At 37.4% G+C, this 72,089-nt stretch overlaps 1 protein-coding gene across 1 annotated transcript; it reads right to left on the reverse strand.

Moving 5' to 3' along the window:
- Nucleotides 1-1,299: 1,299 nt before the first annotated feature.
- On the reverse strand, nucleotides 1,300-50,038 carry LOC145764840 (uncharacterized). Its single transcript, XM_082576527.1, has 22 exons — nucleotides 49,921-50,038; nucleotides 49,160-49,285; nucleotides 48,519-48,660; nucleotides 48,197-48,359; nucleotides 47,832-47,970; nucleotides 44,285-44,410; nucleotides 43,472-43,619; nucleotides 42,634-42,805; nucleotides 37,782-37,985; nucleotides 35,826-35,993; nucleotides 35,070-35,270; nucleotides 34,079-34,132; nucleotides 33,631-33,759; nucleotides 31,770-31,898; nucleotides 28,059-28,187; nucleotides 26,807-26,962; nucleotides 11,446-11,586; nucleotides 7,060-7,224; nucleotides 6,631-6,786; nucleotides 5,059-5,154; nucleotides 2,997-3,335; nucleotides 1,300-1,695 (listed from the first exon to the last, which is right to left on the reverse strand). The coding sequence occupies exons 1-22, from the start codon at nucleotides 50,036-50,038 to the stop codon at nucleotides 1,300-1,302; spliced, it is 3,597 nt and encodes a 1,198-aa protein (XP_082432653.1).
- Nucleotides 50,039-72,089: the final 22,051 nt, after the last annotated feature.

Raw genomic sequence — 72,089 nt, forward strand, 5'->3', positions numbered from 1 at the left:
GTATTTGTGCGGACATTTTTTTCTAAAACGGGCGTTATGAAATCTCCCTATTGATCGGTTCTGACAGACGAACACTTGGAAAATGGACTTCGAATTGCGATCACTTCCATTAAAGTAAATTTAGAAAAAGCCGTCGGGAAAAGAAGCCAGCTGCAAACTTCTCACTGAGCTCGTTTATAGACAGTGTGACAATAAATTTGAATAGCAGTTTTCTTCAGAAATTTATGCGTCCTAACTTATTATTTCTGGAAGGAGATAACCCCTAATATAAGAATAACATGAATAACAAAAAAACTATTTTTTTGTGCCTGCAACTACTAGAAATCATATGTTAAATAAACGTGCGGCCCGCGGTTTCACCCAGTTATTTATATCTGGCCCTCCTGTAATAAAGGTTGCACACCCCTGATATAGAAAGCATATTTTTATAGTTTTTAACTCAAACATTCAACAGTTACTGCTGCACGATGGTATGCATTGGTTATGTGTACCGCACTATAGTTTACTGCAGATGTATAGCCCTTGGTTCTGATGTCAGCAGTTAGCAAGCGCCTGCAATACTGCAGAAATTTGACTATGAGAGCAACATACCTAAAACATTATATCTGGATGTGTATGCCTATTTTAATTTTGGTATTACCTCATTGGCATAGATATTATACAATGGAGAATTAATTAAAGCACTTGAATGCATACTCAATGAGGTGTTTTAACACAGATAGGTAAGTTATTTTTAAGATAAGCAATGGATTCTAGAAAAAGATCGTACAGATATAAAGTAGAATGTAGGCTACAGTGTGCAAAAAAGGTTTTATTCTGATTACAAAAAAGAACCAATAGTTATGGATTTAAGCCAGGAAGCAGAAAGTAATAATTCTATTGAAAACTATGTGTCAAATGATCAGTGACATTATATTTGGGCAATTTCTATAAAAGCGTGCAGATTTGGGCAAATTTACGTTCTGCCCCCCCAAAATGGTTTGATCTCGTACGGCTATGGATCTTGTAGATACAGTTCTTGGTGGTACACATGTCGTCGTTCCGTAGTTGGCAGCTTTGCAGCCGGCAAGGTTCGGATTTTTGTGGTTTTGTAAGTGCGTTTCGGAGGGTTCGTGAGCGTCGAAAGAGGCGGACTGGCAAGTCCAGGTCTTTGAAGACTTTCTTTATTTTACGATCCCCGTCGTCGCTCAAATAAGGAAATTCGAAATGTATTGGGTTGTATGGTGTCTGAGGTGGGGGTTGTCTGCTTTGTCGGTGTCGTCGTCGTCTGGGTGGTTGCTTAAGAAAGTCCTTGAGGTATTAGTTTTCCCTGATTGTCTTTTCGAATTCAGTCAGGTGTGGTGCTGCTTTATTGGGTGAAGAACATCTATCCCTTCTTCTCTGTATTTCGTTTAAGAGTATGGTCTTCTTACTGCTTGTGGGAAGGGCCGAGTCGAAGTGTGGGAGTAGTTTTTCCTTTGCTTTTTTCTGGTAGAACTCGTGGTGGACTGTGCCGTCTTTGTCGATTTTTATGGTGAAGTCCAGTAGTGAGATGGTGTTGTCTGCTGTTGGTAATTCTATTTCAAAGTTGATGGCTGGGTGTGCTTGGTTGAGAGCATTTTGGATGGCTAAGGCTTCCTTATTGTTGACTGTCAGCAAGAATGTGTCGTCAACGTATCGTCTGTAGAGAGTGAGGTTTGTCTGGTTTCGCAATGTCTGTTTTTCAAGGGCAAAATCCGGCAAAGCAGGCAAAATCCAAAAATCAACAACCGTGCCGAAAGGGAAGAACTACGTCACCTAATCTATTAACAACTGATTCAACAAAATTTCACAGCAATAGCGCCTAACAGCACAGAAACTCAACAGCCGGCAGCCTCAAGCTAAACCAAAAAGCCACATGAAAGAACCACTCACTGAATTCCACACCATTCGTCATAGCACATGACTAGGGAACTGTGTTCCGAAAGCTCGCGTAATTCGATATTGCCGCAACTAACTCGCAGCATCAGGCTTAAACAGATCGTTAGAATCTACACTGTGAAGTAGTCTAAATAAAGTGTGGGAGCTTTTTAAGATTTGTGTTTGCTCAAAAGAACGAGCTAAAAACAGGGGCACAAGAAGTTCTCTTGGCATGGACCTCATTTCTCCGTTCGTGAGTCTTGGTCTGCAGCAATATAGTTGCAATAGTTTTGTGCTTATATTTCCTTTTAATCTTTCACTTCTTGTCCCAGAGTTGCCAATTAGAAAAAAATTTAGTCACGTTGTTCAGACAAAAATCTTTTCATATTTTATAATTAAAATGTGTGTGCTTTTACATAATGTTGTATCCATCGCAGATGAGCGTTGTTCTCAGAACTTCACAAGGAAAACAGTGTTAGTGCAGTCATGTAAAGGCGTAGCCGAGTGAATTATCATAAAGTAGTCTTCCAATTTTATTTGAAGAAGCCAGCTCTAATTTTTCGTATAACATTTCAATATCCCCTATCACATCTGCAGTGGTAGAAATGCAAAGTATAGACGAACGATACTAATCAAATAACACTGTACACCATTTTGGCTTGTTAAAGTTTACAGCTAAATACTAATTTTCGCATACGTAGCCTACTATATGTCAGCATGTTTGAACATGGTTAGTAAAAGCTGGAAGGGAGAAGTAAAATTTCTCAAATAGAGATCATGAAAATCATATTTTAACTTGCCTTTCCATCACCAACTCCATGTCGGTTGGTATACACACATACAAGAGAGAGAGAGAAATATTCTTATTTGCCAATCAGATTCTATTATAGCACGGTACACAGGTAGCATACATCATAAACATAGAGTAAAACATAAGTAGGCCTAGGCTCAGTGTGGAATAATTCAATCTGATTAGCCAGTAGCAGCGAAAGACCATTTGGTGATCTAGTCAGCTGCTTCCAACTGGTCATATTAATAAAAGAGTGGTTTGAAGAATGTACCAGTAAAACAAGTAATTGAATATTGGCAATACATGGTGAACGCGTAAGATTACATACCGTATTTGATCCGTATGATGATGTTTGATGCTGTACGTAGTTGTCAGGTCTATCAATTGAAACACGACCAGGATCATGTCGTTGTAAGCTAAGCTCTTTCATCTTTTGCTCTTCTTCAGACTCAGAACTCGGATGCGAGGAAAATGGTAAATTACCCAGATGCAAAGAAGATGGTGTATGACCCGGTTGCGAAGGAGATGAAAAATGACTCGGATGCGAAGGAGATGAGTGATAACTCGGATGCAAATGCTGGGAAGCTGCAGGATGCTGCACTTCCTGGTAACAGTTTTGACCAACATGCGGATCCGCTTGATTAGGCGATCCAATGGAAGAAACACGCTGAACATAGTTTTACATGACGGTTTGAAGTTCTTGGCAAATTATAGTTAGAGTATTTGAAATAACAATTTTTTTGTTATGGATAATGCATGCCTTCTGCAATAAAAACAGCATAAGAACATCAGTTCTGTTTAGTTAAACATTACAAACGTAAGTTCGTGATCTTCTTTTTCTTTCGTGGAAGACAGGATTTTTCAGATTTCAGGGCAGGTGATGGAAAGCCAGGTGAGCGTATCTTCGTGCAATTCTGCAACGTCATGCATTCCTTTTGGCGCCTTGTAAATGGAGGATTCAAGAATGACATGGTCAGCAGCTAGTTCCTCCGCGCCGCACTTGCAGGCCGATGAGGGAGCCATACCCACTTGTGCATATTGGAATGGAAGCGGCCGACTCCTGTTCAAATTCTATTGAGCTTGACCCAAGTCCGTCGGAGCAGGTCCATACTAGAGGGGCGCGCCACCGCGTGCGGTATAAAATGCTGGTAACGGTAACGCAGGTAACGCTGTTCATGAAGTTAGGCATCCATGGCACACCATGCTATGTTCCATATGTCTTCTGTGTAATGTGCTGCACTGGTGGTATGATTACTGAATGGTTGTAATAAGTCAAGAGCAGCTGGTATAAAGGGGTGTCTTGGCTTTAATTGCCGGGAAGATTCCTGATCAATTCGTGATCAACATTGTAGCAGTACATCAATAGCGAAGCTGTTGGTATCAGCTTTTCGTCAGGTCTTGCTCATAAAAATCGCTCAGCCAATTATTGTCAAAAATTAAGTAGGGTATTAATATTCATAAAAAATCTATTTAATAACATAATAGATTTATTCATAAACTACCCCGAAAAACGCAGTTATTCATGAACTACCCCTCTTGACCTGTTTTAGAAGAGGAAATTTCAATGCGTTAAGCTAGGTATTCTAGTCAGCGTTGAAAAATGCAAAGCTGCTTTAAACGCCCAAAACTACTATTTTAAACTGGATAAATAGGCTGACATTTATGCGTTTACCCGTCTCACATAAACTTTTCGCAATCAAATTCATCCCACTATTTATACCTACAATGCAAAAATTTAAGTATGGAAATGCTATAACAAGAGGTTTGTATCTAACACTCTTCAAGAGGAAGAAACAAAATCATGTGAATCCAAAAACAGTAAAAAACAAAGCATTAAGTTTTGAATTTTTGACTATAAACTTTTGAACATTTATTTTGTAAATCAAATGTGACATCTGGATAAATGTATCAGAGTGCGCAGCTTTATCGAGCCACCACTCCAACATTACTTGAACAAGGTTGTTGCGGACAAGTGGTGTTGATCTACCACAAGTGCAGTACAGATCTGATTGGAGGCCAGAATCTCAAAAGGTATCCAGAAAACGCGTAAAGCGCTATAATTGCTCTCACATGGCTATGCTTTACAGGTCAGTATTGATATTTAAGGCTCATGAGCAATATTAGGGCCAAAGAGATGGGCTGCAAACAACCAATTGGCCTATTAAAGCAAAGTTGATTGCAATCTTTCACTGAAACTTAAAAGCAGAGAATACATTGAAAATAAAACCACCACGATTTGAAATAGAGTAATTAATCCATAATCGCTTTTTCTTCCTAAATGATACTTGCACACAGAAAAAAGCATCAAGGTGAATATGATATTTCATTTAGTAATAATATTTATATTATTTACTTGTTTATAACACTTCGTATGCACAAAAATCACTTACGCTTTGATATTGGTCATGAAGCAAATGTGAAGTTCCATAATCGGGGGGATAGTGTGATCCCTCAGTTTCATGTTCATACGCTGTTCTTGAAGATTGCTGTGAAAGTATAACCACTTAAAAAAGTAATCTAAAAAATGCAACGAATTTAAAGACACGATGTGAAACCGAATACCGACACCCCGTTTTTCTTTCGTGTGAGACAGAGTTGTTTGGATTTCAGGACAAGTAATGAAAAGCCAGATGAGTGTAGCTTCGTCCTGTTCTGCTACGACATGCATTCTAATTGGTGCCTTGTCATTGGAGGATTCAAGAACGACATGGTCAACAGTTTGTTCCTCCGTGCCGCATTTGCAAACCGATGAGGGAGTCAAACCCACTTGTGCATATTGGAATGGAAGCAGCCGACTCCTGTTTGAATTCTATTGAGCTTGACCCAAGTCGGCATGGGCAGGTCCATACCAGTGGGGCGCGCCACCGTTTGAGGTATAAAACCATGGAGTTTGGTGTCGGTGGCGCACCATGCTGCATTCCAAGTGTAATGTCCAATATCCCAAGTCCATACATTGTGCCGCACTGGTGGTATGATCACTGAATGGTTGTAGCAATTCAAGGGCAGCTGGTACAAAAGGGGTGTCTGAACTATAATTGCCCACAAGATTCCTGTGGGCAATTGAGTTTTGCGTGGAGTAAATGGTTAGGATCTTCTGCCCGGCAAGCCAGGCGTATAATTGGCTGCCTTGCGGTGAAGCTTAGCAGGTTGGATGGCTGCAAAGATTAGTAAGCACTCTGTTGGAGTTGGGCGCAGGCATCTAGTCACAGTACGCAATGCATCGTTGATTGGCTGGTGTGTGGCGGTGGGTACAGTGGCACCATGCAGGGAAGCAGTAATTAGCAGTGGAGTGAACCAAACATAGGGTTGCAATGCGCAATATGTCAGTACTTGCACTCCAAGTTGTGCCTGCCAAACGTTTCAGCAAAGCGACGTAACATGTCAGGCGTTTTCGTAGTGACTTTAGTTTGGTGATGGTAGCTATGTAGGCTAAGTGACCTGTCGAGTGTTATCTCAAGGTATGCCAGCTCTAGGCAAAGTCACTTTCAGGTCACGTCTTGCTTCCCTGTTTTTGAAATGGAAGGTGGCCGTTACCGTTTCACTTTCGATGAGCATCAGTTACCATTGATGAAGGTATCCTGATATAGTCGTCATGTCTTGGCTCAACGACATTTCTAATGATTGACAGGCTTTCGCAAAGTGCAAGATGGCCAAGTTATCAGCATATACATATTTGTCAGATGTTGTAGATGGTATGTCGTGCATATAGATGTTAAAAAGAAGGGTGCCAAGACTGATCCATGGACACCGTATTCAGATTGCTTAACTAAAATAGCTACAGAAGATACGAGGTTTTTATATCAGCAGTGACATCACAAATTTTTTTTGGAAATTAAAGCTCGAATGACTACTTGAACTTTAGCGCTTGACATAAGATATTGCCTTAGTTTGTTAGATGTCCGCGATGTATGTTTTGTTGGTGAAAACAATGGCAATCATCAAACTTTATACGAAATGCTTACCAAATATCGGTGCTCAACTGATTGATTCGATAGAGGAGTTTTCTTCATAGATCCAGAAGGAAAGGTACATTGCAGTGTTTTCTCCAAAGGTGTTTGGGGGTCATCGATTGCCCTTTGTCTGACAGAACGTTGGTCATGGTTGCTTTTGAAAGGCGACTGTGGTTAGGAAATTGTCATGTTAAAAGTAAGATGGCACAATCAATAAAAACATTTTGACAAATTCTACTAGGTATTACAGTACAGTAGTTTAGAGGAGTTGGTTAAACACAATAAAGTGTAGAATTGTAAATCACACAAACTTAATAGATCCTACCACTGTTTGAAATAGCTGTAATTGCGAAGTTAAATTGCTACTTTCTTGTACTAATTACGTTTTCTAGGTTACGATATCTTTAATTGATTTTTTCACGTAAAGAGTGTCCAACTCACCACAGCAGGCCCATGAGGACTTCTTTCAAATGATCGGTTTGTATTGGAGTGCGGGTGCGTTGGCTCCTCAGGTAGTGATTGAAGGCGCCCTTGGACATTTTCCGGATTGTGTCTTCCAGAATGGAATGAACCAGTCAAGTTTTGGGATCCAGCATCATATGATTGCTAAAGAAATATAAAGTTATATGCAGAAACAAAAAGTTACGCTTTTTAAATTAATCGGCAGAGTATTTGGCTCAGGCCACAGATAGAATTTTTTTAAGCAGCAACGAAAAGCGATGCAAGGAAGCTCCCATGTTGCAATCAATCTTTTTGATTGTTGTTTTTTTCTCTCTTTTTATTCAATACAATTCACTAATTTTCATTTCATTTCTGATGTGCTAAAATAGTTTTGACCATAACCCTGACCGAACAAACAAAAAAAAAGTCGAACTACACAATAACTTTTCTATTAATTTTATTTTAATCAAGTTTTACTCGTTAGTTTTCAAAGTAGTATTTTTGACAAAAAATCGTGATATTGCAACACGCAGTATCTCTTATTTTCTGTCTATGATTACATGCCATCAACAAAAAAACAACAAAAAGTTTAGTTTGTTTAAGCTCAAATTACATTAGCCTACTGTAACGGTTAAATTAAAAAGTGCAGCATAGCACATGACAGTAGGGGAGACCGGGTATGACAGTAACGCTAGTATAGTTGTAATACTCAATTTTTCTTCTTTTATTGTCATCATACAATTCACTTAATTGCATTATTACGTTTGCTTTGTTTTTGTATACGTCTGTGCCGTTTCTGAAGCGATTGGTGTCACGACAAAAATTTTGTTAAAGAAAATCAATTTTTCAGGTACAAAAGTAAATTTTGATAGATTTTACAGAATTTTCTTAGTTATTTTGTTTGAGTCACTATGGTTTTTCTTTGATACCAATAAAGTAATTCATCATAGATGTAATTTAGTATAGCAATTGTATTTCTAATTTGAAGCCATGAAGTTGCTAGGCCTAGCTGAAGATGAAGGATAAGATCGGGTATGCTTGTAACACAACGTTAAAAGAGGATGAACAATAAACACTGAACATGTCTGCGTCATCTGCATACGGAAACTCAAAATCTGGTAAAAATTGGATCAAATACTCCTTGTGTAAATTACCGGCCCATCAAGCATGCACAGAAGGCAGACTGATGTTTGTTTGCCCAAATTGCGATTCTGATGGAAATCATTGAGACTATTTCACTCATCCTAAATATGGTACTTTTCGGAGCGGCTAAATGTTTCCAAGCCTGGCGTAATCCTAGGCCTACCATCATTTTCTTGTGTGGCTAAGTGACATTTTCCTTTCTAGAAACATTTTACTTTCTTTCCAGTTGACTATTAACTGTTTTTGAATATGTGTTAGGCTACAACCATCTGTAACGGTTCTTTCTATCTCTTACCAAAAAAGAGATTTGGGAAAGATTGGTGACGTAGTTTATTGGGATTTCAAATGTAAAACAGTCAAATGAATGATCAAATAGTTCTACTTGAGATGATAGATGAAAATTCTTGAAAGGCTTTAACGAATGGTTCAGCACTTCCAACAAATAATCAAAATAGCTGTGAATAGCAATAGATTCTGATTTATTGTTCTGGTCAATATTTACTACACGTAAACATCTTTGTGACGTCATATCAACCTACTACCTGACAAATTGCTCGATCTAGTCCAGTGGTTCCCAGCCTGGGGTTCGCGGACCCCTTGGGGGTCTGTGAGAAAGCATTTGGGGGTCCGTGATTATCTTGATGAATTTTGGAAAAAAAATTGTTCAATATGCACGGATAGAGCACCAGCTATGCTCGGAAACAAATCCGGATTTGCTGCTTTAGCAAAAAACGAAGCTCCTCGCGTGGTTGTTACCCATTGCTTCTTGCACATGTACGCCTTAGCAGGAAAAACTTTACCAGCAAGTCTCAAAGAAATTCTGACGAATTGCGTGAAAGTTGTTAATTTCATCAAAAGCAGAGCTGTAAACCACTGTACTTTTAAAGCGCTCTGTCAAGAAGTAGGGTCAGATTACGAAGTATTTTTGTTATCATTCTGTAATTTTGTATCATTCTGAGGTACGTTGGTTATCTAGAGGAGAAGTTTTAAAACGACTGCAGCAGCTACAAAAATGAGGTATCAACTCTTTTGAAAGCAAAACGAAGTCCCCTCTCAAAATTGTTTGAGAGTAAAAGTTTTCTATGCGGCATGGCCTACTTAGCCGATATTTTTGGTCATATTAACAATGTTAATCGTGGCATTCAAGGACCAGGTGTGACAATAATTGATGCAGCTGAAAAACTGAAAGCGTTTTTAGCCAAGTTGCCGGTTTGGAAACGCAGATTGGAAGCAGGTAATTACGCTAACTCTCCAATGTTAGAAGATCTTATCTTGATGCATGAAACTCAAAGAGAATGTACTCTTTTGATCTCTATGAGAGAAAAATTTTGCGCACACTTGGAAACCTGCAAATCTCATTTCAACGTTATTTTAATTTAGAACACCTGCCGCACGAAGTTGTAACATGGATTCGAAATCCTTTTTTTTGACTTGAGCAACATTAGCGATTACGATCTCAGTAAAGATGACCTAATTGATTTGAGATCAAAAGAATTATTACGCATTAAATTTCATTCAAAAACTGTGGAAGAATTTTAGTGCTCAGAACTGCAAACCTACCCATTCTTGGCAAAGCAAGCGATTATTGTTTTGTTACCATTCATAACCACTTACCTTTGCGAGGCAGGATTCTCAGCTCTTGTTACAATAAAAATTAAACATCGAAATCGCCTGGACGTTGAAGATGACATGCGTGTTGCATTGTCAAAAACTCAAGCACAGTTCAGTCGTTTAGTTCAGGAAAGGCAACAACAGCCCTCTCATTAAATTTGCTTACGTTGAAAAATTTTCGGCATGGCACTTTGGGTCACCTTAATATTCAAATACTGCTGACATTTCTTGAACAATTCATTCATTTTCTTATTTGAGCAACTGTTTAACCTGATATTTTCCGCAGGAGTCATAACGGCAATGCAATATGACAGTAGGCTACAGTAGTTGAGTAGCATAATTATTACAATAGTCAATAGTATGTTAATTGAGTTTCAGGCAAAATTTAGGTAGGGGTCCGCAGATTTAATAATTTGTCTAAAGGGGTCCGTGACAGCAAAAAGGTTGGGAACCACTGATCTAGTCGGTGAATCTTCTAGTCTTGCACTGTTTCTTCTCCAAGTATATTACATAATAAGGATTTCGCAATCAAAGTCACTATAGGACAGTAACTGGTAATAACATTTCGTAAGAAAACAAATCAATAGCTTTTTTTCCTTAGTCTGAACCTTAAAACATTCAACCAGGCTAACACTCACAATAGTATTTCAATAAAATTTAATTTGTATTGTAGAACCGGTTTTCTTCTATTAGGAATCGTCAGCACAATTGAGTCGAAACAAAATTTAGCCTACAATATAAATAAATGTCAGCACAACTGGACCAAAAACAAACTAAAAATTACATATTAATTAGATAAAAATGTTCATGACCTCCATATTCTTTTCTTTATTTCTTCCTTATCTTCATTGTTTTAGCAAAAACGCAACTATCGAATATTAAAATTTTGAAAAAGGAAAAAATAAAGAAAAGAATATGGAAGTCATGAACATTTTTATCTAATTAATATGTAATTTTTTGTTTGTTTTTGGTCCAGTTGTGCTGACATTTATTTATGTTGTAGGCTAAATTTTGTTTCGACTCAGTTGTGCTGACGATTCCTAATAGAAGAAAACCGGTTCCACAACACAAAATAAATTTTATTGAAATTCTATTGTGAGTGTTAGCATGGTCAAACGTTTTAAGGTCCAGACTATGGACAAAAAGCTATTGATTTGTTTTCTTAGTGATTGCTTTCTGTATTAGGTAGATCGCCCATTTGAGGAAGTGTCATAGCATCAGATCACCTTTTCCAGTTAGTTTTTCCCACATTTCGTAAGAATTATACAAATAAAACAGTACGCTCCGTCAAGACACATAATGTAGCCTACCCTGTGGGCTATACTTATTGATTGCGACACCATCCTTTTGTGTTCTAACAACAATACCCGGTAGGCTATATAGGGTATGGCTGCAACAAACGTGTAGCAATTTTTAAAGCGATAGCATGGCCGACATACTATAACAGAATCAAAAAGCTAAAGGTCTCATTTTGTAGCACTAAGCTATGAGCAATCGCTGTGAAGTTTTAAAAAAATTGCACAAAAAAAAACAAAACATTTCAGATAAAAAGTGTTACTTTCATACCTGATTTCCCCTACGTTTGATTAAAAAAGTTTCATATAACATTTTTAAAGCACAAAAATTACATACATGTTGCAATGGACCATGAGGAACATCTGTCATCTGATAAGCTTGTGGCTGTTGATGTTCGACTTCGCTTGATTGTTCTTGGTTAACTTGGGGATCATCAAATCTTCGAGCTTGCCCGACGACTGTCCTTGGAGATGGTTGCTATAAAAAATAATCAATTTAAGTTGTAAATCGATGTTATTGTACTGTATATCGAGTTTTCTTTGTAACGTGAAAAACAACTTACGGGAATCAACTTTAATATCTATATTAGGCTACTTACAAAATATTATTTCGGTGTAGTTGGCTAAAGTTTGGTTGGGAAAAATTGTTTTAAAAATATTAGTTTAAAGTAAAGAGGTTCCAGTAATTTTAAATCGTTCTTTCAGTTCAGTTTAGTTTGTTCTTATTTCTGATCTTCACAACGAAAAAACAATACATGACAAACATAGCAGAGGTCTAGTGTGAGGCACAATAGCTATTGCTTTGCATATGAGTTATAAATGTGTAGAAAATTATATTCATAAATAATTATACAATTTTGGTAAAGAGGTGATTTTCTTGAACCATAGACAAATAAAACCATACAACTACACGCCATTTAACATAATATAATAACGTGAAAATAAATTAAAAATTACGTGTTAGTCCTTATCATGTGAATAACATAATTGTACTCATGTTCGTCCTTATAATGTGAATAACTGCCTGATATTATTCATAAATATCTAACCAAAGCAAGTTAATATCTTTTTTTATTTATTTAATGCTTAAGCTTTAATCTATAGGTGCAACTTGAAAGGAGTTATGTTTTTTCGAGAGAAATTATTTTTTTCGCGAAATTTGGGTGATTTTACTTCTGTCAGCTTAAACTGACACTAGCAACAGGAGGGTACAAGTAAAACAAAGCAAGATCGCGTTGTAGTAATTGTTCTATGTTTATATGCAAACTCTTTTTTCAACAAATAAGCCAACAAATAAAAATATCAATAATTTAGAAGCAAATAAGCAAACAAAAGCCAATATTAACAAAAAAGAAACATTAGTTTAACATTTTCGCCAAAATCGACCAAAAGTATAACCAAAAAATATCATGTCAAACTAAGTAACTTTGCCGATTTCAAATGGTTAATGACAGAAGTTAATTTTGTATCTGCGCCAGGTTTTAATTACAAATAAACTACTGAAATGTTTACAATAATCAAAATTTACAGCCAGTTCATGACGCCACGATGCAACACAAGCGTGCTCAACAAAGAAATCGTGTTTCACCTGTACCCTCTTGCTCGGAGGATCAGATTAAGCCAAGGGTCGGCAACCTTTTTCTAACAGCGGCCAAAGCCAAACTTTACATGGTCTTGGCGGGTCGTAGCCTACTACTAGCCTACTAGTTTGATAAATTTAGACTCATGACTTCAAGGCGTTGACGTAATACCCTCAGAATATCGGATCCTGTAGTAATATCCTTAGAGAAGAAATCATCTGAACAAATTCTTCAACATCAAAATGTTTGTTTACTAAACGCACAAATACTACCAGCTCAGCTGTAGACCTATCTGTTGTGTCTGTGCTCTCGTCGTCTGAGCTTCTGGGGCCGAGGGTCTATCCTTTTACCACCCCAGATTCACGATGTTCTCGGACTACACTGGAAGGCTGCTAGAGAGCAGCCAGTCTTTAGTTTTATCATCCATGACGCGCAGACCTTCCACTCCGTTAGGTGGCTTGAAGATGGTACAGTCATTGATGATGTGGTCTGCGGTCTGTTCCTCGGCACCACATTCACAGGAGGAGGAGGAAGCCATTCCACATTGGTGCATGGTTGAGCGGAAAAGCCCGACGCCCGTACGAGACGGTTGAGGCGCACCCATGCCTGTCTCTGTAGTGTCAAGCCGATGGGGCGTGTGTCGGCATCGGGGATGAATGAATGGAGTCTGGTGGTGCTTGACCTCCATTCAGAATTCCATTTATGGTCCGCCCAAGTAGCCGCAGAGATGTCTTGTTCATCAGCTTCGTTGATCAGAAGCCGAGCGGCTGGCACGAATGGGTGTCTTGATTTCAGTCTGCGGGGGTGCCCGTTTGGGAAGGCAAAGATCTTGTGGTGGAGAAGATGATTAGGCTCCAGTGCCCGTCGACCGAGGGACAGAGTGGCTTCTTCGCGACGAAGCTCAGCAGGTTGGATGCCAGCGAGAATGGGGAGATTGTCCAATGGTGTGGGACGCAGGCATCCTGGTCACTGTGCGCAGGGCGCTGTTTATGGCAGTGTCGATGTTGTGGCAGTGAGCACTGCGGCACCAGACAGGCGCACAGTACTCTGCTGAAGAGTAGACAAGGGCTAAGGCTGCTATTCGCAAAGTGTCAGCCCTCGCCCCCCAGCTAGAGCCTGCCAGGCGCTTCAGTAATGCAGCGCGGGATGTCAGTTTCTTGCGCAGTGACACCAGATGGTGGCGGTATGTGAACGATCTGTCTAGTGTCACCCCAAGATACCTTGGCTCGGGGCAGAAGGACAGAGGTTTTCCGTTGTTGTGGACATGTAGCTCACGATCAGCTTCCCGATTGTGTAGGTGGAAAGCTGCTGCCACAGTTTTGGTTTCGCTGAGTTTCAGTCGCCAGTTCTGGAGATAAGCTGAGATGGTTTGCATGTCCTGGCTCAAGGTGTCTTCTAGATTTTCCCACGACTTTGTGGAGTGGAGAATTGCCAGATCGTCCGCATAAGCGTATTTTGCGGAGACCGTGGTTGGCAGGTCGTGGGTGTAGATGTTGAAAAGAAGTGGAGCCAGTACCGATCCCTGTGGGACGCCGTTTTTCAGGCGTCTTAGTCTGTGCTCTCATCTCTTGTCATTGAGAAGAACCGTACCTACATCTGCAATAACTTTTTTGCTAGATTGTACGTTTTCAGACAACTCTTCTTTTCGTCAAGTTGCGGTTCTTGCTGAAAAACCTATATATGAAAAATAGTTTTTTTTTTTTCTTGACATGTTTTCAATAACATCCATCATGCATCTTTTCCCAAATTTGCCATCAGATCAGTATACGATTTCTTGTCGTTTGCTATTAATTGCGCTACCTTGTAGCTAGCAAAAGCATTTTCTGATTCATTGGTTTTCCTTTCCTTTGTAACAGAGAAACTTGCTGCTTTAAGCTATTTTTTTAATTAATTAACTTTGCCGTTCCTTGTTGGACCCATTAACTTTGAAAAGAATAATATGTTTCGTATCATAATGGCGCTTTATGTTGAGTTCCTTATTTACACAAAAGAAACGCTGCAAATCAAAGACGTTGGGCTACCAAAATGAAAAGTACTACTTGTTCTCCCATTTGATTACCGTATACTATACCACTGACCGGGCCATATAATACTATAACTTGTAAAGGAAATACGAGTCGAAGGATTTTTCTTGGCGGGCCGGATATGGCCCGCGAGCTGTAGGTTGCTGACTCCTGGTTTAAGCTATAGCGACTTTTATACACAGGCCATGACACCATGCAGCTTAAAATTTGACTGAAAGCCGATCTGTTAGCAGCCAAAATCGCTAGTAGAAGTTGATAGTTTGAGTATTAGTTAATAAATATAGTCTTTGTGTGTATTTTGTTTATGAATTTGAGTCACTTTTGTGCTATTGTTACCATTCAAATAATGAACTAGATTCGGGCAGTTGTGCAGGAAATCCAAAAAGGATCTGGCCACACTGGTGATTGAGTAAAACTTGTCATTTTATTAAAGTTAGTTTTTTTTTCAGTGATTTGGGATTCAGTAACCACACTTTGGCAATTGGATCATTCTCAAAACCATCATTTCAAAGGGATATAAAGTAAATTCAGCTTAGATTTCAAAATCAGAATTACATCGGCCTTTAGTCAGGCCTCTAGTTCACACGTGGTCAAGGCCTGTGTATATAAATCGCTTTGCTTTAAGCTGACGGTAGTAAAATAATTACAAACTTTTGTAAGTCTACCTTTAATTTAATTTTTGCTTAGAATTACTTCAATAAGATATCTTTCAGTTTTGTGTGAAATTTTTTCAATTTTATTCTAATTCATAGGCGTTTGATAGCAATTAATTTCTAGAAGAAAAAAAACAAACTTTACGTTGCTGTAGTTATCGCGAAAGTTATTAACTCATAATTTTATAGGGATCAAATATAGTTAGCTACAAGTTTCACTATACACGCTTCACTATCAGATTAACCAAAAAAATGGATTCTAAAAGGCGTTAACATGGTTAACATGCTCCCAACTCTTCGTTTGGCGCTTTCAGTTTCAACTGATTCTTAGAGGATATGGGTTAAGTATGTTACTTCGTGAAAATGTTACTTTGTAATATCTAGCTCGCAAATCAGTCTTTTTTACATTGCTCAACGTCTGCAGACGTTGAATAATATAAAATTAGATTCATTTGCTGGACAAGTTTTGTGATTAATTTAAAGCAATCGAAACATAAGTACAAAGAAGAATGAAAGCTTTACACTTTTGCATTACAACTCTACCTGCTTTGTAATAGAAATGGGTGAAAACTAGGGCCCGCAAAAGTCAAAATTGTTTAAGGATCTCGTCTGCCCACAAATCAAAGAATAAAGTTGTTTTCAACACCTAGGGGACTGTTTCCAAGAAGTTTATAGGTCAAAATAAAGTCAAAATTGACAATACAGTCAAAATTTTCAATAAAGTCAAAATTTGTCAAATTATGGCTTTTGACAAACTTTTTTGTGTTTTTTGAGAGTAATTTTTGTCAAAATCCTCGTGGAAGCATTGTAAATCAGGAACTGCGACACAATTAAGCCATATTAACCCACAAAAACAGGAAATATGTCACAATGCCCACTTGGATGAGCAGTAACTTTTATCACAAATTGTCCATTATTTATTCATTGTTACGTATTTAAATAGTTCTTATAAAACACTTTCTCTTCACAAACGCGATCTTTTTGAAAATCAACAGTTTGGATTTTAGAAATAGCTTACTGACATTCTGTAATACAAAAATACCTAAGCAAGCTAAATCGTCTTCAGCAAAAGTTAGACAGATTTGGCGAGATTTTCCTGGTGAATTTAATGCAACTCCCGGGGGTGATTTAAGGTGAATTTTTGCGAGTTTATAGTGAATTGAGATAAAAGTATTTTGTTGAAAGCGACAGGAAAAGTAAACGCTATCAAGCTGGATTGGAGCGACAACAGGCATCGCAATCAAGGCAACTTTCATTGAACAAGTCCCTTTTATTGAACACATTTGGGTCTAAAATCGACAAAATATTATGTTTGGGTAACTGGTATCAATTCAAGGAAGAACTGTGGCCTCTACAAATAAGCAATTTCGTTAGGTCAAAATAAAGTCAAAATTTGATAAAAATAAAGTCAAAATAAAAATGGTCCTAGACTGAAAACTTTGAAACATGTGTCGTTTTCATTAGATCAAGAGTCGCAACCAACCTACATTTCATTCAAATAAAGTTGAATTACCAAAACTAGTACAGCACGTGGTGTGTCTTCATGGCGGCCCGTAGCCAGGGGGGGCTCTCAGGGTTCCCGGGAACCCCCCCTTGAGCCGAAAAGGTCCACATTTTGGAGAAGGTGTGGTGTACATACGATCACAGTATCAGCAGAAACCTTCCAGATAGTTTTAAATAAGAGGTTTCTAGAAGATAAATGGAAGATTGAAAACATTTTCTTCCCTGACGCGTTAATAACGAAAAATAAAATGGTTGATTGTAGCCTACAATAGTAAAGTCTTAAAATTTGATCATTGCTGCGTCATAATGCCTTGTGTTAGCGAATGTGACGTAAGTTGTTTAACTCGTATTTTCTCGGATACAGAGTTTATGTAATAGTCAATCTTTCTTGCATTCTACCTTCTGGATAATTCTATTGATAAAATCTTATATGAATAGCCTACAGTTCTCGTGATAAAAGATAGTTGACGTGAGAACAGGCAACGGAATTGTGGACGCATTGGTTTAGAGGGGTCACCAAACTACGGCCCGCGAACTGATTTCATCCGGCCCGCTACGTGCTGCGGAAATAACAGCTGCACTACAACTGTCAAGGAAAAAAGTTACCAAACTTTTTGTAGAGGACTGACGTTGCTGTTTATCGTTAGGCCACCACAAATGGGGACAGCCTAGGCCAAATTTTGAAAGATGTAATGTTTTTTCAAGAACACGATGCCCTGTAGTGTATCACAGCAGGAGATAACTTTTCCAGTAACCTTTCGATTTTCAGCACAACTTTGCTATTCCACCGCTGACTTTGTTATTTGTTATGCTCAATTCAAATCAATGGAGATTCCTAATAGTTGTATATCTTTTCGCAATTTGCATCTGGCCCGCAGCTGTTAATCTCGCAGCAATCTGGCCCTCAGAGAAATAAGTTTGGTGACCCCTGGTTTAGTGGATATTGTGGGATATACTTTAAGCTGAATTACATTGAAATTTGCTGAAGCTTACATGTATTTGTCCCATGGACCTTTTTTTTTAAGAAAAAAATTCCATAGACCATTGCAATTGATGTCCATAATGTGAACCAATAAAGTTTTCTTTGGACCACTGAACATTCCAGGTGGACCACCAGTGGCCCAAAAATTGTTATATTGCAAATTGTGCAGTAGCTTACATGACTCATGGCCACCTGGAGATGCGGCCTCATTTGTCACATTTTGCAGATTTTGATTACAGCTGAGATATTTTTACTTTTTGCAGTTTCCTAATGACATAAAACTTTTTTGTTGCTTCGGGGAAGCAGTTGCAAATGAGAAAAAGTAAGTTGAAAAATGCAAAATCAGACTGTTGTTGAAAAATTAACAGTCTGACTAAAGTCTTCGAAATCAAATTTTCTTTGTTTTTCAACATGTGAGGATGTTAAAACCTATTGTGTCATCTGGGGAAAAGAGTAAAGAAAGCGTAAAAATCTAATTTTTAGAAAAATTTATTCAAACGTTCGCCCAAAGTTAGAAAAACCTGGAAATTTCTGCAAAATGTGACAGATCAGGCCGTATCTTTAGGTGGCCACTGGCCATGCATGACCTTAAAAGGGCATCTGCCGCCGCTTCCGGCGCCCCTGTCGGTTCCACTGTAGATGTGCTATTGTTAATGTGAAAATTATTTGTACGGTAGCCTATTTATTTCGTTTTTTTATAATTGACAATTTGAAGTTTGTTTTGTTTGTTGGTACATATTTAGGCTATTATGTACTGCCGCTTCTTAAGTTTTGATTGCTTGCTTGTGGACACGCCAAGATGAAAGTGTTTTCAAAAGGTCCATATTTTTGGATTTGGAACCCCCCCTTGAAAATATCTGGCTACGGGCCTGCGGAACTCAGTTCATGGTCTCTCGATACAGATTTCGGTGGAACTCCTTCCCTTGATATTCGATTGTTTTTCGAACTCTCATTTGAGTAGAACTGGCCACTTGCCGTCATGAATTGATCCTGCACATTAATATTGAAAGTTTACCCTTCCTTTAGAGTTTAGATGTTACCAAAATTGGTCGTTTCTTTCTGTATTTTCAACAAAAAGCGCCATAATCAGAGATAAGCTATATTAGTCGTACTTTGCTCTTGCAAAATACAACTATTGTATTTTTCTTCTGTCATGTTCAAGCTTTCTTTGTTACTTCCGCTACTGTTTCAAAAAAATCAAAACGCACCACCTTGTCTTGCTACCTTATGTAAACACTTCAGATGATGCTGTGGTAGGCTATCATTGGCACATTGAAGCGGTGATGGTTTGTCCATTTGATGCTCACTGGTCCCAGGGGCGGATAAGCAAACTGAATCAGCCCGGGAATTTAGAAACAAAAACAGCTCACTTTTATCTTCACTTTTATTCAAGCGGTTGTCAGACTACTCGACATGCGACAACTCAGCAGTTAGGGTACATTTCAGCTACTGCCAAGTGAGAGAAGGAGATTTACGTGCTCACGTCGAACTTGCTTGGTCATCGCTTGTTAACATAGCCTTAGGAGATTACGGTCGCCCCCCTGCTGAAAAAAAAACGTCGCAATTTGGGCAAAAATGTCCAGTTATTTGGGCAAATCAATCGTTCCATGCTTCGACATCTTACAAGTTCAAGAACTTTACATAATTATTATAATGTATGAGATACATTAATATTTTCCAATGAATATAAAATGTATTATCGATTTTGGAAACTATTGCATGTGGATGTGGTATTGCAATTTGGGCAGAGTGATAAGTTTCTATTCGACAACTGCAAAAATAAGTGTAAAAGAGCATAATTGGCGAACAGAGGGAAGCTTATTACTTATATTTACTAACATGTAGGCTGCATTTGTTCACCGGTAAGATATAAAAGTCTTCTGGGTACTGGTAATTTGATGAGGTTGTTTGCTTTTTTCTCAATATCCTAATGAAGTTATTTTTAAAATCCATTTGGGCAAAAATGTCTATGTATTTGAAAAAATCAATTCTTATCATGAGTTTTCAACATTCTACCAGTTTAGTAACTTTGTATATTTGTTTTATAGGGCCGTATTTTGTATAAAATACAATATAAAATGCAGCATCGACACTTTTAGAAAATTTAGTATTGCAATTTGGGCAGAATGTTAAGTTTCGATTCACTATCATCAGAAACTAAAAATAAAATAATGCAAGTGGCAAACTGAAGTGGACTTATTACAGATATTTGTTGGGGTGTACACTGTACACACTAGCCTACATTTCTTCATTGGTAGAATTTTGAAACCCTGCTGGGTAAGCTACTGGTAACCTTATGAGGTCTATTTGCCTTTTTTTTTATATCCCAATGATGTAAATGTTTGTAAAAGTATTTGGGCAAAAATATCCACTTATTGGACAAATCAATCTTACCAAGAGGAATGCTATGCTCACCAAACTTAACTTAAATACAACAAAGGTAGCTTTTAGATATGGACAAACAAGTTAAACATTTGTCATAAATTTTATAAATCAACAGTTGTGAGACCGCATATAGTTTACACCACTTCTGTGAGTATTTGATCCCAGCAACTAACTTTGCCTGTCCTAGGGTTGATATGCTCAGCTATTTACCATCAATAAACCGTATTCTAGCAACGACAATAAAGGCAAGTATTGTGTTAATTTGTCACCCAATTCATCAGGGAATGCGGACAGTGCTGTTGGTAATATGGTCTATACTTTTGGCAAGCATTAAGTTTGAAGGATTACCTATGGGTCATTTTTTTAGCCTAAGCCTACTGTTGCTGCTTCATTTTGAAGTTAGAATATCTCTGTGATGATGTTCTGAAAGAAACATTAACTATGTGGTATATAGAAGTAGTTTTGTTTAAAAGTGCAAGTTTGATGCGTGTAGCATGATAAACTATCAAATTCTTTTCAGGCTGTGGGGTTTGAAGTAGCATAAATTAAGTAATGTTACTGGTTTGATAAGTAAATAGGCTGTCATTTTAGTTTTTTTTTATCAATGGTTCATTCTGTGGAGTATCGTTATAATTAAGAGATTGGGATACTTTTGGTCTGGCCTGTTATTGCAATTAGGCTGGAGATTTTCACTTAATCTGGCGACATGGATATTCAGCCACTGTTGTCTAATTATTGCTGAAAATCTCAGTTCAAATTGTTTGTTGAATCCAGGTAGGCCTAATATTTACCTTTTTTTGTGCCACAAGAAAGTTTCAATTTGACGATTTATTTAATTGGGTCAAAGACAGGTGTATGAATGTACAGTAGATAAAAGTTAATTCAGTCTTATTTTGGTGTACGTTATTTTGCCTGTGTTTTCTCGCACACGGCCAAGTTGATGCCTGTGGAGTTATTAGACTACACTACCTCAGCAATTATGAGTAACGTTGCGTTTCTGAAAACATTTTTGGAAAGACAAAATTTGAGCAAATTTTGTTTGCCTCCCCAAAAGGTTCTACTCTCCTACGGCTATACTTGTCAAGTACATTTTGCTAACTTTTGACATGCCAAGTTTAGTTGTTACTTGCTCAGTTTTATCATTTATCAACTTCAACCACTTGCTCAAACGTTGTAGCTAAGTCGTCACTTGCTCAGTTGTCGCTTGCTCAGTTCACAACTGCTGACTTGAAGGAGACTCTAGAAAAGCGCATTGCGAAACCAAATTGCTACGATGTCCATATGAAAGAAGGCAAAAGATTTTCCGTCGAAATGGAATGAAATTTTGTGGTAAGCCTCAAAGCTTTACAACATAACCAATATAGGCTTTCAATAAAACTCATAGGCTAACCAACTCACCAAAATCAGATCTCATTGAAAAGAGTTGGTCAGGTTGAAATTAAAGCGCGTAGTTTCAACACCGGTGAAAACTGTAGCCCACTAGAAATTAGACTAGCCAAAAGTGAAAAATAGACCTATTATTCGAGCGAGTGGTTTACCTGGGCCTACAGTAGCCAACGATTGTTTTATACAGCCCAAGTATAGGCTTATGAACAAAAAATATGCTAGTCGGCAAAAAATTAGAAATTTTGAGACCAGCAACACATTCTTTTTACTTTTTTATTCTGTCTCATAAAATTTCTTGCTTATAATTGCTGTTATCAAACCAACATTTTTGTCTTTCTTAACCTCAGTCGAGAAAAAATAATTAGGTCTCATATTTAAATTAGTGCTGATAAAGAATAATAAATAATGTAGGAATGTCATAATGACAATACCAAACGATAAATGTTCAAATACCTCGCTCAATGAGTGCGGTTGAAACCTAAACGAACAACAATAGAGATTTTATTAATGCAGAAACTCATAAAAATACCTTTATCCTTAAAATTAATGGTCTGAACGTTGCTGAACAGCAAACCGATTTTATACTTTCTGACTTTCGCTGACAGCTGAGTATTGAAAACCGAACAGCAGGCTACATTTGATGCCATCAACAAAACAATAATGATGTCATAAACGCGTTTGCAAATACTTTGTTGGTCACAAGGTTTTGAAAAATATCGACTTCTCATTAGTGACGTATTTTTGGAATGTCACCACTACTTCTTGTCTTGCATTCGAGTTTTCAAAGCAAAAGTTTTTAAATGCATAAATTGTGCAATTTGGGTGACCGATGATCCACATACTCTCATCTTCCTACACCATTGATTGTTCAAGACCCAGAAAATTTTCAAACTATAACCTTATAAAATTCAAAGAAAACGAAGGGGTGCACCAGCAAACATCTATAGGATTGGCCCATGCTACTAGGGAAGGATCCACAGAAGCAAGGGCGCGGGAAGTAGGGGTGCTCAAGGGGCTTCAGCCCCCCCTAGAGCTAATTCAGCCCTCCCTGGAATTTTCTAAAATTGCTTCAGCCCCCCTAGAAAATTCTGAAAATTTAAGGTAGCCTACATAACATATCTTCAGAAAATTATTCGAGCAATAATTGCTGCTACGATGAATCGAGTTCCTGTTACGTGTGGTCGCGCTCATCATTCGCAATAAGAGTCGTCAATCATAGGGAGCTATAATACCTCGCAGTAGCGGTACCAGCCACCCTCCTTACTAACACGGCGGACCATCGTTTATTGGACATCATTCTGCAATATCCACTTTGCAGCATAAAACAGCAAGAGATCTGGTTGTTATAACGGAGGGCGGGGCAAACTTAAATCATTATGCTCTGGATCGTTATACATTCACTGCAGCAATCATGCTCTCGATTTGATTTTACAAGACGTTGTAAAGGAGGTGAGGCTTATTGCAGATGCCTTAAACTTCGTTCACGGTGTTGCAGTTGTAATTCGTGAATCGATCGTCTAAACGTAAATCTTTGTTCATGTCACTTTTTGGTTCCGATGAAGTTGCCTGCAATTTGCTGGGTTTGTTTCCTACTCGTTGGTGCGTTCGTGCTTCTGCCCTCGCTCACGTTGTTAAGTGCTACCCTCCCCTGTTTGGCTGTTGCAATGTCTGACCCACATGACAGAAGATAGTGCAATGAAAGGAGACGCACGTGCAAAGATATTCAGCTTGGTAAAATAAGCACGCATGATGTGGCTTTATTTTGCGATTACCTGCAGCGGTGAAGTTTTTCAGTTTGCAGAAGCCGTCGCAAGACAGCTCCAAAACAAGAAGATCTCTGCTTCTTCATCTTTGGATCAGCATCATTTTCTGCAAACGGATCAAAAATCTCAGAAAAGATTAATCCGTTTCCATGCTTGCGGAAGCAGCGAACGTCTTTGCGTCTGCCAATAACCTAAAGACGCCAAAGAATCCCCAAGTGAGCAAAACTCTAGCAAGACTTCGAAACACAGAGGAATCGGATGTAAAGCGTCTGCGAAGAAGGAGTGTGGAAACGGCAATACATCGAAGCCCTTGATTTTGTTCAAGCTGAGCTTGATCGAAGATTCTACCAAGTGGGTCTGCTTATAGCAGCCAACAGAGAGAAGGCCCTTTTCAGCTGTGCAAACGGTGGGGGAGAATCTGATACTAAGATCAGCTTACCCGATGCCATTAGAAAAGATCGCTTAAGAACGGAACTTACCTTTGCTCAGCGATATTGTAAGTGGAAAAACCGCAAACTCCGTTAAAAAGGTTGCTGAGATACTATCGCAACAAACCCTCGAAGACTAGATCTTTTCAAAGAAACGTGAAAAGTTGTGGAGCTCTGCCTTTGCCTCCCGGTTTCAGCTGCATCATCAGAAAGTTCTTTTTCTGCTCTATGACGACTGAAAATGTGGTTCAGAAGGTAAATGACACAAAAAAGACTTAGGCCTACTCGTCTTGCGTTGATGCATGTCCACCAAAACATTTTGAACACTGTCGATGTCAAAAAGCTCATTGCACAGCTCATAGAGAAAAACCTGAGCGAACAGCAATCTTCGGAAGCGTGTGAGAACTCATTTCCACAAAGTGTCGTTTTCACATCACTTTCTAATTTGTTCGTTTTCATTTGAATTTCCTAAACAGCTGCTTTTGTTGTTGCCGTTCTTCGTTTGTTACAACTTATACAATGTGTGTGCTTTTGGCGTCTAATTACACACAGGAGAGGACCGATAATAGCTACTACCAGACTTAAATGCTCCCCCATATAAGGGGGGTCTGGGGGGCGAAGCCCCCCAGAAGCTCACAACACTACCGCAGCTTCAGCCCTCCCCTAGAGAAGAATAGTTCCGCGCCACTGCCACAGAGGATACAAACTGATATGAATGAATCCATAAGTGAATAAAAAAAATAACAGTTAACCTCTCAAGTACATGTAGCTCCACACAAAGTGAAATTGACATGTCTTTTGACTCTTTTTTTATTCCTTTAAAAGTAATGTCTAAAAAGACATTATTGTCCAAAAAGAATGTCTAAAAAGACATTATTAAAAGTAACTACGAACAGTGGCCAGTGTTTCGATCTTCCGATCTCTTCAGCGTAGTAAAGTGAAAATGGAAAGTTGTCTTGAAGTGTTGAGATGATGGTTTAAAAATGATTGTTGTAAGACAATGAGAATGGATTTAATTTTTAATTTCGGACTCCAGCGAAACGTAATCTTACCGCCTATTAGAAGGTGTGATTTTTTTTAGTGAAATTGTACTAAGAAATGACTGGAATTTGTTAAAAATAAAAAGTAGAAAAAAAGACAAGAATTTACAGCTGAGCTAGGACATAACAATCATCTGAGATGGATCTAAAATACAAGAAAATAGATATCATTAGAAATTATTATTCAGATCTTAGATGTTAGATTTAGCCGATTAGATTAGCCGATTTTAGATCCATCTCAGTTGATTGTTATGTCCTAGCTCAGTTGTGAATTTTTGCATTTTTTTCTAGTTTTTATTTTTAACAAATTCCAGTCGATTCTTAGCACAATTTCTCTCAAAAAAATTACACCTTCTGATAGGCGGTAAGATTACGTTTCGCTGGAGTACGAAATTAAAAATTAAATCCATTCTCATTGTCTTACAACAATCACTCTTAAATCATCATCTCAACACTTCAAGACAACTTTCCACTTTCACTTTACTACGTTGAAGAGGTCGAAAGATCGAAACACTGGCCACTGTCCGTAGTTACTTTTAATAATGTATTTTTAGACATTCTTTTTAGACAATAATGTCTTTTTAGTTTTTAAACATTCTTTTTGGACGATAATGTCTTTTTAGACATTACTTTTAAAGAAATAAAAAAAAAGAGTCAAAAGACATGTCAATTTCACTTTGTGTGGAGATACATGTAGGGGAAAGGTGTGTATTTTGAACCCCTTAAAGAAAAATAAGCACAACTCAGCCAACTTCCGGTCAATGTGTATTATTTTTCACCCAGATACAGTCTAGGCACTTGCAAACCAGTGTAGAAAATATAAATCACATACAATAAAAAAATACAGAATAATTAAGCAATAAAAAGTGTTTAAAAATGGTCCAAATTACACATTTGGTGTGTATTTTGGACCATTGGAGTATGTAATTTGAACTGAAGTTGCTTGAGGTCTTTGCAATGAAATTTCTGGATGACGGTTCAAGAATCCCTTAAGCCAATCTTTTTCAGCCAGACCTTTTTCACTGTTGAAGCGGGTATTGATATTATTGGCAGTTATTGATATTATTATTGATATATTATTGATATTATTGCGCAATGTCATTCGCAAGCTTTCTTAAGTCTATGGCCCCTAAACAATAAAATCTTGACTCCATTTCCAAAACATGTTTGACCAGTTGATCTTCAATATTTTCGGGAAGATCAAGTTGTCGATCAATGGTTTTTGACAGTGTCTTGTGTAGCATATTTATTGGTAGCCTGTTATTGACATGTCTTAACACTGCAGCTTTGGGAATTTTGAACTGACGCGATGCTGCATAGATGAGATGACTGGTCCAAATTACACACTGTCATGCACTGTTAAAAATTACAAGTTACAAGTCTTGTAATTGGGCACAAGAATTGGGCCCTGGTTACAAGTCTTGTAATTGAGCACAACATCTCCTCATAGGTTAAAGATAATACCAACATCATATCAAACTCAAACGTCATGCCAATAACGTCTCAGCGCTTAGCAACCAACTCCCCAAAATAACATCAGCATACCCAAAACCACAAATTTCAATCTCCCGTCCACGTTTCCAAACCTAATGAGCTGAGTTTTTCACATCCGGGCTATTATTATTTTTTCTTTTAAGCTGTTCAAAAATATTGACAAAACGATTTTTATTTTTTGAGTTAGGGAACTGGTCCAAATTACACATGGTCCAAGTTACACCACTTTCCCTTACTTGAGAGGTTAACTGTCATTTTTTTTATTAACCTTATAAAAACCAATCTTTTCAAAAAGTATTCAAAAAAGTTCTGTAACTTTAAAATGATTAGGGGGCATGTACCCCTTAGACGCTACGCTACTGCACCTGCATAATTTACAGTTACAAGCGTAGCTTATAATTTTACTTTTAGGTAAAAATAGCTTGATAAAATACTCTGAATGCATATAAAAATTACATACACATACACTTTGCTGTTGATCACGAGAAAAACGTGAAACTTGTTCTTGATCAGCTTCGGCTGGTGGCTGTTGCTGTCCGACCTCACTGGTTCGTTCGTGACCAACTTGGGAAGGATCAAAATCTCTGGTTTTCCGAAACGCTGTCCTTGGAGGTGGCTGCTATAAAAATTATTTGTTTAAAACGTGAAAAAACTTATCCCTTAAACGAATGTTGCTGTAGGTTTTATATTGTAGTATAGATTACAGAAGTTTTGGCATAAGGATGATATTGTTACAACAAAACGTTTGACATTGAAGAGCTAGTAAAGCAACGTCAATGTACCACTCTCAGTTACATTAAAGAAAAATACGTTTCAAACATGAAGTGTGAAAATGATATAAACCTCTCCAAACTTTGCAAGACGTATTATTGTGTTGCCATCCAAATAAAACAATTAAGACAAAACACAAAACCAATGTTTAGAAACTTACAATTTTATCTGAAGAGCAACATAAAAGTTTGTCAAAAGCTGCTAAATATTAGGAGAGTTTAATTTATTGTGAATATTACCAAGTAGCAAAAACAAACAAGACACACCAGTTTAAAGTTCAAACATTTTGAATGTATGCAAACTGAAAAACTGGTGCTGTAAAAACAATACAACGTGCAGTTTAAGAGACCATATAAGTGAGGAAATACTGTAGGCTCCACGAAAAACAAGTCAATGGAGTGAAATATAAAGAGGACCAATTAATAGTCCAATATGTAAGTTGAATAACTAAAATCGAACAAAAAATGGTGTAACTATTTAAATTAAGATAAACCACTTTTAAATGTTAATTTTGACATTTCTTCTAAGGATTGTTTGGGTCAAGTTTTTCCACAAATACTAGATTAAAGCAGTTGAGATCGTTTTTGTGGTAATATTTCGCGTTTTGTTGATTTTGTCTGCGTCATTAAAATACTTTTAAATAAATCGATAGTTGGTCTTCCATTTGAATGATAAACAGAAAAGAAATCTCCTTTTACGAATGCAATTTGGTTTTGTAGCCTATCAACTTTCTACTCATAACGTGTGTTAAATTAGTAAATAAGTTGTTATAAAATAAAGACAAAACAAGGACAAATGTTCGACATGTGTAACGTAACATATTTTTATATTAATTTAGTACGATTGGGTAAAGTTGTGAAAACTTGTGTCTATTCTATTCATGACAACAAATTGGCTGAAACAGAGAAAGATAAAAACTTTTTTAAATAAACAAGATTCACCAAAACTTGTCCAGCGCTTGGTTTGTCAAGTGATGTTCTCGATACTGGTTGTGGTGGAACTCGTTCATTTGATATTAGATCGTCTTCCAAAGTAAAGCTATGCTGGTCACTTGCCCTCATAAATGGATCCTGCACAAATAATATTGAAAGTTTACTCTCAAGATAACAAAGTAGAAACTTTGCACTTTGCATTACAAAGGATAATATTTCTTCTTTGTTCTTGCTATAAATCACAGTGTTTGTTTTGTTGTCTATCAAGCAATATCTCATTCTACCAGCAATCATTGTATTTGAACTTCTAACAGTGAATGTTCAGTGAGCTCTTAAACTGACGACATCAAAAGTGGTTCTTTGTGCTTTTGCAATTTGTGTATTAACGTTCCCAAAATGGGAACATGGGTTTGAAGTCGCGCACAGCTTTACACAGACCTGATTTAAAAAATTCTGTTTTGGATATTGTTGTTGAATGATTATTATTGTTTCAGATGCATTTGTTGAAAAAATAGTATTTGCAAAATTTTTTCTTCATGAAACCGATGGATTTAGTCAAAAATAATATTTTTCATATTTCGAAATAAAGTGCTTCTCGAAAACACAAATTAAACTCTTTTTGAAATATTTGCGTTTTTTATGGGAGAATATTACTAATAGCTTGTTTCCCCTACCATTTGTTTCGTTATATTTAACATTTTTCTTCACATAATTAAATTTATACGTTGTTCCTAAAATGGGAACGTTGGCAACATGTGATACACAAATAACGGAGTTTATCCCAAAAAAGTTCTCACTACTTTTACCAAGAAACGTTGTCACAGCTTGATGCTGTCAGAGCTTCATGTTTTCAAAGCTTGATCTTAAGCAGAAAACACTTCTATGACTTATATCGAAGGAACGGAAAGAGCTTGCAGATGGAGAAAAAAAGACGAAGCATCACTGCGCGACCCGAAAGAACTGCAGCCTTCCGATAAGGTCCAACCTCATGGAGGGAAAAGCATGTTTGAGATATTTTCTCTGTTCTTTGCTGATTACATGTTCTCTTTACTCGTAGAGCAATCAAAATTATATGCAAGAAGAGACAAGAATAGGATAAACTTCAAAGTTGATGAGGCTGATATGAGAAAATTTATTGGTTTACAAATCAGTGGTTATTACAGTCTTCCATCAGAAAATGACTATTGGTGCAAAGCAGATGACATGAAAGCACCAATATTTTCTAAGACCATGAGCAGAGACCGTTTCCGCAATATAAAAACTTACTTGCATCTGGCTGACAATCATAATCTAGCTCAGTCTAAAATGGCCCAGCAGGTACTGCCGCTGTTAGGTCAGCTAAGGTCAAATTGTAAACAATTTGGTACCTTTCACCGGTTACTAAGCGTTGACGAATCGATGATTCCTTATCGAGGATTATACAGTGCAAAACAATATATAAAAGGAAAGCCAGTAAAGTTTGGTTACAAGTTATGGATGTTGTGTAGCTCCGATCGTTATCCCTACAACGTCGAAATCTACTGCGGTAAAGATGAAAGAAAAACTAAACCTTTGGGAGCACACGTAGTTGAGACAATGCTGTCATGTGTTGCCAACAAAGACCAACTGAACATATTATATTCTTTGACATTTTTTTCAAAAGCCATCAACCACTTACTGATCTTGCTAAAGAAAACATCAGAGCATGTGATACAATTAGAGAGAACAGGACCGGTTCCTGTCCTCTCTCCAGTAAGAAAACCTTCTAGAAAAAGCCTGGAGGAGAACTTGATTACCGATCAGACGGCACTGTAATTTCTGCCAGATGAAACGATAATTGTGCTGTCATTGTTGCAAGAAATTACTACGGTGTAGCACCAACTCAAACAGTTCCACAAAGAGTGAAACATGACAAGAAAAAATCAGTGACACAACCATTTCTGATTGCTATGTCAATCAGGGAATGGGGGGTGTAAATGTACTGTATGTGACAATCATGTTGCTATCTTCTTACCGGCCACGACTTCGATCAAAAAAATGGTGGTGGAATCTTTTTGCCCATATTGTCAACCTTTCAATTGTAGCTGCCTTCCGTTTTTGTAATCACGTAAATCAATTTTCTGAAAACCACCTTCAGTTCAGGCGCGAAATTGCTCGGTCATTGATGAAAGTGGAGAAACCCAGGCGTCAACTTGGGGGACTTACTGCACCTCCGTCTGTAACCGTGCGATTTGACTCGTTGAATCATTTTCTAGTATAATCATCACAAGGAAGATGTGTAGTGTGCATGAAACATACAAGGTTGCAATGCACAAAACGAGAAAAACGGTTGCAAAGCACAAAATGCATAAGAATGCAGTGACGCATACCACCAACAATAAACCAAGTTTACGTCGTATTCAAATAGGGGAGAGTGGGGTTAGTTGGAAGGCGGAGTTAGTTGAAAAATGATCATTTTTTTAACTCTCGATAACGTTTTTAAATATTTACTGCGAACATGTGAAGTAGTTTATAAAAACACATAATCCATGTTAGTTTCGATTTGTTGAGTCAAGGTATGCCTGTTTGGCAGACAATTTTATATTTTCTTACTTTCGAAGTAAAATTTTTGGCGTATTAAAAACATCTTATGCGTCGATATCGTTAAAGATAGGCAGAAGTTTTTTTGGTGTGTGTCATCTGTAGGTGTTCAACAACACTAAGACATAAACAAATTTTAGTCCAATGCGCCATGCTTAAATATTTTAGGAAAATAGTTTGTCATATGCTAATGGGGCTAGTTGGAAAATAGTGGGTGGGGTTAGTTGGAAAGTGGTTTGATAACGGTATGACTATGTAGTATGATACGAGTATATCGTCGTGGTATGATAATAAGTAGTATAAGCTCCAATGTATTTTTTTTAAGCAGACGTACATTGTAAAATTTTAATTTGAATAACTTGGAAAGTGTTATATATACGGCATCACAAGTTTTAACAATGCGTTTATTAAAAAATGGTTTTACGATGATTAGGCGTAGAATTCATTGCATTTTGATTTTAAAGCAGGTAAACATATTTGCTTACAACCCCATGTAAATGTTTGTTGGTTGAAAAAAGAGTATCCAGTTCATTAGTGGGCATTAAACTGACGTTTTTCAACTAACCCCAGGCATGGGGTTAGTTGAAAAATCAATTGCATGTTTGTTTATTTTAAATTTTCATTAAAAGCTGAATTGACTTAATACTTATTTTTGGTTGCATGATAGAGGACACCGTAGATGATAATTTAAGCCACTTCACGTTGTCAGGTTATGCACCAATTGTTTTAAATTTCAATTTTAAAAAAAATCTTTCCGACTAGCCCCACTCTCCCCTACACAACACAATACGATACTTTTGGTACCTTTTCATGTCAACGTTCCCATTTTGAGAACGTAATAAAAAACAAACAATGCAATTAAAACTTTAATTTTTTTCATAAAATATGCTTAGTTAAACTAAAAACAACAACATACAAAAAAATCACGAACAAATAACAAGAGGTAGTCTTCGCCCCCTGTTAAAAGTTAAATTAGTAAATATGTTGTTATAAAATAAAGACAAAACAAGGACAAATGTTTGACATGTGTAACGTAACATATTTTTATACTAATTTAGTACGATTGGGTAAAGTTGTGAAAACTTGTGTCTATTCTGTTCATGACAACAAATTGGCTGAAACAGAGAAAGATAAAAACTTTTTCAAATAAACAAGATTCACCAAAACTTGTCCAGCGCTTGGTTTGTCAACTGACGCTCTCGATACTGGTTGTGGTGGAACTCGTTCATTTGATATTCGATCGTCTTCCAAAGTAAAGCTATGCTGGTCACTTGCCCTCATAAATGGATCCTGCACAAATAATATTGAAGGTTTACTCTCAAGACAACAAAGTAGAAACTTTGCACTTTGCATTACAAAGGATAATATTTCTTCTTTGCTCTTGCTATAAATCACAGTGTTTGTTTTGTTGTCTATCAAGCAATATCTAATTCTACCAGCAATCATTGTATTTGAACTTCTAACAGTGAATGTTCAGTGAGCTCTTAAACTGACGACATCAAAAGTGGTTCTTTATGCTTTTGCAATTTGTGTATTAACGTTCCCAAAATGGGAACATGGGTTTGAAGTCGCGCACAGCTTTACACAGACCTGATTTAAAAAATTCTGTTTTGGATATTGTTGTTGAATGATTATTATTGTTTCAGATGCATTTGTTGAAAAAATAGTATTTGCAAAATTTTTTCTTTATGAAACCGATGGATTTAGTCAAAAATAATATTTTTCATATTTCGAAATAAAGTGCTTCTCGAAAACACAAATTAAACTTTTTTTTAAATATTTGCGTTTTTTATGGGAGAATATTACTAATAGCTTGTTTCCCCTACCATTTGTTTCGTTATATTTAACATTTTTCTTCACATAATTAAATTTATACGTTGTTCCTAAAATGGGAACGTTGGCAACATGTGATACACAAATAACGGAGTTTATCCCAAAAAAGTTCTCACTACTTTTACCAAGAAACGTTGTCACAGCTTGATGCTGTCATAGCTTCATGTTTTCAAAGCTTGATCTTAAGCAGAAAACACTTCTATGACTTATATCGAAGGAACGGAAAGAGCTTGCAGATGGAGAAAAAAAGACGAAGCATCACTGCGCGACCCGAAAGAACTGCAGCCTTCCGATAAGGTCCAACCTCATGGAGGGAAAAGCATGTTTGAGATATTTTCTCTGTTCTTTGCTGATTACATGTTCTCTTTACTCGTAGAGCAATCAAACTTATATGCAAGGAGAGACAAGAATAGGATAAACTTCAAAGTTGATGAGGCTGATATGAGAAAATTTATTGGTTTACAAATCAGTGGTTATTACAGTCTGCAAAGGATAATATTTCTTCTTTGCTCTTGCTATAAATCACAGTGTTTGTTTTGTTGTCTATCAAGCAATGTCTCATTCTACCAGGGATCATTGTATTTGAACTTCTAACAGGGAATGTTCAGTGAGCTCTTAAACTGACATCATCAAAAGTGGTTCTTTGTGCTTTTGCAATTTGTGTATTATTTCGTTGTTTTGACTATGGACAGCTTTCTGATGCAAATACATAAATAAAAATATATCAACATCAAAGTTATAAACAGCTGAACCACGGCGTCCTATATAGCATACACAGGTCTTGCCAATGTCGAACCTAGAATGATGACTGGAGGCTGGTGTAGTTTGCTTTTGAACTCTAGACAACAATAAGCTATATTAGATAAGCTATACTTTTACAAGTGCTGCCAAATAATTTTCGAATTTTTATTACGTGCCAAAATCGAGCTCAATGTTTGTAAAAGTACACAAAAGTCGCCCAGTCACACAACATACCCAAAAAGTTGGCATGGTCAGTGTATAGCCTCCCCTGGTCTATGTATAGTTAGGTCGCTATGCTCTGAAGTCTGAATGCACCAGCTTGACTGACTACTTTACAGCGAGTGGTTAAGTTGTGGCATCATTTGCATATCGCAACAAAAACTTTACAGCATAAAGTCGGTAAGATGACAAGCGTCCAGACCATGAAACAGCAGTCCGAATAACATACGCCATGTTGCTGGTTTGGAGGAAGATTTGGTGGTTGTACTTTTGTTTGATGCTTTCTGGTTTCATCTTTTGATGTACTGAGACCAGTAAATAAATCCTGAGATGCCACAAGTTCCTCTTGTGTTTTTTTCTGCACAAATTTTGGAAGTAGAAGTAAAACTCCTGTCAAGCCGGCTAAAATAATGATTTTCACAATTTAAGGAATTTCTGCCCGAGTCTAGCTTATTGTATTAATTGTATTAAAACATAATCTCGAGCTCAAGCCTCAAGGATGTATGCAAAAGTTATTCTATGGCATCAGAAGTATTGTAATAGCCAGTATTATTATGCTACATACCAAGTATTTATAGGCTACTCTTAGCCTATTTACAAGTGTAGACTTGCACAGTGGGCCTACTACAGGACACAATATTTCAGTATCAACTTGCGAAAAAAAGTGTGACACTTACTCTTTGTCTAGATTTTGTTCTCGGAGCAGGTGTTGGCGCAGCAGCAACCGAAGTCTTAAAACAAATTGAGAATTATAACTTGACGGCATAGCCGTAGGAGAGAAAAACATTTTGGGTGGTGCGAACAAAGAGATGTTTTCCATGGAATATTCCATCCACTGACAGAATCCATCCATTGACAGTCTTTTCTATATTCGAAAGGTAACTTGATTCATGTAGGCTATATATATAAAACATGCTTTCACATTACGCATGTTGTGCATCCCGGTAGCTCAGGAATAAACTCAAGTTTGCGCAGAGAAAAAAACACCAAGATTAAACAATCATGGTTCACAACACTCCGTGTGTCATTGATCAACTTATAAGAAATACACTGCAAAGCAAAAACTGCACATGTTAAACTTGATGACCCGCCACAAAGTATTTTTTATACAGTCTTGTTTACAATATCTTTTTTCTTCAAATCAGGGATAGGCATGAAGGCAACGTTGCGCATGTGATTCTTTTCTACTTTTTGTGGGGCCCTTCTCCCTTTTCACATATTCCTTCCCAAAAGGGTGATGTGAGTGTTCATCATGTTGTAACTTTTCTTTCCCTCTATTTCCTTTTTAAACCCAATAACATACTAGGCTATGTACTTTTTATTAAATTTTGTTTGAACATTAGTATGTGCATACGTTACTGTGTTACTGCAATGATATTTCATTTACTTGTAAGGTTTTTAGAAGTAGGCCTATTACATTTTTTTGTATCTGGCGCTTGTGTTAAAAAGGCTGATGTTGCTGCGCGATTGCGTGATGCGAACATCACATTGACTCATATTACTCAAAAGACCAACATAACTTGACTGCAGGGACTTAGCCAGCACACTTCTTTTTGAGGGAATACGCAGGCTACTATTGTACATGTCAGTTTCCCCTTGCCCCCCCCCCCTGACTACGTTGCTTCATTGCGAAGATCAAGTTTAAAATATGCACTTCTGTTAACTTACCTGAGATAGTGCACCTTGTTCTAAAGAAGTAGGTGTGGTCGCAACAGGTTCATGTCGTCTACCTCCAACAGGATAGGGGGACAAGCGATTTGTTTGTAGCGAAGGTCTAGCAGATTGATGTGAAAAAGATTCTTCTATGAAGCCGGTGGTAGGGTGGGAAGTCAGGACACTTTCATCTTGGTTTGTCATACGTGTCGTATTCTGCAAGACATAATTTGGTTTTCGACTTTAGTCATAAGATTCAGAGTTTGCATAGTTAATTTGATAGTAAATAAGCCAATCTTTCACAGATCAGCCAATCTGCAACAGTAGATTTAAATTAATTGTTTTGTCATTTACGAAACAATGGCATCGCTACGTAGTAGCGATCTTGTTCTCTCATAACACAGTGAAGATGAGTTGGTAATAATGTGATGACATTCTACATCTGATACAAAATAAAAAATAAACCCTGTCGCTAAAAGACCTTAGCCGTTGTAGAGCGACAAAAAACACACTTTAACATTATTATTATTATTTGGTCACTCAGTCGATACCGATGCAGTTCTACCGGCATTGATACTTTTAAATTGTAGTTACCATTGTCGTAACGTAGTCGTAGGCTACAACGCTAGGCATAGGCACTCAAAAATGATGTGAGAGTAAATTTTGTACTTCTCAACTGTACAAAAAGTTTTGCATGTCATTGCTGCTATGTAAAGTGTTATTGAATATTTTTTAGAATATGATTATTTCTATACGCTCTGTGCCGCCTACCTCAGTGATGGCATCTTGCTTCCGAAGCATGGCATCAGGCTGACTTTCTGAAATGTTCTGCTCATATGGTACATTTGTTCTGTGATCAGGTTGAATGGGAACACTCACTTCAACACTGCCAGTAGGAATTTGATGAGAACTGTCTGTTCTTGCAGTGACTGTCAATTCCTAAACAACAAGGCGTACTGTTTTCAAAAGATTTCAAGATACATTCCATACAACACTTGAACAACAAGCATAAACTTCACTCTGTCAATCTCGATGACTGGGACAGTGTTAGTGGTTAAAAGCCCATAAAAGTATGCAGGAGTGTTGAGAAGATAGTTTAGGCCCGGTACCAACGAGATCCTCTGGCCCCAAACAACAACATTTCAAGAAAAACGCACTACTGTATATCCAAAAAATACGCGGTGGTTTCTTGAAGCTCCGAGCCCCTTGAAAAGGTTATGGGCTCCTAAAATTATCTCGGCCCAGGGTTCAAAAGTACCTCTTGGATCCCCTGTCAACGCTACTGCGAGTATGTCAAAACTGCCACGATTAACCTTTTAAAAAGGCTTTCTCAATCCGGATATGTATTGTAACCAGTCACAATAAGTAGCCTAATCAATTGTTCATAAAAATGGCAGCATCAGGTGAGGTGAACTCCTGGTTCTCGAATGGCTTCATTTTTCTCGTTACGGCAATAGAAAGCAATACAACAATAAAGTCACATATCGTTAAAGTATAAGAAGAAATATGAACAATTTAAAGTTAAATACCAGCCATACAAAAGACATTGCTTTTTGACGGAACGCGTTTTTAAAGCAATCTCGCATTTCAAAATCAGTCAACCATACAAGAAAGATTCATTCAAGCGCAACACTTATAACACACAAGTTTGCAAGCACCCAAACATTTTATAAAGCCATCTCTGTTGTTTAGCCTACTTGTTTTGACAAAAAAAAATTAGGCTTTTTCTCCAAGCTATTTAGCGCAACAAAACAAATCGGAAGGTTTTGTATTCATTGTGTCATTGAGTGAGAATAATTAAAGTTTTCGAGTGGCAGACTACTAACATACGCAAATAAAATAGCAATGGATTATTCTTTCATCCGAAAACCTTACCACATCACTACTGTGGCATATACTTTTTAGCCTCTCTTACATTAAAAGCAGCATTGGTCTCAACTTTAGATTTTCGGACGGAATCAGGGCTAGAGTATGGTCGGCAGTGTACACTGAGTTTGACAGCGAGCTTCACTGCCTGCTATGACTACTTTATATATTCTCATATATGCTCTTTAACTGCAGCTCTGGTTATGTCAAGCGAATCTTAACTTGGCACCAATACCTTTTTAAGTGCATTAGACTTAGAGGATAAGTTAAAGTAGTCAGAGTACGTGAGAGCATTGAAGTGCGCTGTTGTGCACTTCACAAATGGCACATTTCACTTCATAGTTTCATTAACACTGGAATGAGTTAATTTAATCGTTAACTATTGGGTGAGCACAAAACTTTACACCCCTTATAACTGCTAGTGAAAAGACGAGATTTTTGTGTCGCTGGTTGGATCATCGAAAAATGATCAAGTGAGCAGAGCGAGCGGGAAAATTGTTGAAGATTTGGATTGTTGACAAGAAGGAAAGCATTCCAATCTTCGTGTCCACCTGGATACATGCTTTTATGTGCGCCCAGCCGAAGACACAACCCCATGCTTTTGGGTGGTATTGAATCTTCGCCCTTTCGAGCATCATCTCAAGGGACTCACCACTCGGCTATACAGCTTGGATATTTCGATTTCAAATGAAGCAAAGAAGACAAATTACTGTGAAAATGAAATCTATGGTTTTTATTGCTAAACCAGGGACAAAATATTCAATAAAAATTATTTCAGTTTTTCCGACAGCCTTTAATTCCCAACATGGGCTTTCGAAAAATTAACCAGTGCAAATTTGTTTCTGTGTTAGTTTACTGTACCTGGCGAAGTGCAGCTGGTTCGAAATAAGTAGGTATTGCCCCAACAGGTTCACTTCGTCTACCTCCATCAGAAATAAAGTGAGGGCGAGTTGTTTGTTGCGAAGATGGTGTAGATTGCGGTGAGAAGGATGATTCTGCCGAGCCGGTGGTAGTGTGGGTAGTCCACTGAGCTTTATTTTTGTCAATCTCAGCAATCTTTCCTTTCTGTAAATTAAACAAATAAATTAACCAAGCCCTTAGAACAACGATTCTGTAACCACGGCAAATTATGTTTTGATGAGTTGTTCCATGGTACTTAACATGGCACGATGACGTGAAGTGAGGGAAATTGTTCCTCAAACCGGTTCGATCTCTTCTATTACTACAAACTACTAACTTATGAAAGCAATGTAAGAATAAAGTTATAAAGCGTTGAAGCATAAGAATAGATTTGATCAAAATCACATGCAGAGTCAAACAGCAGCCATACAAAACACATTGCTTCCTAATGAAACGAGTTTTTATAGTAATTTCGCATATGAAAATCAGCGATGTTAGACGGTTCCTCTTTCTTGACCTACACAGTATGTTAAACATGTGTTGGTTGTCGCTGTGATGATTAGAAATAAAAACAACTGAATTGACTTGAACTTTTAAGCGATGGTCCACTTGTAACACAAAGTTTGCTAGAAACGCATTATTGCACACAGCACTTCTCTCATACTTCCTCTTTTAAACGATCTCTATTGTTTACCCGTTTTGACAAAGAAAAGAAGTTTTCCTTGCAAGCTATTTGGCGTAACAAAACATATCAGAGTGGCTTTTATTCATTACGTCATTTAATTGTTGAATTTTTTCGTTTCCGTAACAACACACGTAAAGGAAATAGCAATGTGCAAGTTTTTGAGACAAATTTTCTGAACAAACATTTGGAAACACTCAAGAAATATCTTCCCGTGAGTAGAACGGCAAGATCAACTATCCATCGTACAAGTGTCAGACCCAGGGATAGGCTATCTAAAGAGGATAATCTTCATCCTCTTTAGATATCCCAGGTCAAACTTTTATAAAATGATACTAAAAAGTGTAGTTCGCTGCAAATGAGTAAATGACATGGGCTAGAGTAGTCCATGCAAGAAACTTTTTCAACTTTCAAAAATAGCATTTTTCAAAATTCTTTGACTAAAAATTTTGATATGCCATTTTTTTCAAAAAGACTTAATTTTAGATAAGGCGTGAGCAGTTAGGTAGGCTTGTCCATAAGCAAAGAAAGTGCAAGGTAAAAGTAACAGCTTTGTTGGCGTTTACCTAAATCCAACACTGACTAAGACTATAACTGGGCTGCAAGAAATAAATTACCAAGTTTGCAATTTTTCTTTTTAGATAAATCAGAGAGAGACCAGTAATTATTGATCATTTTTTCATAAAAAAAAAAATCAATTAACGTAGGAATTGTTTTGATAAGCTAATTGTTGAAATTGTTTAAAAGAAAATATCTTGATGTAGAAGTCCTTGATACTAAAGCGCATTGAAAGCGAGTAAACTGACATGGGAACCTGCAGAAAAAGATTTGTATGCACCCAGTGGCGTACGCAGGATTTTCTGAAGGGGGGGGGCCATTGACAGTAGCGTAGCCAAGAATTTTGTAGGGGAGGGGTTTTGACGACCGGCGGGCGAAGCCCGACGGCGTTTTCGCCTAAGACGACACCCAGCGGCGGGGGGTCTGGGGGGCCTCCCCCAGAAAATTTTGAAAAATTACTTTGAATTTGGTGCATTCTGAGAGCATTTTCAACAAAAATGTGGGTATAAATATTCCTGTAAAATGGTGCTGTCAGGTGGCATAAGGGGAGGCCCCCCTGCATACGCTAGTGTAATGCACCCATAATTTATCACTTTGCTGTAGCATAGTATGATATTAATTAATAGGGTAATTATTCTATTATTTTTTAGGGTATCATTAGTATCAGTAGCGTCGATAAGGAGTTCTAGGTGATATTTTTGGACCCGGGGCGGAAGTATTTTTAGGGGCCGGAACCTAAACTTGGAGTCCAGAATCATGAAGAAACCATTCTTTGAATACAGTGCGGTTTTCTTATCAAATGCCTGGATTTGGGGCCATAGCATCTCATTCGTGTCGGGCCTAAGATATCATCTCAAAGGCCATGATTAGTATTACGGGTATTATTTTTTGGCTTCTTGAAAAATTTCATTTCCTTGACCGCAAATAAAATTCTTTGCAATACGCTACTTAGCATTTTTACATTTCCATAGTTTCAATGTCTTTATAGACTACGTTCAACTTCTTGACGGCGTTATGTTTTGTTTTCTCAATGCTCTACAGTAGGCTGCACTTTACAGTCTACATCAGGGCTTCCCAAACTTCTTTGCTCGCGACCCCTTTTAATCTCCTAAAATGTTTCGCGGCCCCTTACGATTAAAACGACAAACAGTGTGAAATACATATTTATGATATTTATTGAAAAGCTTAAATCTAATGAAAACCAAAAACAATTTACCGTTCTCAGTTCAGTTTGTTTTTATTTATTTCTGACCATAACAACGAAGCCTATGGGCATTGGGCAGCCTACTGGAAACAAAACAAAAAAGCAAACACATTCATTCAATGTGATGGGTGTGACCGCTTTCTTCCACAAAGCAAGTCCAGCCGTGGCACAGTGTTTGTTAATGCAGGTCTCAAGGCGATTTCAATGTTGTTTAGGCTGGAACGGTAGGCGAAGTGAGTACATTTCAGATAAATCATTTTGAAATTTTTGTTTCAAGATGTTCAATTTTTTGATGAACGCATCAATTTTAGATTTCAATGCAAAATATTGATGTTTTCAAAATTAAATTCGTTTAGTTTTTCAAGCAAATCTGACATTTGACATAATTTCAAAAGTTAGATTTTATTGCGAAAATGGTGGACCAAGACTGAATTTTATTCTGTTGGAAAAATCACGATTTCAGTTTTCAACGTTAATAGGCTAGTCATTTAAAGCTTTGACTTTTGAAAGCGACCTCACTTCACGATGCAGTAAAAGAGTTTTTAACTCCGATTCCATTTCACCTCATAAATTTTCAAAAATAGCCTATTGAGTGCGCGACTCTTAATCGACGCCTATTGAGTGCGCGACTGTCACAGCATCTCGCACAGAAGTGTTAACATGCAATACCTTGTGCAAATTGGTATACTCTCTGCGACCCCTGAAGTTCGTTACGCGATCCCTTGGGGGGTCGCGACCCCCAGTTTGGGAAGCCCTGGTCTACATGATCTGAGATTTATTGCGTTCGTATTTCGTATTGACAATTCAGTATTGTGTGAATTATCACAACATCACATATTTGCAATACAGCCAAAACCAGAGATAGGTAGTAGCGCGCTACTTTTGTAGCACCGCTACTAGCACGTTACTTTTTGGTAGCGATAGCGGTGCTGCATTTTTGTTAGAATAGCGGCTGCAGAAGCGACGCCAATTTTCCCTAATGTAGCGGTAGCGGAATAACGCTACATTTGCTTCAGTCGTACTTTCGTTATCAGCTACTTTCCAATTTAAAGCGGAAAAAATGTTTCGCTTTTAAAAGATTTTGATAGAAACACTGGAGCATCAAAATAAAATTTTACGTTCAAGTTCAAAGGGACATTGATACGGCAGTGCAAACGAATGTGGTCCTGAAAGGTGATATCACAAGATATTTGAACAGAGTTTTCCAATGTCAGTTTAAGACAAAAGTTGCGCGGGCTTCTGGCTTTTGTCCGAGTAGCGGCTGCGCATTACTTTTCATTTACTGGTAGCGAGAAGGCGTAGCGCCGCTCTTTTGGCAAATTGTAATGGTAATATGTAATGTAATGGTAGCAATAGCGCGCTACTTTTAAAGTAGCGGGGGCGTACCTCTGGCTAAAACAATGACAAGTTTACAATAAATCATTGTTACAAAATGTGCACTTGTGCATTCTCACTAGGGACGGTACATTACGGGACGCGCAACTCCGTTGTTCCTTCAACATTAGAAGGGTCAATTGCCAATTTGACATTTTTTTACGCTTTACTGCTGGCTTGCTTTCAACTAAAAACCTTAAATTACTTTAAAACCAACTTCACTCTTCTTATATAACCCATAAAAAGTAAAATAATTTGTAAATTACAAAAAAACGTAACCCTTCTAGTGTTGCGGATAAGCCAAAAGCGGATGAAGTTTCGCATCCCTATGATCTACAATCCCTAATTCTCACACACAATACATGCAGTAGACTAATAGGCCATAACATTTACTTTGAAAAAAAAAATGTATATATATTAAATAGCTGCAAAGCATTCCGCATCCATATAGGTTGCAGTCAATCCTTTGACTTGAGGTGATTGTACAATGAGATGTTTCACAATTAATAATTAAGCTATTTGGCTTGTATGTTTGCTGAGCAAATCAGTCAAGAGACATGCACAGGAATTAAATATTAAATCTAAATCAATGTCTTTTTTTGTCTTACAAAAGGTAGCTTATGGTTATTTCCACGTTCATTTTATAACAAGAGGGTGAGAATTGGCAGCCAATGCTAGTTTTATTAAAAGCACATTCAACAAGTTGAGATTCTTTTGATTAAAATTGACTAGCAAAAGTTCAGTAACCTCATTTTTTGACTGCTGCTTTGACCTCCTGGGACGAGCTGTTGGCGTTTGTACCTGAAGATGTTAACCACAACCAAGATGATAAAATCAAGAAATGGAATAAAATTGATGTAGGCTACGGAGTTCATTTGGAGTTTGGACTGTTTACATCACTGGAACAATGTAACAGTATCGTAATCTTGTTAATGCAATGTTTGCCCATACTTTTCATAAGCAGTCACATAAAATATAGAATACTAATGACATACTTTATCTTGAAAAGTTGTTTCAAGTCCTTCTTGACGTTGATGTGACACGCGAAGCAAAGGATCGTTGGTGCAAACTTGTTTTAGCAAATCCACAATCATTTTTGAAGCGGTCTCGTTTAGTAAAGAAACCGAATAAACAACCCAAAGAAGCGAACTCGGATTACTTGAATCGCTGTCAAATGCAGAGAAAATGCAACATTTATAAGCATGTAGCATTTGCATTTATCACTTTATTTCTGATTACTAGCTTATGCCATTTAAGAGGGTGCGAGAATTGGTTGGTGATTTCAAGGGAATGCTAACAAGAGAAAATGTTAAGAATCATAGTTTTAAAATGATAGACCTGGGAAAACAAAAGCAGATGTTTTAAATGTCAGTGAGTGTTAAAATAAGACACTTTCTTTTTTACTATTTTGGTTGGTGGTTGGTTTTGAATCTTCATCCTCGGACTGAAAAAAGCCTTGATAGGTTATTCCTGGTAGGTTCGCATACTTGTAGAGGCTTTTGGCGCAAGGCCAGATTGGCAGAGTGAAGGTTTCCGATTGTTGAAGTGTGGTTGCCGGGTGCCGCTGAATGGAGAGCAGTCCTTAAAATGCTTTGCTCAAGCGCATACCACGAGAGTCGAACCAGCCCCGCTTGATCTTGAAGCTTCTTCGTTCACGAAGTCAAGCGTTAACCAACTGAGCTATCGAGGCTGACAAGCTTTGATATATCATGCTCTCGCTTGGCAGATATGTTTTGATGCTACCGATTTGAAGGCCGGTGTTGCATTTTGAGCTTCTGCAATAAAAAGTAGTTTTCCATATACAACACCAAAAAATTGATTTTAAAAACTTACAAAGATTTTAAAACAGGAAATTTGTCGGTATGTTTTTGCAAGATGTCATATCGCTGTTTGATATTTTCCCAGTTTGTGAGCAACCAAATCAAACTTTCATCTTTCTGTGTGATGCATTTTTTCACAATTTCTTTCAACTCTGTCATGTCTGAGAAATAAGACAAACCTTTTTAAATGGTCACTTTATGTTTAGTCTATGTATAGACGTAGCCTACTTTTCTTGTATAAAGGTTTCTTTATTTATACCACGCATTAAACAACCGTACTATTCTACAAATGGAATTGTTCTGTATTGTAAAGTTAAAGTACCATACTATTTACATGCGGTGATTAAAAAACATATCATTAGCTTGATATATCATCTTTTTTTCGCTTGACAGATATGTTTTGATGCTACCCGTTCGAAAGTTGTTGTTTCATAAGAGATAGACAGCGACATAGCTCTGTGGTTATTCTATCAAATCCCCGTTGCATTCTAAAATACAATTTAACGCTATTCTACAAAATAATTATTCGGTGCCACTTTATAGCGCATTGAATTATGGTCTTCCGGTACGGAATAGGGCACTTTGTTAATGAAACCCAGAGAGATAAAACCTTGCTTTGAAATGATTCATAAAGTTAAACTAACATTTTAACTTTTGTGCTTGCAAAGTTTACTTTTAAAGGATAGTTTTCTGCAGGTCCCTCGACAGAGTAACCGACAACAAAGCTACTGAGATAATTTACTTTACATTTCAACTTCTGGAATGCAAACTTTCAACGTAAAAGAAAACATTAATTAAAGATACAACACCAAAACAACAAGCAAACCTGAATCAAGAAGAGAGTCCAAAAATAATCTCATTCCTTCGGTTCCAAAGTTTGCCTTCAGGATTTCCAGAAAGGTTGAAACTGGTGTGGGATTTGAATCATTAACAGTCATTTGATTCCACTGATCTACATCATCAAAATATGATTTTATTAGCAGTTGGTATTAGCTGTTCAAAACGATCTCTTCAGTCAAAGTTAAATGATACAAAAGTATTCTTTGAACAACAATAATGAAACAAAACGCATCACTGTAAACTCAACTAAAAAATATAAACCAGAAAGAGTTTGCGTCGTCTAATAATATACTGTATATTTTACATTTTGCTGTCGAAATAAAATCTCGTTTTGAACAGTGGTGCCGAAGTAGGGAGGGATGGGGGGGATATATTCCAATAATTCAGAAAAAAATAGTTGCTATGAAGTTGTACTTCGATTTAGTTGTTTGTAAGCTACTTGAATTGCTGTTGTTTTTCTTTTATTGGTGTTTAATCACAGTTCTAAATTGTCTTGGATTTGACGCTAGACAATGAAGGACCTTCATTGAAGGTATTAAGCACGAGTTGGACCAGGCCCCTGGCCACGGCACTACAGTAATGAAGAAACAGCAGAAACGTATTTGGGACTTGTGCTGATTTTGAAGCCTTTGGCATTTATAGCGCAATTTAGTATCACGTTGCAAGGAGAAAAGCTTGACATTGACTCTTGTGAAGAGCTGTTTCAGACCGTGAAAATCACTCGAGAGAAATATCCTGATTTGGAGTTTGAGAACAATAATTACAAAAATGCAGTTTCACTTCCGGAAAAATTTGCTGCTAATTTTATTTGCAAGCATCACGGCAAAGAAGAGTCCCTGAAAGATTGGGTGGAGGCTCGATGGCAGCTACTGCAGACACTCAACTGCATTAAGTTATAAAATACTTTACAATCAGTTCATGGACAGAGTTATGTCTGAACTGACCGAGCGGTTTGAAAGTAGCCTGAATTCTGATTCGGCAAAGTATAAAGAACTTGCACGAATTTTCAAGACCGGCTTAGTTCCTGAAATGGTCAAAAATTATCCAGAGCTGAATAGACAATCGATGAGTTTTCAAATTGATTCATTTAGAAAGGCAACAGGAGCAAAATCTCTGTACGATGCTAAAAGAGCTTACCAGGCATTGTCCGAGTTGGAAAAATCTCTCTATTCTCAAATACTCCAGCTGATTAAGAACCTCTTTTTGCCCGGTAAGCTCTGCTGTTTTTTTTTTTTTTTGCTGCTGTGAGAGGTCGTTTTCCAATCTTCGTAGATTGAAAACCTGACTGAGAAATACGTTGGGACAGGAAAGGTTGAATGCTAGCATTGTTTGCAACATTGACCAAAATATTCTTAATGACATCAGCATAAATGACAGTGCTAATGTATTTTCAATGTGCACTACCGTAAGACGCAATTCGGTTGTAACAAGTTCTTGTGATGTCTTTGAAATTTAGCATTTTTGTCACAAATTTGCAGATGTTCTTCTGTAGCTTCGATTGTTTTCAGTCTCCTGACTAGTGACTTTGTCCTATAGCGCACTAAGTGTAGTGATTCTAGTGAAGGAGAGGGCAAAAAGAAAAGTAGCCTATAACTTCTGTTGTTTTTTTGGAAAAACTAAGTATTCATTGGAAGGTCATAGGTTCGAATCCAGCTGGAGGTACCAATTTTCTTTGCTTGTTTCTTAATCTTGCAGCAGTCATTCACAAGAGCACAGGTAACGCTTTTATCTCCACGATTTCTTGTCTGTAGGCTATATTATGCTGTTAGCAGCTAATTTACCGAGGTCCGGTGATTGTTTAATAAACCTAATACCACAACCACTAAAATTGTGTATAAAAGTATGCATCCCCCCCAATGTTCAAAATTGTCTAAAAGTTGATAAAATTTTGATTTATCCCCCCAATCCTCAACTAACTTCGGCACCACTGGTTTTGAAACCTTTCGGGAATATTTTTTTGTTTTTATCACTCATGAGCTTGAAATTAGCACAAGGTGATCTTATTTGAATTTTACACTGCTCTTGGACTTGATTCTCTGAAATTTTTTTGAGTTTTGTTTCCGTTCAAAGTTCACAACAAACACTGATGGCTTGGATTTTAAAACAAAACTGCACAAACGTTTTTTAGTAGAACACGTAATTAAAAACAAAACAAAGACGAATAAACTGCGCGTCCACATTTTAAACAACCTTTGTCGCTTGAACTGTTGAGTCGAGGGTCTATGTCTAGTTGTCTACCCTTTTACTAACCCAGGTTCACGATACCTCCGGACTACACCGGAAGGCTACTACAGATCAGCCAGTCTTTGGTTTCATCCAGGCATGGGAAAAACATTTTAAAAGTAGGTGGGACCAGAGGCGCAGCTGTCAAAGGCAATCCAACTTATGGGGAGCAAAGCCCCCCAAACCCCCATAACACTCTTTCATTCCTAATACTTGAAATCGTTTATACACTGTGTTTTCATGATTGCCTTTCGTGCCAACAAGTGGAAATTTTCCATTCTTGGGCCCGATTTGGCCAAAAAATTACAAAATTGCTCTTTACCGCTGTACAAACTATGGCGATGTACACACAAATAAAAAAGCAACAATACACACACAGTTATAATACCACCTGGGAGTGATAATCTGCAGCATTATAGAGTACGTGCATATGTAATGATATCATTGTTTTAACCATAGAGAATAGTTATATTGATTGATAGATTGCTCCACCAATCACACGCAACCACACCCACACGTGCTGCTCATCAATGACAATAGTGGGCTCAACAGAAAAGTTTAAAGACCGGATTTCATCATTGAGCTATCAAAGATAATAATCAAACTAGTGCGTATCAACTGAGTGAAGACCTTTTTTTAGAACTCCCTATCTGATTTGCTGTTTTCGCTACCTTTTCAAAAAAATTTGGCTTTCATGAGTGGGCCAGGCCAGGCAAGGATGTGGCCAGAACTGGTAACAAAGAAAACACGATCGACCAGCAACCAGGCATGGAGGAACCACGTGGGCGTCGTGGGCCAGGCCCACCCAGAAAATAAAGTAAGTGGGCCCAGGCCCACGTGGTTCCTCCTTGCCTGGTTTCATCACCCAAGACATTATTTTAAACATTGTTTGTTTCTCTAACCAAAATCTACTAGCGCAATGCTCGTAATTAAATCTTAATATTTTTGCGATTGCAGTTTTCATTTGCACGACGCGAGGGAAGAGGTATAAAATTGAGAAATAAACAATTGAAGTGTTTTCAAATGTTGTTGTTTTTGAAAACCACATCCTTCAATGTGCCACCCATTAAATTATGGCATGCAACCTTTTGATTTCAAACGTAACTAATAGCATAAAACTATTTTGAAATTATACACTTTCATGTATTCTACTGTAATGATATCATGGATTGGAAACGGGAAATTTTTTTGTCGACAAAACATCGCCAAAAACAACTGAAACCAAATTAAAAAAAATGTTTTGGTTAAATTTCAAACTATAAGAATACCTTAATAAAATACAGGTTATAAGTAAACACTCAATCAAGAACCTTTTAACTGATAATGGCTTTTAAACAACTCATTTCCCATTTGTTGCACATCTTCTTCTTTTAAGCAGTCTTCCAGCATTGGCAACAAAAGCTCAAGAGAAGCACTGATGTCATTTGGAATGTCGTCAGAATGTAAACTCTGCGTATCGAAAAACGCCGGTTACGTCATTGCTGCTAATGCAAATAAACGGAATGCACAGAATTTTGTCAGGCTCTTCTGAGAAAACAAATTCAACTGTGGCTGTATTGTCGAATGTGACAAACCAAACTTAAAAATTAACCAAATTTTGTTCGTGATTTTGGCTGCTAGATTACATTTCTATAAGATAGCCTACCAACAAAACCATTTGTAGCCTTATACTTACAACAAATGAACTGAAGTTAGATGCCATGTTTATTTCAGAAGTTTGATTTGCAGAAAGTTTTTCTTGCAGCATTTCGACGATTTTTTCAACCAACTGATCATTTGCTTCAGGATTTGCAATGTAAGCTGAAAATTCTAGTAGCCACTTCTCCTTTGGCAGTTCCCTATGCAAAAAGTCACAAAACTAATCGAAACATGTTATCCAGTTAGAAAAAGTAAATCATTTACAAGTGACAGGTTTATCAAAATTATTTTGCGAAGTAGTTTACTTTGACCAATGACCAGTAGGCAAACCTCACGACTACAAACTTGCAATAACTTACAGCCTTGCAAGTTCGAAAAAAAGCTGTTTAACGTCCGATTCCATTTCGCTCAGCTCCCTCCACGACCGCAAGATCCATCTGATGTGCTCATTTTCATCTGGATCAAAGCATCTTTCTACTATCGACGATACATCCGCCCTGTCTTTAGACACATAATGATATCATACAGTTCCACCATCTGATAAGACCCACAGTACATGCGTCGATAGATGCAATCAGATTTTATGTCGTTATAACTTCACATACATTATACATTACACTGTATAACGTAACAACAACAACAACACATAACGATAGTGTAAACATTGTCTATTGTTGACGCATCAATGTGAAGGCACTTAAACAAACACAACAGATGGGAGTTATCGTAGTCAAGGTTACCTCACAAATGATCACAACTTCAAAGGCATTTTAAGGCAGATTTTGCACAGGTGTTTAAACGCTGCAAGTTACAAGTTTATTTAACTTCATTTATCAAAGTTTTTTATTATTCAGTTGTTAACTCATGTCCTTTAATTTTGATTAAAGATTATCTTGACATGACAAAATATCCTTATTGCCATCGATGCTCGTGAATATTGTATAACTGAGTTATCTACAAGTTATTATATAAGTTATCTTTCGAGTGCTTTGCATTGTACCAAGTTTGAATTCGATGAAATCGACAATTTTTTCCATCCATCCTTTTTTATTTGTAGCTTGAACAACTTCAAATAACTTTTCGATTTTTTGCTCAACATCAGATCCCAACACCGAAAGCTTGCCGTCTAACAAAAAAAAGTTTGATGTGTGAGCAATTTTGCATCAGAATAAATGGCAATGATTGAAACGAGATATTAAAAACAAGTGAAATTGCTTTGTAACATCAAAATAAAGCCACAAACCTTACGTCTCGTGGTTAAAAACGAGAGAAAATCCCTTTGACACAATGACAAGCATATGAACTTATACAAAAGCATATTAAAATTAAAATATCAACCAATTTTCGAAGCGATAGATAGCATACTATCAACACTACAAAAAAAGTGCTGAATACCAAGCAGGTTTATTTTTGTATAGAAAGTGGCTATTGTTTTCGCAAAAACCTCACAACAGATCATGTTTTTTGAAATGGAGTTTGCTTACACAATTATTATTTTATCGGAGCAAGTTGTAACTGTAGAGCTGTTGATTTTGAATTTTGATTATGGAAAAAAATGTAAAAAAAAGATTAGTGCACATAGGCTACCGTATATGAATTTTAGATTTAAAAAAAAAGATTATAACTTTCTTATTTCACTTTCTCAATCAGGTTTCTAAGTATATTCCATCTGAAGGCTAGATTTTCCGAAACAGTTTTTAAACTTAACTTTATCACATTAAGGTTATGTTGACTTAACCAGTGTTCAATGTCTATACAAACCTTCAGAAATGTACTTCTTTTTTCTTAAAGTTGAGGCGAGTTCATCTATTTGCTCCTTTGTGAACCCATCTTTAAAAATCGGGACAAGCAAAGTTAAAATATTTTCTTCTTCCTCCATTGTTTATGGAGATACTTTTTATTCAATCAAGCAACATATTGTTTACTTTTCTCAACAAATAAGATACAAGAACAATACCTACAATAAACAAAGATAAAATCTCTTGTTGACAGTGCGATGCAATTTATCTATGTTGCTAAGGCCTATGTGAAAGGTAAAATTATAAACTATAGATGAAGTTCAAATATCAATTGATTGATACGTGTGTGACTTTCCTATGTTGATGCATACTTGCCATCTGAGCCAGTATGAGCGGTTCTTATGTTCAGTTTTTAATCTCATCTTAAAAACTTACTCAGAACTAGTTTAACAAACAATTTTCTTTTTTTATCACCACAGGTTTAAATAAATTGTTTCAAAAGTATGCAAAATTACTGTAAGCCTCCGGAAACAGAAATGCAAATCCGACTAGTTGTTAATACAAATTGCATCAATCCGTTTGAATTTTTTCCTTCTGACTACAACAGAGGCGGATCCAGCGAGCAGCCTTAGTTGGGCGATTTCCACAAAAGACAATGTCTATCTACATTTATGTGACCTTACAAAAGTTACATGTAAATACGCGATTGCCCCAATCGCTCCCCCCAAGATGCGCTATTGGACTACAGTGCACACTGAACAATCAGACGCACATTACGTTTGCAGAAAAAAATCTCGTACAAAATCAACTGCAACTGTGCTGTCAGCACGTATCATGTGAGCTAACAAGTAGATTTAAAGAACTTGTTTAACATTCGTAAATTTTTATGCTTGGATGAGCCGACTGTTTGTTGCTTCAGTATAATCTTTGACGTAGTTTTTATGAAAATTGTTCTGAAGAATCGTTCCGAGCAACTACTTCTAAAAAAACAAATAGAAGTTTTCTGCCCACGCTATTTACAGTATTACTGTTTAAACAAGCAACCCAGATAGCAAATCAATCATTTTTTGCATTGATTCGACGTGTGCAGACGTTTTAAAAAGCGACTGATTTGCTGTCAGAGAAAGGTGTTACTTTTCTTACGGATAATCAGTTTTTACGGATAATCAGTTTACAGATTTAAAAGATATATATCTGTTTTGTGAAACAATTCAACAAACTTGCATCGTTATAATGTTCTAACTTTTACTTAAAGAAACTTTAGGTTTTTCTACTCATGCAAATTGTTTTCTTTTAATCAAATGCAGATGGATTTCTTGTTTCAGAGTGATGAAAACTGCTAGCATATTATTATTCATAAAAGATGACATTCTACTTTTATAATATAATCGAAGTTTTTTTTTCTTTCAAGTCGTGTAAGTAGGCTCCGTACCAGGTCTTGCTAAAATGATTATAGGTGACAAAAAATAAAAATAAAAAAAAGATTGAATAGCCTGCCAAAAAAAGAAAAACCGAACCTTGTTTTTAGGCATCGGTAAGTCTGCCCATAACATTTTTGCAATTCCATTACAGTAAAAATGCAAGATATTTCTTACACCAATTCAATAATGCTGGGAGATCATTGTATAAAAAATCTTCTGTTTGATCAAAGTCTAAAAAACGTCTTGCCGTAAGCGTTTTTTTGTTTTCTTAATTCAAACATTCTATGGCTACAGCACAAGCATTATTTCAGCGTATGCTCTTTCTCTGTCACCTTAACTTGAACTTATGTCAATTTCAATTCTTACATTATACAATTTTACGCGTTGATGAAGTTTCATGCAACGCTACATCGACCTTTCATCAGTCTCAGGGCAAACAGTAATAGAAACTTAACACTCTAGCAGCGTCTATACTCAATGAAGTCAAAAAGACATCTTTTGTTTAATGCCTTGTAAAGAAATAGGCTACGCTTCTGTTGATAGTTTCTGTTTGTGTTCTTAAAAATCATGTGATTCGCGTGACTTCCCCATGTAACATAATACGATTGTCTTGCTAGAACAAAGAAACAAATAAAATTTGAAAAAGAAGCAAAAAAGGCTTACAAATAGGGGCAAGAAAAAATGTTTGGTCTGCTGTAGGTGCAGTATTTTTCTAGGACACTTTTTGCATCATTACTGCAATACTTTTTCACCACCTTGCAATTTCATTTGGCTGCTTTATTTTAGTAAAATTAATATTTTTATCTTTTAAAACACCATCAGTTTTAGTTTATACTGCACCTTTTCAGTTGCACGCATGTTAGACTCAAAATCAATCAATTTCAGTTTGGCAGCGAATTTAACACAAATGACTTCAACCCACAGAAAATAGGCCTACAAATCTATAGGAATAGGGTATCAAATAGCATTCCCTACTCTTCATACAGTAGCCCAGCGTGGTCCAACTACTTTTGACTTACGGGCCACTTTACAAAAACGTGACAACTTGCGGGCCATTTCCAATAAAATGATAGTGAGTGCTTAATCGAAATTGTTAAACAATAGCAAATGGAAATTTATTGCAAATCTTTATCAGTGAGATGCCTGTGGTCGAGGTTTCTCTGATACTATCGTTTCTACATCAATTTCAATGTTAGTGGCAAAAAGTCGGAGAATATCTTCTAGTGTTTCGTCTATCATTCGATTTCTGTTTTTAGACTTGACTTGTTTCATTCTAGAAAATGTACTCTCACACATGAATGTGCTTCCAAACACTGAGTGCATTTTTAATGCAAAAATTTTCAGTTTGGGAAATCTATCTTTGCTGACTAATTTCCGGAAGCTGAAGCACTCTGAGGTTTCATTTTTCCTCGACAGCACGAATTAGTTGCACTGAAGCTCTCAGAGTTTGAGCTGAATTTCTGGTAGCTGTGTTTCTACATTAACATCCATAGGATGGTTATACAAATGAAGATTAGGTTTTAATCTGTCAAAATCTTTAAATCTATTGTCAAATTCACAAGATAAATCCTTAATATCTTTCACAAAACGAGAGCATTCCACTTCATAATCATCTACCACAAGTGCATGCAAAGAATCAAAGTGTGAAAGATGGTTATTTTTCAAGCATATAGCAAAAAGGCGCAGTTTCCTCTGGAAAGCTTCAATGTGTCCAACTGAATGTGAAATAGTTTGCTTTCGCACCTGCAAATTTAGGTTTAACACATTCAAGTGCATTGTCATGTCTGTAAGGAAAGCAAGATTGCATGGGGCGCATGCGGTCCGCGGGCCTGTAGTTGGACCACGCTGCAGTAGCCTATATTACGGCTGTCGTGATAAATATGCAAGTACTTTCGGCATGAAATGCGGAGGAGTTTATTTCAAAAGGCTATTAATAGTTTTTGACTTACAGGAGTCTTTTTTAAACTAAAATTTTACTGATATCTAATTCTTCTCACAAAAATTTAAACATATTTAAATATGCAGTATGATGGCAACATTTTTAATCAAAACACGACAAATATCACCAAACCATTGACGCAGCTAGAACGAAAACTTCAGAGGGGCAAAAGTGCTATTTCGCTAAACAAAAATTTGGACAGAAAACAAAAGTTAATCTCATTCTTTTTCTGTTAAAAAATAGGGTAGCTGAAGACATCAAACAATTATAAGTTTATTGTGCCCACCCACCCTAAAAGAAGTTGCCTGATATCGGCTATCGGTTGTCTGCACTCAGTGTTGCAATTTCATTTTTCAATGTTAGTGCGCTGTTTCTAAAAGTAAGCCAAATATAGACACTAACAAAGACTATTGTAGCTTATATTGACTACTTTACCGTAAGCTTAAGCGATTTTATGCTTCCCGTTTGGAACGTGAACTAACACAACGCTCTAAGGGTGTTCCATTTAATATTTTCGTTCACTTTTATTCTTATTTTTAACTCGTAACAAAACATATTTGCTTGAATTTTGTAACCAAGCCAAGACAAAACTACAGTAGCCTACTTTACATACATTAAAGTAAATTTTGTTTGAAAGTTCTTTTTTTTAACAATCCTAGCAATGTACTTTTGTGCGTAAAGATTTTCACTTTAAACATCGGCATCGACCAGAGTCTGAATTAAACGAAAAGTAAACATTGCAGGCTGATGCTTGAGCTTGTAAATAAATTTGTGTTTGAGAAAACCAGGCATGTTCTGGCAAGTCACGTAACAAACGCCAAAAATGTTTTAGCCTATTTGCTGACAATGTAGCTCTTGATGACATCGTAGTTCGCTTATCGTAGACGTAAACCATAGTCTTTTTCAAACTTTTTGTTTGCGATTTATATTTGCTATGCTAGAACAGCAGCTTCATAAAATTATCGTTCTCTATGACGTGGAGTATCGTAAATCTTTAGCAACATTTCACTGTTTCTACGACACCAAGCAAAGTCATTTTGTGGTGCGTAACACGTTTTTGATGATTTAACGCTCAAATCATGATTTGTGCATTATATTGAAATTTTTGTAAAATATTTCGTGATTCAAAACGTGTTTTCAGCAGCTTTTTTTTTGTGAAAATTATCAAATAAAAAAAATGTAATCGCTTTGCGGGAAAGTTACAAAACGGGAATTGGTTAAGAATTTAATCAGCAGCAAAGTAAAAGGGGCGAGAGATCGAGACTCAGCCAGCAAATGTTGCCATTTTTGTATCGTTAAACTTATACACTTAAACAAGCAGTGGCGTAGCCAGAGATCTGTTTTACAAGGGGCAACGAAAGGGCAAGGCTTTTTCCAGAAGGGGTATTATTTTTCGTGGCGTCATGAGTAAAGACGATATAAATTGCTTTAAAATTGATGTTAGCGTTAAATTTTAATTGATTATAAAAAGACTAACTGTTTGCCTTGGACTGGTCATTCGGATTGGATTTGTTGAGTTTGGTTCGGTTGTATTTGAAGGAAAAGCGACACAAATGACAGTTTCAAAATAACAATCATAGTGAATCAAGATAACACACCATTTCGTGATCATATGAAAAAAATAACAGTATCAGTCGTGAAAGGGACAGAGAAAAAGTTGCAGCTTTCAATAACAATCGTTAGAAAATGATTGCAAGAAAGCCTTAATATTTGTTTTGGTTTACTGCAGTATCAACAAACTACAATAAAGAGGTTGTGGGTAACATTTAAGTGAGTTAAGTCTTGAGCTTTTTGTGGTATTTTGGCACAGGAAAACAACCGGTACCACTTACACCAAAACGATTCTCCTATTATGGTTATTTGCAAATATATCAACGAATTCGTTTAGATCGAGAGCAGTTGACCTTTCCTATTCAATGTTAATGACGCCATATCAGTGGTTCTTAACCTTTACTAACCTGCCGAACCCTTACGCTAATTTGCAAGTTTTTGTTGAACCCCAAATTTTCGCTGAGTCACAAAAACAAAAATTGACCACATTTAATGGTAATACATTACTGTTTCAATGAGACTTCTGTTGCTGTTTTTCAGTGACCATTAGTAAGATTCGTGGCTTTGTCTGGGAAACAGCAATTCTCATGTTCTTTTCGCATGCAAGCCGGTTTCGTTTTTTTTTTTTTTGCTTTATTAATTATCCACCAGAATAGAAAACGCATGCTCGCATAAATAAGTGGTTACGAATGGCATTAGAACTTCAAGGGTAACTTTTGTAATAAGAGGATAACTCTCCATTTGTTGGCACCAAAACGTTTGAAGATTTGTTGCGTTGAAGTTTCTTTTTTGTACCTCGCTTTGTTGAAGCTCGATAATGTCATTCAAGTATGAACTGTTTATATCTGTTGTTGAAGTATCATAAGCAAATGGTTGTCGTATCCATGCTGGTTATGGCGTTTACTCAGGAAAGTAGTTTTGAAATGAATTTTGCAACTTCTGCAAATGCTCAGTAAATACTGGCTTGAGCCTCTGAACTTGTGCAACTTCGCCATTTTTTGCTGTATCGGAATTACTGACTACCTCGTCCAGACGTGGAAAGTTAGTGAAGTTGTTATTTTCCAATCTCTGCTACTAAAACTGCAATTTCTTCTGAAAAACATTTGCTCTTCAGCTTCTAAGTTACTGTAGCCTATTACATTTTTACCATTCAAACACACAGATGTTTATTAACCATCACGTAAGCCGCAATCAAGTTTCGGCTGGACAACATTTTCCAAAAATATTGGCTGATATGCCATTCAGTAGGCCGTGTGTTAATGTTTCAGAGGACGTTTGCGCCGAACCCCTGAAACAGCTTCGTCGAACCCCAGGGTTCGATCGAACCCTGGTTAAGAACCACTGTCCTATATGATTATTTCTGTCATATGATTTTTCTATCATATGATAACATAAGTGATAAATTTGATCTGTTTAGCTGTAGTTCGTTTTCTTTTTGACAAAAAGTACTCCATTCTGAATCAATGTGAATGTAGTAACTACCGATCAACTGAGATTTCATCCATTCACCATACGAAGTAGCTGGTCACTGTGGTGCAAACAACTCCTACAACAACGCTGCATCTTATACTCCTTGTAGCTGCGCTGACATTTTCTTAACTTTTGCAGCGGGAATCTCATGGCCTCATACCAGGGATATCTAGAACCCTGCCTCATACATGGCAGAAATCAAAGACTTTCCGAAGATCATTGTAACATATTATTTTCAGCTACATCAAGGAAAACGAATGTATTTAACCTAAGACAGTAAAACCTGTGTTTTTTTGCATTGATTCAATGTAAAAAATGACCGATTTTGCTGTCTGGGACCGAATCTGGTTAAATTAGGCGATGCTCTATGAGAGACTGAATTCTCATCAAAAACAGTTCTCCCTGATTAACGTTTCACAAATTGGATTTTTACAGAGGGCAAAGAATTTTACACGGGGGGCAATTGCTTCCCCTTTGGCTACGCCACTGCAAACGAGTAGTTTAAATCATTTATTGTGTTACTTGATTTGCACGTTTCGTGATATACCGTACAACCCCGATGATTAAGTACGTTTACAAGTATTGGAGCAGACTCAGCTCAGCAGGTTAAGTGATACTGATAGGCTACTAAGTGATCGTCTCGTTCTCAACAAGTGCAAAAAGTTTTTAAGAAATTAAATTACATAAAAGATACATTAGCGCTTTTTCAAACTTAAAAAAACTGTTCTAAGTGAGGTGTCTGCAATATTGCTTTCGACATCTGCTTAATTAACGAAGAAATTTTTAATCCTACTCCTTTCGGCCGTTTTGCTCACTCCTTGTGTCAACTACAATGGCGCGAGTGCATTTGTGCTGAGTTGTGCTGAGGCGTTGTCTTATTTTCATTGTTGGTTGCGTGTTATGCTCAGTGCTTAGAGCAATTCAAGAGCAAAATCAACAAAGCGTGCAAGCCACTTATTGACCTACAACGAGGAACTGAAAAATGAAATAAGAAATGAGGAACCGAAAGTTTAACAAACATGGAGAATGAAATACTCCCATAAACGTGGCTAACATGTTTTTCAATACTGCACTCCACGATTTTTAACACAATCTGCTATCAAAGTTTGATGGATGAGAGCAGGTCCGTAACTAGCTTGGAGCACTAGGGGAGGCAATAAATATTCTAGAGGGGGCCCAACTTTTACCTTCCGTGTCATGTACGAAAACGACGTTTGTACACAATCTGGGTATATTTACACAAAAACACATATAGTATTATCGTATCGTATTACGTTTACATTATCATATAAACAGCAGCATGAACTGGCATTATAGAGTGAATTGCATGCTGCAGCTTAAACAGTTATAATGACGACAGCATAGAAATTAAGAAGCAAAATCATTTTTAAAACATCCGACCAACAACTATTGATAAAATGGTTAAAAATTGGCATATAAATTTGTGATTTTGTAGTTGATTCTTTTGTTAGTTAATCCATTGCCTTTCATGAACTTTGAGTTCGTTTTAGTTTATTTACATTTTCCTCTAATGCGCTGCATAAATCACACAAAATATACTAGGCTAGGCCTATAGGCTACATAGAAAATAGGCGTTGAAATATGATCAAATAAGGCTGCAGCCGATGCACCTGTCACTCATCGTTTTGAAGAATAATTGTACAATGCACCTCATTTTTTTTAGTGCAGAATCAACAATCATCTCTTCAAGATCAACCCTTTACTGATAATAGTAAGAATCTATTTCACACCACCAGTGAAATGTATCCTCGCCATAGATAGGTTAACAGAACCAACGCCAACAGAACCAAGTTCGCCTGGAACATAGACCTGCGTGTAGGCTTGTCTATCCGAGATAAGATCGAGATTCGAGAAGTCACTCTCACAAACCGCACTACTGGACCCGAATGATTCCACAGTAGCGGCAAGCTTATATACATTCAGGAATGCCAGTCGTTGATTGTACAGTTCTTTCAGTAGCCTACTATATTGGAATCCTGGTGTTCTGCAACTTCCACATGGTCATGTAAGAACTGTTTTGCGACTTGCAATTCCACTCTGATGGAATAGCCTATCTATCTTCAGTTTCGTATATAGTGGAATGAGTGATTCACGGTCTAAAAACTTTTCATTTTTTCTTGAAAGGGCACGAACAGATGTGAAAAACCATGAATTGTTTGCCAATCTGAGTATCCAACTGTAAGTATAGAAGCATAGCCGTAGGAGAGTAAAACATTTTGGGGGGGCGAACAAAGTTTGCCCAAAATTTTCAAAGTTTGCCCAAATTTTATCTTTGCGTATATATTTCAAAAGCACAAAATTACTCACAATCTCTGAGGTAGTGCATTTAATAACTCTACAGGCATCAACTTGGCCGTGTACGAAATCACAGGCAACATAACATAGGCTACAACAGCAATACAAGGCTAACTTAACTTTAACGTTCATTCATAGACCTGTTTGTGTCCCAATTAAATAAACGATCAAATTGAAGCACTCTTATGTGGCATAAAAATATATATTAAGCCTAGCTGGATTCTGCAACAATTTAAACTGACTTACAGCAATAACCGGGTAACAATTGATGAATATCCTTGTCGTCAGATTATTTGAAAATCTCCAGCCTAACTTCACTAAAAGGCCAGACAAAGAGTAGCTCAATCTTTTCAATATAAAGATAGTCCAAAGACTCAGTATATGTAAATTTGCATTGAAAAAAATCTAGAATGACAACCTATTTACTTATCAAACCAGTAACATTACTTAATCCATGCTACTTCAAACACTATCGGCAGCAGTGGCCGAGTGGTTAGCGCGTTGGGCTCGCAGTCGAGAGCCTGCATGTTCGACTCCAGCCACCCGCACTTGCTGTTGTTTCTCTGGGCAAGAAACTTTACGATAATTGCCTCTACCCAGTGATCGATTTCGAGTAATGGGTAGTACCAAATTTAAGTCATAAGTAGAGTAGACAACCGGAAACAGACATTGCAATCGGCTGCAGCGTGGGTCAGGTGTACGTCGGAAGGCGTAGACCGATGCATAGCGCTCAAGTCCGCTTTCCCGCAATGCAGGATAAAGATAATAAAACAAACAAAACACTATATAGCCTAAAAAGAATTTGACAGTTTATGATGCTATGCACATCAGACTTGCACCTTTGAACAAAACTACTTTTAATATCACAAATATTGATATCATATTACAATGAAATCATACTCAATGTTTTTACAGAATATCATTAGAATGATATTGTGATATTCTTACTTCATAATGAAGCAGCTACTCAAATTGCAAGCACTGAAGAAAAGCGACTCCCAGGTAGTAACTTCAAACTTAATCCTTGCCACAACAGATTACAGACCACATTACCAACAGCACTATTTACATTGCCTGATGCATCAACTGCATGCATGTCGGCAGCAGTGGCCGAGTGGTTAGCGCGTTGGGCTCGCAGTTGAGAGCCTGCATGTTCGACTCCAGCCACCCGCACTTGCTGTTGTTTCTCTGGGCAAGAAACTTTACGATAATTGCCTCTACCCAGTGATCGATTTCGAGTAATGGGTAGTACCAAATTTAAGTCATAAGTAGAGTAGACAACTGGAAACAGACATTGCCGTCGGCTGCAGCGTGGGTCAGGTGTATGTCGGAAGGCGTAGACCGATGCATAGCGCTCAAGTCCGCTTTCCCGCAATGCAGGATAAAGATATAACAAACACATGAATTGGATGACAAAACATGAACAAGATAACATGTGTTTTTATATTTGATTGTTGTTGCTGTAATACTGATCATAGATAGTAGGCTAAATAGCTGAGCATATCAACCCCAGGACTAGCAAAGACAAACAGCAGTTTAAACAAAAAACTTCTTTACATAATAGAAAACAGTTAAACCGTAGCCCACAAATTACATGAAACTAAATGCTGGAAAATTTACAATTGTTTTCATTTAATATACTTTTTCACTTTGTGCAGGCCTATGCGGTAGTTAGTTGCCGAGATCAAATGCTCACAAAAGTGGTGTACATGTGGCCTCACAACTGTTGATTTTTAGAGTTTATAACAAATGCTTAACTTGTTTGGCCATATCTAAAAATGATAAGCTATCTTTGTAGTATTTAAGTTAGGTTTTGTAAACATAGCATAACTCCTGATAAGATTAATTTATCCAATAACTAGATAATTTTGCTCATAGGCTACAACTACATTAGTACAAGAATCCAGTAGGGTTTCAAAATTCTACCAATGAAGAAATGTAAGCTAGTGTGTATACTGTATATATCCTAATGAATATCTGTAATAAGCTTACATCAGCTCGCCAAATGCATTATGTTACAGTTACTTTCTTTAGATAGTGAATCGAAAGTTACATTCTGCCCAAATTTCTATACCATATGCAAAAGTTTTCAAAATTGTCGATGCTACATTTACATTCAAAGAAAAATGTTAATGTATTTCATACAAAGTGCAACACGATAAAGTTACTAAACTGGTAAAATGTTGAAAACTCATGGTAAGAATTAACGAAGTGGCTATTTTTACACACTTGTTGCCATGCTTGCTTGTGAAAGGTGTTGCCAGAGTTAGGATTAACTTTTCACAAATTAGGGCAGAATTCCTTATCTGGCAACGCTATTACGGCTATATTTACACTATTATAGTGTAAATATAACCACAGCCATGAATTAATTGATTCAAATAACTAGATATTTTTGCCCAAATGATTTTTACAAACAACTACATCACAGTAGTAGGATATTAAGGAAAAAACCCAAAAAAACTCTCAAAAAGTTACCAGTACCCAGCAAGCCTTTAAATCTTATATATCTAATGCAGCCTATGTTTTAGTGAAAATCAGTGATAAACTTACATTTGTTTGCCAACTGTGCTCTTTTACAGTTCCTTTTTGCAGTTTTAGAATCGAAACTTATCATTTAAATGCCCAGATTGCAATACCACATGCAATAATTTCTAAAATCGATGATAATGCATTTTACATTCATTGAAAAATATCAATGCATCTCATAAATTATAATAATTATATAAAGTCTATAAACAGGTGAGACTTCGAAACATCATGGTAAGATTGATTTGCCTAAATAACTTGACATTTTTGCCCAAATTTGCGACATTTTTTTTTCAACGGGGTAGCGACCGCCCCCCCCTGCCCCCCATCTATAATAGAAGCATAGCCTACCTGGAACGCAAATGCCAAGGTGGTTGTCCGGTACTTTAATAACGCTTAGTGGCAGTCAACTGCACAGCATTCTGGAGACTGATTGGCTATCACACTGCTTAGCTCAGTTGGAAACTGGTAGACTTAGGCCTACTCTGGATCAGTGGCGGATTCAGAACGTAATTTATGGGTGGGCCTAGGAAATATCTTGGTGGGCCTTCACCAATAACGCCACGGCGAGCCAGCATACAAAAATTAAAGTGGTATAGTGGTACAAATGTTAAAGTGGTATCATGCTGTGAAATTGAGATGCCAAAGACAATTCAGTGCCACTTGGTTGTTCTAGTGTTAAACATTAATATGTCTTTTTTTCATGAATCTGATTTTGGGTGGGTCCACTGTCAATCTGGGTGGGCCTGTACCAATCAGGCCCACCCGGTAGATTCGCCCCTGCTCTGGTTCTTACCAGCAATAAATCTCGAGTCTGTCTAACACAACATTCGACCACAACATTAGACACACAATGTTTACAATTAAACAACACAAGAAAATTGGGTATAAAACTGAAAAGTTAGCGAACAGAGCTAATTAACATCATTTTTTTCAGGGGGGGGGGGGGGGCCAAGATTATTGCAGGGAGGGCTTCGCCCCCCTGCGCCCCCCCAGTTACGGCCTGGATGAGAGTGGAATCGTTGCAAGCAACGCCGTTTTCATATTAACTCAACGTGTGCAGACGTTAAATTAATAAAAAAGTACTAATTAGCCGATGAAAACTTTAATCTGCATCCATATTCAGTTTTTAGCATTGCAAAACAACTGCTCGGCTACAACCTTTATTCGAGTTCTAACAGTCTAAGCTATAACTTTTCAGTTTTATAGTTTCGGGAGAGAGCTTGTTTTATTCAGATTTTTTTTTTATTTCTTTGTTCCTGGACAACTGTTTGAATTAACCACCTGGATAATTTTTATACAGTAAAAAGTAAAAAAAAAAAGCCTTATCAAATGAAATAGATAAATAATTAGGATTTTAGGAACTTGGTTTTACGAAAAATGTAAATTCTCCGTGTTAACCTTCAAATGCTGCGGCTCTTTATTAGTAGGGCCCGCAAAACCAATAAAGTCAAAAAATTTTAAGGATCTCGTCTGCCCACAAATCAAAGAATAAAGTTGTTTTCAGCATCTAGGGCACTGTTTCTAAGAAGTTTATAGGTCAAAATAAAGTCAAAATTGACAATAAAGTCAAAATTTTCAATAATGTCAAATTTGTCAAATTATGGTTTTTGACAAACTTTTTGTGTTTCTTGAGAGTAATTTTTGTCAAAATCCTCGTAGAAACATTGTAAATCAGGAACTGCGACACAATTAAACCATATTAACCTATAAAAGCAGGAAGTATGTCACAATGCCCTTGGATCAGCAGTAACTTTTATCGCAAATTATCCATTTTTTATCCATTGTTACGTATTTAAATAATTTTTATAAAACACTTCCTCTTCACAAACGTGGTCTTTTCGAAGATCAACAGTTTAAGAATTTTAAGAAGTTTAAGAATTTACTGGATTTTAAGAATAACCTACTGACATTGTGTAATGCAAAAATGCCTAAGCAAGCTAAATCGTCTTCAGTAAAAGTTAGACAGATTTGTCGAGATTTTTCTGATAAATTTAATGCAACTCTCGGGGATGATTTAACTGATTTAAGGTGCAATTTTTGCGAGTTTGTAGTGAAGTGCGATAAAAAGTATTTTGTTGAAAGCCACAGGAAAAATAAACGCCATCAAGCTGGATTGGAGCGACAACAAGCATCGCAATCAAGGCAAACTTTTATTGAAAAAGCCCCTTTTATTGCACACGTTTGGGTTTGAAATCGACAAAATATTATGTTTGGGTAACTGGTATCAATCCAAGGAAGAACTGTGGCCTCTACAAATAAACAATTTCGTTAGGTCGAAATTTGATAAAAAGTAAAGTCAAAAAAATACATTTTTAGGTCAAAATAAAAATGGCCCTATTTATCAGCAAACCATAAACAGATTAACAAGATAAAAAAATTCTGGTATGAGGTCATGTGCAATGTTTATATTGCCTATCTAAATATTCCAATTTTCGATAGGAGTTTTATTTTCTAAAATCAAAGAATTTACAACTTTTTTGAAAAAAACAAAAAACATGGATGTAGATTGCAAATATCCAAAAAAAATGAATTAATCTTTTTGGAGCATATTACAAAATATATTGGTTTAATATGCCGTTTCTTCTTTAATTGTATCGGAGCTGTAATTGTTTTACAGTTTACAGACATTGTGCCAAATGTTGTTGGTCACAACGGTAAACCATAATCTCTTCTTGGGAAATTTGTAACATAAATTTCCTGTATGCAATGACCGAAAGAAACACTCTTCTGAAAACGTCTATTCAAGAATTGTAGCCTATTTTTGTAAAAATAGCCTCAAGGCTGTCGAAGAATGGAGAAAACACCGTACCCACTAAAACTTGTCACTACAATACAAATTACTGAGATAAAGACGGAAGTTTCGTCTAGTTGGTAAAAACAAGCAAAACCGTTTTAATATGCGACCAATTTTTCAAGCAACAATTTTAAGAATGACGAGAATAGATTGCAATATTCTAAACGCACGTAACCATCTTCTGTGATGTAATAATGATAAGCATTATGAAGCTATTCAAGCACCTATTGAATTTGGCTTACACCATATCTCGTAATTCAAGATTTAAGGATTATGTAATGTTTCACAGGTGTGACAAAGTGGTGCAATCTTTGCTTTATTTCTAGCAATAGTACATATGACGTAAAACGTCAGGCTCAGTAGACAACGGTTTTATGTGATGTTTGATATGTACAGAGACTGTCTATAACAGTTGTTTTGGCTTAGTTGTTATCAGCTTATTATGTATATACAGGAGGCGAAAGAGTAATGAACCCAAAAAAATTTGGAGCATTACAAATTCTCTTTTGCTCAATAAAAAGAAAACAACCCAAAATGTTGATTATGCTCGCGTTGATGATAAACTGGAAAGTGATTCAAAAATAGCAGAGAGTTTTAATACTTTTTGCCAATATCCGAAGCCACCTCGCAGAACGAGTCGAAACTAGAGATGTAAAAAAAACGTTTTTTTTGTTTTTTTAAAAAACGAGCTCGTTTTTTTTTTACCTATTTTGACATTAAATGACACAATATGTAGCAATTAGGGTAAACTCATTGCAATATCCCAACAGATTTTTCATCTGAGGACTCTGATCTTGCATAACTAGGCCTACTTCGTAGCAGACAAATAGACTCTTACTACATCCAATTTTTGTTAGTTTCATTAAATTTGTTCTTGTTCCCAAATAAAATAAGTTTTCATCTTTGATGTTTGTTTGTTTTGTATCTTTCTCCTGCATTGCAGGAATATGGGTAAAACTTTATACTTGTCAAGAAAAGTATTATGAAGCATTTATTCACTATGTGAACACTGAGCAATGCTGAAAAACTCAACTTTAAAATGAAAACATTCAACCTCCACTTTCAACCCCCCTTTGGCACGCGTGTGACGTCACGATATTGAAAATGATGCTTTCAGTCTATTTATGTCTCTAAAACAAAATTTGCCTAATTTTAAACAAAACTGCATTAAAAGAGCGAGTTTTGCCAATACCAAACATTCAAATATCTCAGCCAGGAATTAGCAAGAAGAAAACATTGAGACTTGCCTTTATTTCCGAAAAATGCCGAAGAAAACATGATCTTATCCTTTTGCTATGCCACCGGACAGCACTATTTGACAGGAATATTCATACCCACCTTTTTGCTGAAAATGCTCTCAGAATGCACCAAATTTAAAGAGGAACTTTTCAAAAATTTCTGGGCTTCGGCCCGCCGGCCGCCGGCGGTTCGCCCCCCCCTTTCAAAATTCCTGGCTACGCCACTGCAGAGCCATCTTGCTTTTTCCAAAATTTCGTCAACCCATTGAGTGTGTACAGGAATAACTAGCACCGGTATACTAACCACGTAGGTTAACTTCCATAAAGGGCACTTTCATAAAAGGAAAAAGAAATTAACTCGTCTGCATTATGTCATGTATCAAATTGCATTAACTCAATGTTTGTCAGGTCTACTGCCACAAACATGCCTGTGAACGAAGAAGAAAGCGAAACAACGTAGGACTATGCAAAAAACATATGCTGCCAAGCACAAATACTTAGGAATTTCAGCACACCAATGAAACCATTTTTTCTAGTTTAATGGTTTTCTAAACCACTATAATGAAACTAAGCTGCAAATTGTAAAAAATTTGCAACTTTACCAGAAAAATATGAAAAAAAAACAATAAAAACAAAAAAAAAATTTTTGGCTTAATTTTTTAAAAACGGTTCGTTTTTTTGCATTTACTTCTCTAGTCGAAACTGATAAAACAAATAATTTTAAAGACTTTTTAAGTAATCGTATTTCCTCTTCTGTTTTCCTTGAACCACCAGACGTGAACGAAATGATAGAAGGAATAGGCTACACTATCTAAAATTAAATAAATCACCAGGAAGTATAGGTATTTGGCCTTATTTCCTTCGAATCTCTTCACGTATCAGCCTTGCCTCTATCCATCCTTTTCCACCACTCATTTTCGAATGACATATTTCCAGATGTTCTCAAATTTGCTAAAGACATTTCAATTTATCAATTTGGAACCAATCTTGAAACAAATAATTATAGACTAATTTTTCTACTGTCATGCTTTTCAAACATTTTAGAAAAGTTAATGTTCAAACGATTACCATCGTTTATAAATAAGCATTCGATCTAAAATAACGCCTACTCAATAAGGCTTTCGTCCAACCATTTAACGATTCATGCTGCTTTAGACATTATTACCTCCTCATATGAACAAATGCAGAACAACGAATTGACTGGACTTGTTTTACTAGACCTATCTCTGCCCTTAAAAAAGCCTTTGACGTTGTTCAACATGAAAAACTCTTGCATTCACTCGATCATTATAGCATTCGTGGAGTTGCCAACGCTTTACTTACTTCCTACTTGAGAAACTGTAAACAATTTGTGTCTGTAGGACAAAAAATTCTACATTAAAAGAAATAAAATTTGGTGCCCCTAACCCAGTGGTTCTTGATCTTTACTAACCTGCCTAACCCTTACGCTAATCTGCAAGCTTTCGTTGAACCTTTGGGCAAATGTCTTTTAGCTAATTGTGTAAATGTTCCCATAATTACAACAAAACAGTTTTAAACAAACAATGTAGAAATTACTTGAGGATCTCATCCAATCATCTACATATTTATTGTAAATGCTTTTAAAGGATTTAAAACCGATCTATCTAAAGATAGCAGCCTGTGTGAGGTGTGAGGTTGCAGCGTTCACATTATATTGCTTGTGTTATTGTGCGAGATAACTAGCTGCTTAATTTATACATACATTCTTTCTGTTTTGATGACAAAAATGGGGTAAGTTGGGCCACCGGCCCAAGTTAATTTTTCAAAGTGGCCCAACTTACCCCAACTGCAGACATATTGCTTTATACAACTTGACAGACTGTCCTATGAAAGATTCGACAGAATGGAGTACCATAAACTGACACTTAACCCCTGGCGATATAAATATATATGAGCCACAAATATAGCACTTTCAGTTGCAGTTCTGCATGCTTACGTTTCAAGTAGATAATTTTTCAAAAAAACACAAAAAACTAAACTTTCTTTCCTCACTCATGAACGCTGACCGCAATCAACTTCACTTCACCATTGTATGATTTGAGAACGAAACGGCATCACATGACGCCATCACGTGACATACAGCGATTGTGTATCGCAAGATATATGGGTGGCCCAATGTGCCCCAGCGGTCCAACTTCTCCCCAGTCTCCTTACTTGGCGAAAAAGAAATTCAGCTGTGTTGTTCTGCTACATACCAAACAGAGAAACACACTTGACATATCCATAAGAGGTGATCTTCGAATGTTTCTCACTGGCTTTACAACCGGATGTGAAAAAACTGGCACTTTCTCAATAAGCCCAAGGTTCACACTGACCACCAGTAGGCCTATAGCCTACTGTTTTTATGCTCGCAAATATATATTTGCTTTTCATCAAATATAGTTAGGCTACTAGTCTCTAAAACCCTTACAGCCTGTTTCACCCTAAAAGGGGGTTCATCAAAAAGTCCTTATTCTAATAAAAATAGAATTCTATTTGAACAAGGAACTTCTATATAATCACCCTTTTAGGGTAAAACAGGCTGTAAGGGTTTTAGAGACTGGTAACTAGCCTATATTTGATGTAGCCTATAGCCTAATTAAGCTTATATCGCTCTGCTTGCTAGCTTTTTGCTTAGCATTAAACACTTTTTGCAGTATTAATAGAATATATATTGTTTTATGTTATGTTGTATTTCCAGACGTTGAATATAAAATAAACAATAATAATTGTAGCGATAGCCAACCAAGTGAGAAAACCATTTACCTCTTGTACTTACTGACTTATGTGCACAAAAACAACTCAATATATATCAAGAAAGAAACGCAAAACAATCAACTAAGGAACGTGGTACAGAACGCTCAATTGATTACACGCGCAGTGCGGTGGTAATCAATTCCAACGTCTGTACCAGAAAACGCTGAACGGTGATTATGTAGTGACGCTGGTCACGAGTTACATATATTCAACGTAAATAAAATGACTATAACACCTCTCCGATAATTTTTTATACACAAAGAAAAATATGAACAAGACACCGAATTAAGCAATAAAACTCAAAGTCCGAAACGGGCCGGAAGTCTGTGGCGACGGCTCGACCTTTGTGGGTTGTGTGGCCCGAATTCCGGTACAGTCGGTGTGTCGTCCGAATCCGTTCGAGCTGAGGTGGAGACAGCGGAGGAGTCGACTGTTGGTGCAGGAGTTTCTCCCGGCTCCTGGTCCTCCGATGATGCATAGCGAGGTTGCAGTTGGTCCATATGGCGCCTCCACGTCGGACCATGTGGCAGCAGACGTACCAGAAAGATTCGGCTACCCTGTCGCTTAATCACCTTGGCTGGAACCCAACGAGGATCCTGGCTCCGTCGTGGAGTGAATGATAGCGCGTAACAGGGATCTCCCGGTTTGAAATGCCGTTTTGTACCTTCGGAGGCGTCCGTGTTGTGAGGTTTTTGTCGGGGTACCACTTGAGATGATGTGGGGAGAAGCGTGTCGATCTTGGTTCGAATCTGACGATTGTTGAGTAATTGGCTTGGAAAGTAGCCACTCGGAGTTGGCGTGCGTCGATACTGCTGTAGGAATTCCAAGACTGCCTGCTTCGGGGGTAGGGAAGATTTTCGAAGTGCTTGCTTGAACGTACGTACGAGGCGCTACCCCTCTCCTTACAGAAAGTTTGAAATTATGTGGATTTAAAAGTAGTAGCATTATCGGTAACTATAGTATGGGGATAGCCGAAATGAGCAAAATCTTCTTCTAGCAGGTTGATAGTAGCTGTTGAAGATAAGGAAGTAGTAGCATGAATACATGGGTATTTAGAAAAAGCATCAATGCTGAGTAACCAATGGTAACCCATGAATTCTACCGCATGATCTATGTGCAGCGACTCCACGGTGCTTCTGGAACCGTCCATGATTGGACCTGGGTTTTAGATTGCGGTTGATATTCGCCACAGGTACTGCACTTGTGACAAAGTTCCGCTATGTCTCGATCGATGTTTGGCCATTAAACGGAAGTTCTTGCCAACTGCTTCATTCTCTCAATGCCAAAATGTCCTTCATGAAGCAATTGAAGGACGGAAGGACGAAGTTTGGACGGTATGACCACTCTGGAACCGTAAAGTAGACATCCGTAACAAGTAGAAAGAGAGTATGCGTACTTACGAAACGGTTCGACCGGGTCTTGTGGGGAAGACTTGGCCGGCCATCCTTCATGAATGAAACGCATTACCGTGGAAATGGTAGGATCTTTAGAAGATTCTTTACGTAGTGAGGCAGCATTTGGGGTCTGGACCTGCAAATCCAAAGCATCGATAGCGCAGACGATATCAATGTCATCCACACTTTCCTCTTCATCGAAGACTTTGTCCCCTCCTGCTGGTAAGTGACTCAAAGCATCAGCGTTTTGATGATCCTTCGTCTTCCTGTACTCAATAGTGTATGTAAATTGCGACAAAAAGAGTGCCCAACGAGCCAAACGACTTGCTGCCATAGAAGGTGTCGATTTGGTCGGGCCAAAAAGACTAAGCAATGGTTTATGATCTGTGACCAAAATGAATGATCTACCAAAAAGATATTGATAGAATTTCTTTAGCGCAAAAATTATCGACAAAGCCTCTTTCTGAATTTGACTATAGTTTCTCTGCGAAGCTGTTAATATCTTTGAAACGTTTGCTATTGGCCGTTTTGTGCCATCTGGGTAACGGTGAAACAAAGTAGCACCAATGCCCACACTAGAAGCATCACATGCGATACCTACAGGAAGTGACGCATTGAAATGTGTAAGAACCTCATCAGTAGAAAGATAATGCTTCAGCTGAACAAAAGAGTTTTCCTCTTGTTTTCCCCATCTCCAAGTAATGTCCTTTTACGTGAGATGGTATAGTGGTTCTGCTACAGTAGAAGCGTTCAACGGTAGAAACTTCGAGTAAAATTGTAAGGAACCTAAAAATGAACGAAGAGAAGATACGTCAGTGGGGGCAGACATCTCCAGTATGGCGTTTACTTTAGGACCTTTGGAGATGCCCTGCCTGGACAAAATGTGTCCGAGATACTCTACCTGAGGTTGTGCAAACTTACACTTGTCTTTCCTACACCTCAGGCCTTTTGAGTGAAGTCGATCGAGGAGCCGTCTAAGATTCTGGAGATGCTCCTCAACAGTAGTGCCACTGACAAGAATGTCGTCTAAGTAGACTGCGACCTCTGGAAGGTCGGCTGTAAGGTCGTCCATGATTTTCTGAAAATAACCTGGAGCAGAAGATATGCCAAAAGGTAAAACATTTTGTAAAAGTACGCCACGGTAAGTGCTTAATGCGAGTCGTTTTCGACTGTCAGGACCGAGTCGAATCTGATTGTAGGCATCAGCCAAGTCTATCTCGCTGAAGCCATACCCACCACCCAACTTTTGCATTAAGTCTTCTGGTAAGGGTAACGGGTGACGATGGGTCTCCAGGGAAGGGTTCACCGTGACTGAATAATCGCCACATATGCGTAACTTTGCCTTCGCTTCTGAAGAGTTTGAAGGCTTACTGACTGGAACAACCGGGTGCCCCAATCGCAAAACTGAACTGGTGTCCATACACCACGTGCAATGCGCGATTCATAGGCTTGTGCTAAGTTCTCCTTTAGGGCGAAAGGTACAGGCCTAAGTTTGAGAAAAACAGGTTTAGCATCAGATTTTAAATCTATGTCTAGTTCATAATCTCGTAAGCACCCGAGTTCAGGCTTAAAAACATCTTTGAACTCGTCACATAAGAGGGAGCATGCTTTCTCCAGACTCTTATCAGGCTTGTCGTATGACTGGATACTCTGTAAAGTAGAATAGTTAGACAGAAGGAATTTATCGATAGAAATCCCTAAAGACGAAATTGCATCACGACCTAGCAAGTTTAGTCCTTTGACTGTCGTGACTACAAAAGGAATATTATCTGACCTTCCCGTGGAAGGACAAGTTATCTGGGCCGTGAAAGAACCCGTGATTGGTACTAGATGCTTGGTAGCAGATTGGAACTGCGACACTGGTGCTTGCAATTGAGGTGCGCCTACCCGAGTCCAGACGTCGTTGGAAAGGAAATTTCCATTCGTAGCAGTGTCCAGTTCTAAGTGTGTGGTTACCGAATTAATGGAGATCGGTACTTCCAACTTTGAATGTCGAGGTTTTCTGCAAGAACTAGAGAGCATGTTAATTTTCTCGATACAATTTACCTTAGTAGGTTTGAACTGTCTAGCTTTCTTTCGACAAACACTCTGTAAGTGTCCCGTAATATTGCAGAAATGGCAGGTGGCTTTCTTAAACCTACAGTCATTGGCGTTGTGGTTGGAATTACCACAGCGATAGCATTCTTTATTTTTAGAAGTAAAGAAAGTACCTGTAAGTTGCCTAGTTTTTGGAGGTTTGCTGATGGTCCTTACTTTCGCAACTGGTGCTGGTGGAGTGCCGTATACAGTTTCTTTGGCCACCTTGGCTGCCTCTTTGGTTTCTGATGCAACCTCCACCGCACGTTTGAAAGTAAGTTCATCACCTCTGATTTTGAATAACGCCTAAAGCACCGCCTCGTTATCTATTGAACAAATAAAACAAGTACGTAAAGCTTCGTCCAATGGATTTGAAATGGACGAGAAGTCACAGGTGGCAGCTGCCTGTCGTATGCGGATGGCTAGTTCTTGAGCTGTTTCACCGGGCTTGCGCTTCATTTCGCTCCAGAAACGGAATCGCTCCTTCACGATGAAGCGTTTTGGGTCGAATTGTTGAGCCATGTAATTTGTAATTTCCGTCATGGTGAGATCGTTGACTTCCTTTGGGTTTGTTTCCTGCGCAGCTAAATTTGTTAACATTTTGTAGATTGTAGGTGATTGATTGGTGAGAAAAACCTGCGGCATTTTGTCTTGTGCGACTGAATGTGCTGCTACAAAGGTGTTAAACCTCTTCCAATAGTCT

The sequence above is a fragment of the Aplidium turbinatum genome, chromosome 1 (assembly GCF_918807975.1).
Source record: "Aplidium turbinatum chromosome 1, kaAplTurb1.1, whole genome shotgun sequence".
Classification (NCBI taxonomy): domain Eukaryota; kingdom Metazoa; phylum Chordata; class Ascidiacea; order Aplousobranchia; family Polyclinidae; genus Aplidium; species Aplidium turbinatum.

What these genes read in the sequence shown, in the direction of transcription:
- LOC145764840 (XM_082576527.1), bottom strand. Translation starts at nt 50,038, where the DNA reads ATGGAGGAAGAAGAAAATATTTTAACTTTGCTTGTCCCGATTTTTAAA. An exon ending in TTTTTCGAACTTGCAAGGCT is followed by an intron (nt 48,360 to 48,518) that starts GTAAGTTATTGC and finishes CTTTTTGCATAG; the next exon opens with GGAACTGCCAAAGGAGAAGT. An exon ending in CTAACTTCAGTTCATTTGTT is followed by an intron (nt 47,971 to 48,196) that starts GTAAGTATAAGG and finishes TTCGATACGCAG; the next exon opens with AGTTTACATTCTGACGACAT.